The 72,089-nt window shown below is 38.5% G+C and overlaps 1 protein-coding gene across 1 annotated transcript; it reads left to right on the plus strand.

Annotated features, from left to right (window-relative positions):
- The first annotated feature begins 12,581 nt into the window (after nt 1–12,581).
- Nucleotides 12,582–49,992, plus strand: Slc30a8 (solute carrier family 30 member 8). The gene is made up of 8 exons (XM_046464856.1): nt 12,582–12,895; nt 22,452–22,651; nt 31,508–31,654; nt 35,689–35,842; nt 38,332–38,482; nt 40,056–40,161; nt 46,434–46,568; nt 47,912–49,992. Exons 1-8 carry the CDS (start codon nt 12,825–12,827, stop codon nt 48,055–48,057), a joined length of 1,110 nt encoding a protein of 369 aa, XP_046320812.1. The 5' UTR covers nt 12,582–12,824; the 3' UTR covers nt 48,058–49,992.
- Nucleotides 49,993–72,089: the final 22,097 nt, after the last annotated feature.

Below are 72,089 nucleotides of genomic sequence, written 5' to 3' on the forward strand. Positions count from 1 at the left end.
ATGTAACATTAATTAGAAACCTGAACTAATTTCATTATTAGCCATTAATAGCCTTGGAACATGATCACATTTCTTGAAGTACTGAAATGAAAGTTTATTTGGCATCTTTTGTGTGCAGCATAATGTGGCAATTTCATAACATAAAGCAATATTTTATTTTAAAATTTGTACTTTGTTTTAAAAAACATTTCACACTGCCATTTTTATAGCTTTATTCAGGTATAATTTACATACAACAAAAGTTCCCTTGTTTTAAGGGTACAATCCAATGATTTTTAGTAAATTCACAGAATTGTGCAGTATCACCACATTATAATTTTAGAACATAAGGTGTTATTCCTGATGTGATTCACATACAAGGTTCTTACTTACCTTAATTTCTCAATTCATTAATGAGCCACAGAAAGGACCCTGAGATATTAGGTATTACTGATGAGGAAATTGAACAAAGAACTTTCATTTGGTATTGGCTGGTACAACTAGCTGTGAGGAAACCTCCATTCTCACACCTGTTGGGTGCACATCTTCATTATATCCTTGATAAGCAAATGCTTGGTTAATTTCAACTTGATAGAAAATGTTCAAGGTAGAGGAAAAGAAATGGAGGGATAGGGATGGGTGTAAAGACCAACTGGTTCTCATGAGCACATTTCCCCACAATGGAGTCTTTGCAGGCATTGAGACTCACAGAGAACATTGTCAGAGGATAGACCTGATTTGAATACTCACTTCCCTTACAGTAAGGTCTGGTCTAAGAGGGAATTGCAATCTTTGGCCACAAGATGAGCAGAGAAAAGGATTATGCTAATCTTTTACCATAAGAATATTCTATTATTTAGGAGAGGCTAGTTTATGAGGCAAAAAATAAACAAGCCACAGATCTCAGATGCTTACATCAATAAAGATTTGCGCTCTCTCATATTAGGTCAGTGAAGAGATATCATTGATATCATTCAGGTACCCAGGCTGATGCTGGCTCAGTATCTACTTATATCAAGGGGGTCTCAAATTGATATTTAAATACCTCAACCAGAAAGTAATTTATGTGACTTTCATTTCTAAAACCAGTGGGTAGAATTAGCACCATGACTACATCCCATTTCCAATTTCAAGGAGGCAGAAATTTTTTCCTGTGTTCATAAAGAAAAAAAGAGTTGAAAATCAGTAAATAATTGTAAAGATTGCCATATATGTAGCACTATTTAATGAAATGAGGAAAATAATAAATTGGGATACCAACATTCTAATGTCAGAATTGTTTTTAGTGAGAGAACTCTTCATTTGAGAAACTACCTTGATAGACATCTCAATGAGAGTTTTGAGAACTAACACACAGGGCAACAGAATATTATCAAGAAATTATTCCAAGGGTCTAAGTTTAAAATTTTGTTATGGTGTTTAGAGGGAGAAAAGAGAAGAAAATAAAAAGAATAAAGGAGTAGAAGTTGGCAAGATGGCAAGACTGAGATAAGTTGGATGTGAACCTTAAATGTATTTATAAAAATGACTGAAATGCTTTTTCAAAATAGTGATGTCACATGGTTGCAATCTCAGCCCTCATTGGTTTTTACTACCAGCCTTTGGTAAGTCGGCTTCGTTCACCAACACACTGTGTGCATAGACGTCTGTTGTGAAGACATGAAGAAGAGTTTCTTTCCGGTACTTCTGGAACCTCAGACAACGTATGAATTTTAGGAATATTTTTTTCAGTTTAAGGAAAAAAATTTATGAAATGCTTTGAATGGAAGTGTGCATGGGAAATATGCTGTCAGTGGGAGTGGCACTGGGGAGAATAAAGCTCTTTATCAGCAACTGTTCTTGAGGCTTAGAAAATCAATGTGGCCAGGCTGCTGGGAAATGAAAGCCCTCCCACTACAGATTTTGCCAGGTGATTGTGCCCTTTTTACTAATTTCAACTGCAATTATAAGGACGATAAAATGGAAAAATAAATATTTGTGCAATGACTGAGAAAAGACAATTAGTTTTGCACCAGTGAGGAAAACTGAAGAACTTCTCATGTCCTATAATATTGGCTTTCTCCACATGTATCTTAAAATGCATGCTTACTGCACAAATGTACTTAGAAATTAAAGCAGCACAGTGTAAAGTAACAGAAACGAGACCACAAAACATCAGTATTTCAAGAAGAAAAAAAAATTAAATAAGATCTGGTATGTAACAATTTCTCTAGTAAATATCAGAGTTGTTGTTTTTGTTTTTCCAAAATTCATCAGCTTCAACTATCTTCTCTCCTGAGCTGTCTCTTTCCTGCCTCAAGGTGAGCATGAGTTTCGAGTAGGCAGTGCAATTTCAGGCTTAATATTCCTGACACTTCCAAATATTATTACTTTTTCAGAGACATGAAAGTCCTGTCTGGGTAGCTTTTTTCCCATGTTACTGGTCTTGACAACTGGAGCTGAAAGTACCTTTGATGATGATGATGATGATGATGATGATGATGATGATGATGATTACTTTGATATAACAGAGCACTTGATGTATTAATTTTAATGGCTTTTATTTATTGATCAATGACTATGAGTTTTATATGTGATATGTACTTTGTCTAAATCATAGCATTTAATTTTTATAACAGAGAAATTAGGGTCAGAGAAAAATCTACTTATCCCCATTTTGCTGATAAAAAACAGGTTCAGAAAGATGACAATTCAGCTGGTGATGCTAAGTCAACCTGACTTCGAAGTCTTTACTCTCAATCACTATGTAATACATTCTTAGCAGTATATTCCCTCCATCCATCATCAATCCATTCATTGATTATATATCTATATCTATCTATCTATCTATATCTATCTATCTATATATATATATATATATATATATATATATATATATATATACTATTCCCCCACAGTGTGCTAGATACTCTACAGGAACCAAGAACTGGTGATAACAATAGTATGAAAAGAGCCCAAACCCCTGACCATCAAGAGCTTACTTTCATATAGGGTAGATGAGAGACAAGCGAGCAAATAAAACAGAACCAGAGAGGGCCTCAGAAAGAGCAATGAGGGCTCTGAAAAGAAGCAAAGTACAGAATAAGACAGAAACAGGGAAGTGGCCGAGATCACGCTGCCCTTCACAGGGAGATCTGAGACGGGCTCTGTGAGGAAGTGCTGTCTGCCAGGATGAGAAGACACCATCCAACTACACAGAAAGGTAAGTGGTCCAGGCAGAGAAGGCATTCAGGGTCTAATAGGACCATTTACACATAACTGAAGCTCACTCTTTGGAGTGCTAATTTTAAAAACAAGGCAACCAGTGGAAATCATCTACAATTAATGATACATTATATATATATATATCTCCTTTAGAAGCAAGACCACTTGGGTTGAGGCTGTAGCTTGGTGGTAGGGCACTTATCTCGCATGTACAAGGCATTGAACATGGGTCCAATCCCCAGCACCACACACACAAAAAATAATAAAATAAATAAGAAAGAGGCTACCAGACATGTCCTTGGGTCTTCATTAAATACATTGAGGTCACTTTTATATCCACAGGTGCCATTTTCGCTCAGCAACTCTGAAGTCTAATTAACTACGTGCAACACATTTGTTTTTGAAACTTAGGAAAGCAAATCTCATGCAGAAGTTCTTTCTGGGAAAGTGATGGGCAACCCATACTTCTAAGGAGTCTTTTCACATTTTTTAATGTCTTAGTTAAGTTTCTCTTTTGGTAGCCTTCCCATTTCCTCTCATCTGCTGAATAATAAGTTGCTGAGTGTTTGTAAACACCATGCTGAAGAGTAATAACTGAAACTCTGTATGCAAAAGAGATCTGCAATGCAGAGCGACAGGATAATTTTGCCCTTAGGGTGTTGGAAGAGATATTATTTTTGTGTGTGTGTGTGTGCACTGTCATTACTCCCACAATTAAACTAAGCCAGAAAGATTCACCTTCTTGTGACATTTCTCAGCAAGATAGGAAAATATTTGCATGCAAGTGACAAAGTAAATGTTTCATTTAAAACATCTAACTGTTCAGAACAATAAGTTTCACTGTCTGTAATTCGAGGTCTAGAGAATGAGTTTTTATTTTAAGCCACGAGAAACTACAAGATCATATGTGATGTGTAATATTGTTTTTGACTGACAGACTCAGACCTAATAATCCAAGAAGAATCCTTTTCCTAATTTTCAGTGTTGACACTGAGGGTGAGTGGGAGAACAATATTCACTTTTGTTCTTCCTTATTTTTTGTCCAGGCTTTGCTAATAAAAAAGAATTTAAGGATAAACTATTGGCAGTGCTGTGACACATTTGCGGGTTTGTTATTGCTGTGGCCTATCGCCCACTACCAAAAGTATTGGTCTTCAAGGGCAGTTCTTTCTTGCATTATAAATTCTCAGAGAGCAGAAGTTACAGCTGTCTAAATTGCGAAAGCTCAGCATGGACTTGGAGCTTCATCATGAGACATGGGGGTTGGGAGGAAGAGAAGGATGGAGCTGAGGTGGTAGTCATTGGGAGAGCACCGAGCTCAGTTGTCTCCCAAGGCTCCTTGCTCTCGCCCTTCACTTTTGTCCAATGAAAAGCAACTTCTGTGCACTTCAGCCTTTTCCTTTGCTAGTAAACAAGATAGGAGGTGGGAAAAAGTGTTGCCCTTGCTAATTCACGGGGTGTTATGGAATAGCAGCCACAAGCATCAAACCTCCCTGTCCCAGCGGGTAGAGGACAGACCTGGAAGTCTCTCAGAAACAGCCACAGGAAAGAAAATAACTTCATTATTGATGCTACCTCAGCAGTCACAAGATAGTGGCCTTACCAAAACTCTGGCAAATTTGGTTTAAAAACATCTGTGTGTGTGTGTGTGTGTGTGTATGTCCATAAATATTCAAAGAATTTTGTAAAGTTATTCAGAACAGTCTTTAAAAATTGACTTATTCCTGGATCCCAGGAAGAATCTTAAGTAAGAGGAGGATTTAATGTCCCTTGTCTACTTTCTTGAATTTTGAACATACTTTACCAAGCCTGCATTTTACTTGAAAAAATGTTCTTTGGTAATATTTTTTACTGACAGCATATTTTATTTATTTTATCAATAAATGGCTTATCAATCTTTAATGCAATAAAATATGTGGAAAGTGTTTTGCTTAGTCAGAAGGAGAAAGGAGATATTTTCTTGATGAGAGTCTTATTAGGATTTGACTTAGTAGCTAATGACCACGAGGACTAGAGTGGGATGTTCTGAAGCTTTTATTCTGGCCAGTCAGTCATGCAAGGGATGTATTTGGGCAGACAGTGAATCCATTATATCCAAACTTTAGGACTAAACAGCCTACCACTTTAATTAGAGGCCTAGTCTTTATTAAAAAGTTGAGGAAATAATGATTTATTAAAATGTGGATTAAAACAACTGTTCCTCATTTGTTGACAGCCACATCTTTAATAGTAAAGAATCGCTGGGCTTGGTGGTGCATGCCTGTAATCCCAGCGGCTTGGGAGGCTAAGGCAGGAGGATTGCAAGTTCAAAGCCAGCCTCAGAAAAATCAAGGCACTAAGCAACTCAGTGAGACCCTGTCTCTAAATAAAATACAAAATAGGGCTGGGGATATAACTCAGTGGTTGAGTGCTCCTGAGTCCCATCCCCAGTACCTCCCTTTCCCAAAATAGTGAAGATTCTAAGAATTGATGAAATTTTAGTATTCATTGAAACATTACATTAACCATAGAACTGATTTCTATGTATATTTCCTTCAACAGAAAAAGTTCAAGGGATCTCTGATTTTACTACGCGAGCTTTCTTGGGAACTAACCTGTGACAAGGAAAGGCAGGTTATGCCAAATTCCATTCTAACCATTTCTATCATAAACTGCTTATGTTGGCTGTACTAATTTGCATTCCCTCCAACAACAGCAAAACTCACAATAGCCAAGTTATGGAATCCACCTAGGTATCATCAACAGATGGATGGGTAAAGAACACAGTGGAGTTTTATTCAGCCATAAAGATGAGTGAAATTATGTCGTTTGCAGGTAAATGGATAGACCTGGAGAACATCATAACCTAAATAAGTCAGTCTGAGAAAGAGAAGCATCATATGTTTTCTCTCATATGGAGAAACTATAGGAAAAAAGAAAGAAAAAAAGATCTCATTAAAGTGGAAAGACCATTATGGTAGAGAAAAAGGATGGGGGAAGGGAGGAGAGGAGGAAAGGGAGATACTGATGAGTGAAATTGGTCAAACTGAGTTATATGTATATGTGAATGTGCCACAATGAAATTCTTTATTCTGTATAATTAATATGCACCAATAAAAGCTGTTCATATTGTTTATAACATTGACTTCTTTTGCACAAATAACACTTAAAATAGGATAACATTGTCATTGTGTCTTGGATTTTTTTGTGTGGTAGCTTAATGTGAACATTCATAATGATTAAAATGAAACTTTCATTCCTTGAATGATGAAGTATCCCATCTCTGGTGAAGACACAGAATAATATGACTCTAGGTGTTCAAAGAGAATATTATTCTAGGCACACGAAGCTTTTAAGAAATCTACTGCTAAATACAATATTTTCAACGAAGTTTTGTGTTTGCTCATGATTAAATATTTGTTCTCTTTCAGAGTTAACTGACTGCAAAGAAAATGCAAGCCCTGTCATCTGTTGCCTGGCCAACACCTGGGTGATTGGGTGGAGAGCTTAGGTTTGCACTAGGTAATATAATGCCTCACTTGTCTTCGTTGGATGCAAACTCAAAGAATCACGCTTTGCTGGTGGTGGTGATTTACTACAATTGGATTAACAGCATTTTCAAATGTACACTCACTGGAAGCAAATTCACTAATATCAAAAGAAGACATGAATTAGTTGCAATGCCTTATGGTTGTGCTTCCAAGCAGAAAAGACAGCTGCTGTCCCTTGCTGCATTTTGGATTCCATGTGACAAGCAATGGCTCAGTCTTTCAAGGGGAAAACTCTGAGGAGGCTTTTGTCTTGTCTCCGGGACTATCTCCTGAGAGGCAGTCCTGTCAGCCAGGAGTCAAATAAATTCAGGCTTCGAGACTCAGAGGAGGAGATGAGCTGTGCATTTGCTCTCTTGGCATGCATCCTGGGGTCCCTGTGAAGATCCTTCTCCTTAAGACAAATTATGGGCCCCTAAGAACTTTCACTAAAGGAAACATTACTCATGCAAATTAAATAGTGCATTCTAGATGGGGTGAGAGGTCTCTATTACTAGTATTTTGTTTTTTTAATTTAGGAACTTAGGCCTTGAGTTTTCAGTGAAGCTCTGTGCTATTTATAGACCATAGAGCTGGAATATTAGACACTATGCATTTGTCTACCTTTTGCATTCCAATGCTTTGTAATCACGGTTTAGGTCTTTGTAATCCTTGCCTGCTGGTATAAATAAGAGAGACAGACATTGTTATGAGATTGTGAAACAAAAACCCTGTTGCATTAAAGTTTGTAAGACATATTCAACCATGTCTAGCCTGCTGAGTGATTTTTTTTTATTGGTTGTTCAAAACATTACAAAGCTCATGACATATCATCTTTCATACATTTGATTCAAGTGGGTTATGAACTACCATTTTTACCCCAAATACAAGTTGCAGAATCACATCGGTTACACATCCACATTTTTACATAATGCCATATTAGTGACTGTTGTATTCTGCTACCTTTCCTATCCTCTACTATCCCCCTCCCCTTCCCTCCCATCTTCCCTCTCTACCCCATCTGCTGTTATTCAATTCTCTCCCTTGTTTTTTTTTCCCCTTTCCCCTCACAAACTCTTATATGTAATTTTGTGTAACAATGACAAAATCATGGAATTTGCAGGGAAATGGATGGCATTAGAGCAGATTATGCTAAGTGAAGCTAGCCAATCCTTAAAAAACAAATGCCAAATGTCTTCTTTGATATAAATAGAGCAACTAAGAACAGAACAGGGAGGAAGAGCATGAGGAAAAGATTAACATTAAACAGAGACGAGTGCTGAGTGATTTTAAGGGTTAATTAGTTCAAATTTACAGAGTGCTTGGAAAAGAACATGTGGTATACAGAAACTAATTAATAAAATATACACTTCATAAACATGTCAACCATCCCACCCTAATCTTCCCTTCTCCAATATATTGCTAGTTTATTTTTGTATTATGTATTTGCCTTTATGAGACCCAATAAAATATTTCTCTTGTTTTAATATCAATATTTTATCAAGTATTTCTTTTCTCAATAAATACAAATTGCATTTTGTTGGAATATTTCTACAGCTCAATCTCTTTAAAAATAAAAATGGTAAAATAAAAAGTTATATGGTCCTCATTAATCAAGAAGAAAATAAAATCAGATGGCTTTCAGTCCATTTTCCAGTAATGTATGAAATATTGGAAATGGTTGGTGTTTTATATATGTTTACTTTAGATTTAAATGAAATTTTTATAATGCTGTCTAAAATACAACCCAATTAAATTTCCAATGTCTTTGTTTTCATATGTCTGAATAAAACATTTGAAAAACTTATTCTGTAGTAATACAACCACCTTGCTAAGGAAATTCTGCAGGAGTTGGAAATGGTATCTTTTCTGTCTGTGTGGGGGTACATAAGTCTAGACTCTTTAGTAGAGGGTTGTTCTGGTTGAGTTTGGAATTCTTCCCCTGTTCTCCTAATGGCACTCTACAGGTAAGGGGGTGTTATGGACAGGCATAGAGCTATCATTTGAGAAAGTTGAATCCAGAGAATTTGAGAGAGCTACTTAAACCATGCAGCCAATGGCAGGTTAAAGTTCCCAGGACTTCTTTTCTATAACCTCTACTTCATTAATGGATAGCTCCATTCATGGGTAATTATGGGTAATTCTTAGCTTTTTGCCAAGACTGGGGCCAATTTCTCAGGAGCAGCCAAGATAATTTACTTAGACATAACAACACAGCTATGTAAAGCTGACCACAGTAGAGACTAGACTAAGACCAGTTTGTACATATCACCTCCTTTCTCTTCACAGGAGCTCTGGAAGATTCTGTTACAGCTTCCATTTTATAGATGGGAAATTGAATAACTCAGAGGTCACTTCACTTATATCTAGGAAGTTGTCAAACCACAAAAGGGGGAAAGAAGTAAATGGGATGAAAGTCCACATTATTATTTAAAAACAGGCATACTCTGTGTCTTTTTTGATAAGAGTCATAGGCAAACGGTGGCATCAGGAAACATTTTTGAAATGTGGGTTTAAGTTTGGGGAGCATGAATAGTATGAACTTGGCACTCATGTCTAGGGATGATCACAGTCGCTTTGCATAAATACATACATCCTTTCTGCCAGTGAAATATAGAACAATGCTTAAGACACTTGGGCAAATTATTTTCACCCAAGTATCAGCTACTGTTTATAAAATCCTATTAAGACACTGTTGCTGACAAGAGTTAGCACTGGGGAGCCAAACCGGTCCTTCCCTTATGTCAGTGATGTTCTTGTGGCTGACAGAATACTTATTCCTGGAGGTAACTGTTCTGAATTGTGCTTTGCCCCTTTCATTGTTACAAACTTGTGATGGAGAGTGGGTGGGAAGGACAACCTGTAATTCAGGGTGGTTTGGAAGCCAGTTGCCTAGGAAACTGAGATGAGCAGCATAATGCTCACCCAAACCAACTGTCAACAAGAGAGGGGATTTTCTGATTTGATCCAAGCTGCTTTCCAAATATATATACCTTGTGCCTCTAGTGGAGCCTATAGGACCGTTGGCCCTTGGTGAGCATGCGGGAGTGGGCCACAAGTTAGTGGATAGGAAATTTTTCATCAACTGTGCTGACAAAATATTTGGGAGGGGGCATTATGCTGCCCTTAAAATGAGTTTGTAAGAGGATAAGGTGATCAAGTGAAGAAGAATTTACATAGCATAACATACAGGCAGTTGGTGATCATAACTTATGTGCATCCACATTTATAGCAGCAACGCTTACCTTTTTTTTTTTAACATAAAAGTTTCATTTGCTGCAATCCACTGCTCCCTGCTCTTACTCCATGCACACCAGATGCTCTGGTTTATAGTAATTATCTTCAAGAGTAGCACTTAGACATTCATAAATCCTTGATGAAAATGGTATCTAATTTCTCAAAACTTTTAAATGATGCATATTTAATTTTTTATTTGGAACGTTATCATACATGTTCACACATATATTTTGTAAGTCTGTATGTACATATTTTAGTTGAACCATTTTAAATTGCTGATATTAGAGACTGTGACAATAATAGCAATTTTGTATAGTTCAACTCATAAATACATAGAAGAAATTATAGAATAAGATTTTTTTGAATTTTTTTCCCCAATTTTTCATGGATCTCCTACTTCCTCTTTCCCTTCTCTACTTCCTACTTCCCTATATCCTATCCTATCCCACCCTCACTCTCTTTTTGCCCCGCGGGCAATCCACATTATAACCAACTATATAACTTCTACACTCCTTGTTATAATTTGGGTCTGGAATGTTCCCCAAAGGCTAATGTGTTTAAGACTTTGATGCCCAATGCAACATTACTCAGAGATGGGGCTTTGGGGACGTTACTGGGTATGAGAGCTCTGATCCCATCATTGGATTAATCCATTCAAGGATTCGTAACTGAATGGATTATGGGGAGGCAGTGGAACCTACCTGGAGGGAGTAGGTCCTTGAGGGCTTACTCTTGGTGACTATGCTTGTCCCTGGCCCCTTCCTTTCTCTCTGTTTCTCTGCTATATGAAGTGAACAGCCTTCTTCCGCCAGGCCCTTCCACCATGATGTTCTGATTCACTCAGACTCAAAGCAATGAAGTCAGCCAACCATGAACTGAAGCCTCTGAAATTGAGCCAAGTAAGGCTTTCCTTCTTTAAGTTGTTTTGTCAGGTACTTTTCACACTGATGGAAAGCTGATTCACACACTCACAGACTCAGATAAAAGTATGTCTATGTATCCATGTTCATACTAGTGAGAAAAGCTACGATATGGAATCTCTGACTCCAAGATTGATTTGGGGGTTTGTTTGCTTTGCCTGTTATCTATAGCTAGATATTCTTTTTCCTGCCTATGAATATTGCTTCTCTTTTTCCTCCTATCATTAATGGATTTCAGCCTGTTTTTAAATATTCCCCTTATTGTTTTTTAACATTAATTCACTTGAATTCTAATTCTCTTATATGTGCTAGAAACTACTTACAAATGATTCAAGCTGTAAAGCATGGTACCATTTCACAAAAGTGGGTTCATTCTTCTTTTCTGGTTTCCCAATTTTGCCTCCACAGCGTAACCTATTATTTTGCAAAGTTAAGGATAAGCACTTTGAGAAGGAAATACTTTGGTCGGTCTTCTGTAAAAGACCCAAAATTTCATGCCATTTCCCTCAAGGACAGATGACCTCCCCAGAGTTATTTCTCTGGTTCCCCACCATCAACAGAAAGTTAAAAGTCAGTTAGGCAATAGGGCCATATGATTACACCTGGTGATTTATGTCATATGTGATGGTCTTTGAAGTCTTATGATTTGTAAGGGGCAGTTCCACCACAGAAGTGACAGGAGATCTTACATTCTTCCTCTTAGCCAAGGGCAGCTTCTCTTCTCACTGCCAACTTCCATCACGATTGAGCCCCATTCTTCTGATAGGGGATGATATTTATCTTAGTGAGAGAGCTTCACTCAACAAGATGGGAAATTTTCTGTGACACTGGGCCACAGGGTTATTCTGGGACTATACCACTGTTTTCAACAGAGGGAAAACAGAGGGAGAAGGCAAGGAGGGCTCAGGGTCAGGGGCTCACCACTTTTTCCATTCCGCCCTGACTTACCTCTTTATGCATCTGTGCAAGTCTGTGGTCACATACAAATACCTGCTGTTGCCCTATCGCTTGTCAATGGGTTATAGCTCCTTCTCCTGTGTGGAAACGAAGCGTTTCGTAATGAAGTAGAATGTCAATTACCAGGAGCTGTGAATTGAAGGTCTCTGGGGAGCAGCTTAGAAAGCTCCGTTCCTGAGAGCTGTGATTGGTATGCCTGATAGGGTTTCCTGGGTGAGTCATCTATCCTCAGTAGTGTGGACCCTGGCCAGGGAGAACACGATTCACTCCAGTTCTCCTGTGAGTGAGGGATGTTATTTACTTGGAAGCAGAGTCTACCCTTCTTCTGCCTGTCAAAGGGTTTCAAAGCTGCTGTACAAGGAACAGGTTCAGAACACCGACTTCAGTGACTAGTGACCCTTGTCCTCCCCTTCAGCAGAAAAATTCCTAAATAGTCCTAGGGGAAAAGAAGCAAATCCTGACAACTGCTTGCAGATCATCTTAGAACTCAGTCCCAGAAGAAATGTTTTTAGGTAGGAGGAAAGAGTGAGGCAAAATAAATAAATGAATAAAAAAGGAAAATAAAATTAAAAAATCCAAGAGACTGGTGTACAGAAGGGTAGCTATTTGTAGCTCACTCAGGTGTGCTCTGAAGGTCAAATCCCTACATCAGCATTTGGTAGGAAACCCTTAAGCTTCTCTACCTTTTAGAAAGCACAATTTAATCTCTCCCTCCTCTCTCTCTCTCAAACACACACACACACACACACACACACACACACACACACTTCATACTTCATATGATCCCACCTGCAAGTCTCCCAGGGAGGCAGTTTCTATGGCCAGGTGATGTTCCAAGGAGGCTGTAATTTCATAAACCTACCAAGAAGATTGACGTGGGAGGCTCCTTAATTTAAGTCCTGGAAGGCTTTTTCTATTTTCTTTGGGAAGTGTGTGAATAATTGCAGTGCGGCTTTGCGTCCAAAACTGGACAGTGAATCAAACAACAACGTCGACAACAACAGCTCTTATCCGGGCCACCATGGAGTTTCTTGAAAGAACTTCCCTGGTGAATGACAAAGCCCCTAAGATGTACGCCTTCACACTAGACAGGTAACAGACATCTCTGTCTGCTTCTTCACGTTCGATGCCTTAAATATTCAACAAATGCTCGGACGCTGTTGCTTCTGAGTGTTTTGCAACTTGGGGGCATTTGGGAACATTTTAGAAGCAACTGATTGACTCATATAATACATACTCTGAAAAGTGCAACACTCTATATAGTTGATTTGATTCCTTAAATATCTATTAAGTGCATGATGAAAACATTTTTAGTAAAGCATTTTTTCCTCTGGTCTTTTTTATTTTACAGAAAATAGACATATACCATCTAATATATTTGCTTTTCCTTCTCTCAATTACTCTCCAATTCTAGATCATAAAATGTATTAGTTATATTTAGAAACAATTAAGTCTTTACTACAATGGGGGAAATTATGGTTATATTGATCATAAAATTAATTATTTTATATCAATACATATGTTATAGTAAACATTGCAAAATTTAATGTTCTACAGTTTCAATTCCTTTTACTATCTCCCACAGTGCTATATGCAATGTACTTGTTCATTTTTTTCATATTCAACAAATTGATTGGATGTACCTGTGCTAAATTTTGGATGTATGACAAAAAAGAAAATATTCCTGGTCCTAGGTTTCTGTCCTCTTGAAACTTTAGAGTCTATTGTAGAATACACATAAGAAAGGGCAATTAAAAATAGCATGCTGGGGGCATTTGATGAGACTACATCAAGGGAACCTAGGTCTTGGTTGAACTTTGGCTTCAGAGCTTTTTTTCCTCCAGAAGTTAACAGCCTAAGGATTGGAAAATAAAATGGAATTGGAGTAAGTTTGGGGGTCCCTGCATAGAATGTGGGATCAGAGAATGTATATCAGATTGAGACCATGGCACAGTAAAGAGAGAAACGTATAAGAAAGAGATCTTGGCGTGTTTTGGAAGATCAATCAGAACGGGGACTTATGAGAAACACACTCAGTATATACAAATAAATGAATTAACATCTGAAATGAATTCGCCTTGGGAACAGAATTTAAGAGAATACTTACTCATAAATAACCTGTAAATATGTAATGCTTTTGTTTGTTTCCTGGAACCAAATTAATATTATAAAGAATAGCAATATATGTTTGATAGCATCAAATATTTTAGTAACTGCAAAGCAATTTTTTTCTAAAGGATATTTATAAGTTTGCTTTTTAAAAAACTATTTAACAAAGAATCTAGCATCTGTATTATCTCATATTGGAATAGCTATTTCTTAGATGAGATGTAATTTATTTTGGTCATGAACACCAAAAACAAAGCCTTATGTTAAGTCAGGCAGAAATTTTGGGTGACAAATTTTTAACACTAAGGACATTGCTAACAGATCATCTCTATGTCATAGAAACCACAGTATTTCTTTTCTTGTTAAGATAGACTATTAGCACTCTGTGGCCTGTGTGTGCACACACACAAACATACACACACACACACAAAACCATTTATTGTTATAGTTCTCATTCACCTCATCAATGGGCATGGTTTTCAAGACATAGTATTTTTCGAAGTCATCTTTATTTGCTGGTCAAATAAAAAGACTAAATCTGGAGATGATTTACCCTGCTCCTTCTTTTTACTAGGTAGGCAATGAGTACCAGAGATAGCAAATGCTTTGTTTAAGGTCAGATGGCTCAGTACGGCAGAGCTGAGATGCAGACCCAGGCCTTCTGTTTGTCAGCCTAGGACTCCCCTTTCATCTGCACCTGCACGTCCATCACGTGCCCTCTGCATCCTTCACCTAGCTCCTCCTGAGGTCCTGTACACCTCAGTTCTCCCGCTCATTTCCTTTGCATACCTCGTCCATCTCCTTTGTCATGTATTTTCCCCTGTCTCTATTTCATAAATGACTTTGTTCCTTCATATTCCTTCTCTTTTCTCCTTCCTATCTTTTCTTCTACTCATCACTAGATTGCTATTTAAAGTTTTACCTACTGTTAATTAATCTGGAGGAAACTTTACCCTGTAATTCCACAAAGGGAGTGTTTCATGTATCTGTTGTTATCCAACAAACTATCCCCAAATATGGTGGCTTGAGCAACATTTCATTTTACTACTCATGATTCTGTAGTTTGGAATTGGGGTGGACTCCATTTGGAATCTCTTGGCTTTTCCCAGGAGGCTGCATTCTATTGGTGTCTGAGCTGGGCAGCAAGGTCCAAGATGGCTCCACCTGCATGCCTGGGGTCTAGGTGCTGGCCTTTGTCTATGGTCTTGTTCTTCTTCCCATGGCTTCTTTCTCTTTATGGTGGCTCACTTTATCAGGTTAGCCTGGAATTCTTTATATGGCAGTGCAGGGTAGCAAGAAAGCAGCTGTGGATACTGACAGCTCTCAGATAGGCTAGGTCCAACCCTGGCAGAGCATCATTTTTACCACCCTTAATGTATTAAAGCAAGTCTCAAGATTCAGATTCCAGAGGTGGGGCAAAAGATTCCAACTATTGATGGCATGTATAGATAGGATGAAAAGTCATTGGAGTTCATTTTATACACATTTTTACTACAAGAAATCTTAGTAGTGGGCCCTGTAGGTACCATGAACACTATTGTGCACTCTTCACTTTCTTCTCAATTCCTGTTTCAGTAATGGGATTCATGGTAGCAAAATGATATTTGTGTAAAATTGACATACACAATTGATATGTTTTCTTGGCCCTGGGTGGGAGGAATAGGGTTTCTCTTTTTCTTCAAATCATATATTAAAGCAATGCAGGGAAGCTAGGGCAGGGACAGCTGGTAGGGATAAACTGCTGGAGTCTTTTCAACAATGATTTAACTGGTGAAAATTTACATATTCTATCTATCTTATCTATCTATCTTAAGGACATGCAGAAAATTGAATATTACTTATTCAAGAAAACCCACCAAGTCTTAGTGAGAAGTGAGAGTTAGGGGCATTTAAGTCAAGACCTGTCTATTACCTCCTCCCATCCAAAAGTGCAGTGTGATGGTAGCTGTGCTTTGAATAGTTGTAGCCAAAAGACAGAGATACCTCTCCTCCCAGATTCTAATTGAAGGCTATAGTTCATCCTTGTAGGAAAAAGTATTTTGAATCACTTATTGCTCCAGATTTATATTTCAGAACCTCTATGTAACATGTATGTGGCAAAAAAGGAAGATGGTTCCCTTTCTTCACCCAACCCACACTCATAGGGTAAAATGTCTACTCAGTAAGGTTCAGAATACTCCTGTCCCAGCTTGCTCATAAAATAGAAGTTCTGTTTTAGGCAGCACAAGCAAAGAACACCAGGGGTTAACATCTTCATTTAGCACTCTACTTACAGAGTAAGTGTCACTCCAAGAGAACTAGGTCACTCTCCAACCCACCTGCTCTTGGTGAATGGTGCAAAAATAAGGCACAAGAATAAAGAGCCATGTATCTTTCCATTTGATGATTGATGGTACACAAGTTGAAATAATACTGGAACAAAGAATAGGGATTTTCAAGCATAAGAGTGCTGCTATTGAAAACAACAAAGACTTTTCTGGTGAGCAATTATGAATAGGCTGATTGCTCCATTATAGTAACAAGTTAAAGGTAGAAGAGATAGATGTTTAACAGAAGTAGATAAGGTAGGACAAAGGTAATAAGAGCCCTTCTGGACTTGGTGCTAACCTCAAAAGTTAGCCTCAAATACCCCTAAAATAGTCTGTTATTAAATAAATGTTTAAGTTCTCCCTAAATTCATATGTTGAAGCCTGAATGCTCAATGGGGCTAAATTGGAGATGGGGCCCCTAAAGAATGGATTAAGGTTAAATAAGGTTGTAAGAGTGGAGCCTTTATCTGAGTAGATTAGTGTTCTTATAAGAAGAGAAAGCAGAGAGATCATTTTTTTCTCTTTGTGGATGTATGCTGAGGAAAATCTCTTTTGAGAATATAACCAAAAAGCAGATATCTATAAGCTATCAAGAGATACCTTCTCTAGAAACTGAATTTGCTAGTGCCTTGATCATGAGGTTTCAGCATCCAGAACTGTGAGAAAATAAAATTCTGTTGTTTAAGTCACCCGATCTATGGTATTTTATTATAGCAGCTCAGGCTGACTAATGCAGGGCACAAATTTATTGGAACATTTGGTGTCTCAAGGCATTGTTGAAAACTGTGGAGTAGTCATCAAGCAATTAAAGAGGCCAAAATCTGAGTGTAATACCAATATAGGCAGAGTAATCAGAAGCTTAATACTGAAGCCATAAGAAGAAGCAGTCAAAATGAACACAACCAAAATAGTCTCCATTCCCAAGGGATGAAAGAAGGATAAGGATGACTGTGCATGTGGCCAACAATGTATCTAAGAGGCATGACAATAGAGTCCGCACATTGAATAAATCCAGAGAAAATAGATTCCACTATACTAGACAAGCCACTAAACAAATAATAAGTAAACAATAATAAAAAGTCAACAAGGAGGCTGGGGTTGTGGCTCAGTGGTAGAGCACTTCCCTAGCATGTATGAGGCACTGGGTTTGCTTCTCAGCACCACATATAAATAAATAAAATAAAGGTCCATTGACAACTAAATAAAATGTTTTAAAAAAGCCAACAAGGAATCGGTATTCAGAATTACCACAACACACTATATAAAATTTCCAGTTTTCAACAAAATTTCATGAGATGCAAAAAACAGGAAAGAACAACCTATATTTGGTAAAAAGCTAAGCAATAGAAACTGCCTTTAAGGAGGCCCAGATATTAGACTTGGAATTCAATGATTTAAAACAAATATTATAAATACACTAAAACCATTAAAGGAAATAATGTTTATGGAATTAAAGATAGATGTGATCATAATGTTACATCAAATGGAGGATATCAATTAATAGAATATATTAATTTAAAAATGTATATAAAAATGTAAATTCTAGGATTTACATGTATAATAAACGAAATTTTATAAAATTGATGAAGGGGCCTAACAGTAGAACTCTTCTACTGGCAGGATGCAACAGAGAAAAAGAATCAATAATCTTGAAAATAGAGCAATAGATACTATGCAACAAAGAATAAAGACTGCAAAGAAGTTAATATAAACTCAGGGAAATGTGATATGGAATCTAACACATTAACATAAGCATAATAGGAACGCAAGAAGGAAAGTGAGAAAGGAGAAGAAAAATATTCAAAGAAATAATGGCTGAAAGTTTTTTAAATTGGGTTATGTCATAGTTTCTTACTACAAATCCAAACTATAGGTGACAACATAAAATTTATACAAATAGGAAAGCATTGAAATAAAATATTTCATTCTACAAATAATACCATCAAGAAAAATAAACCATGGGTTAGGAGAAAATATTTGTTAATTATCAGATTAAGGCTGTGTATCAGAATAAATAAAAGATTATTATAATTTAATATTTTAAAGATAAATAAATGAACTTAAAAATGTGTGAAGAATTCAGATAGATATTATACATTTATTAAATAAATAAACGTATAATAAGCATGTTAAAACACATTAAATATACTCAACATCATTAATCATCAGGGAAATAATAATCAAAATCACAGTGAGATAACTACTTCATAACCAGTAGGATGTTTACACTAAAGAAAAGATAAAATAAAACAATAACAAGTGTTGGCAAGGATATGGAGAAATAGGAGTTCTTATATGTTGTGTGTGGGAATGTAAAATGGTACAGTGCTTTGAAAGACAGTCTGGTAGTTTCACAAGGTGTTCAACATAGTTATGATATGACACAAGAATTCCATCCCTAGGTATTTATTCAAGAGAAATAAATGACTTGCATAAAATTTTCATAGAAGTATTATTCATAATTATTCCCCTGAACCCCCAAAGGAAACAATTAACAAATATATGAAATAGTATATATCCATTCCAGGGAGTATTACTTGGAAATAAAAATAATGAAATATTGATGTAGTGATATTTGCTATATTATGGATGAACCATGAACACATTATGCTGAATGAAAGAAGCCATTCACTCCATTTATGTAAAATGCAAATGTATAAAGACAGAATGTAATTAGTGGTTGCCTGAAGAGATGGATGTCAGGAGACTAGAAAATTACTGCTAATGGATAAAGCGTTTCTTCTTTTGGGTGCTGACCATCCAACTCTGAATATGCTAAAAACCATTATGTTATATATATTAAATGGGTCGGTCCTTTGCATGGTAGGTGAATTTTATCTTAATAAAGCTGCTAAAAGGTGGATGATTGGTTCATTTCCAGGACAAGAAGTTACATCTAATTATGTGAACATGCCTGTCCCCCTGTTTCCCCTAAACTACTTCTTTCCCCCCTCAAACTGCTTCTTTCACATCACTCATTTATTTCACAAACATTAAGTGAGATAGAATCCCAACACATATGTACTGGACATCTACTATGTTTGAGAAAGGCTTCCATGCTCTGAAAGTGCAGGATTATCTCAGGGCAGACAAGGAGAGTAGGTAAGCAGGGGAAACAGAAGCCAAGATATGCTAAGGAATTACAGAAATGTTCTCTCCCTCTGTGACATTTATTCTTCTTTAGGAACAGAGAGTCCATCTCCAATCTTGTTGTCACTGGAGTTGGCTAGAATAATGGGTGCAGACAAAGGGAAAGCCAAAAAATTTTGTTTTTTGATTATTCAAGGCTGTTTGAGTCAGCTTTTTTGCTTCTGTGACTGAAAGAATTGTAGAGGAGGAAAAGTTTATTTGGAGGCTCACAGTTTCAGAGGTCCCAGTCCATTGACAACCACCTCCATTCCTTGGGGGCTTGAAGTGAGGCAGACAGAACATCACTACAGAAGAGTGTGGTGGAGAGAGAAGCAGCTCATATGATGATCAGAAAGCAGAGAGATTCCACTCTCCAGCTATAAACTATGTACCCCAAAGGCTCATCCGCAATGCTCTACCTCCTCCAGCTGCATACTTCCTGCCTTCAGTTCCCACTCAGTTAATCATATCATGGGATTGATTTGCTGATCAGATTAAGGCTTTCATAACCCAATCACTTTACTTCTAAGTTTTTATGCTTTGTCTCATACATGAGCTTTTTGGGGACACCTCATATCCAAACTGTAATAAAGGCTTAATTATAAAAGTGCTTATTCCAAAAGTCGTTTTCAAACATACTTTATTCTTTTGGAAGAACAATGGCAATAATAAAATGCAGTTCCATTATTTAAGAACAACTTTAAAAAAATGTACACTTATCTTGTTCCAGACACACTTGAAGTATTTCTATGAACTAGCTACATCTCACAGCCACCCTGTGAGAGATATGCTATCATGAGGAAATTAAAGCACAGAGAGGTTAAGTAATTATCCTACAGTCATAAGATTAGTGAATGGTAAGGCTGGGAGTTCATCTTAGGTGGTGGGATGCCAGCACCCACGTCCTCAGTCTCCACACTACTGCCATCTACTTAACCCCATCTCAGGAATCTGTATGCCCATCTTCTTGATGTTCTAAATAGAAACTTATGAGACATCTTTAAGTCCCACCCTTCTCTTGTTCCCTTTAACTGACATTGTATATTAGTAAGCCCTGTTGATTGTATCTCACTTTAGAAAATAAAAACCTACCTAAGATTATACAAATAAAGCTTCATTTTCTAAATCCTATTTAAACAGATTAATTCAGTTCAAGACTACTTGCATAAAATTTCTAATGTTTCTTTTATCTCTGCTCCTCTCTCTACCTTTTCTTCTTGATGCACTTTAGCCTATTATTCCTACTCTTCAAAGTTTTGACCACATTTGAATGCATGAGAGTCTATTGGGATTTATTCGTTAATAGCAAATTCATATTTCATTTTTTGATGCCTCATAGCATTTACTATTTTTATAACCCTTTAAAATAATACTTCTTAGAATTCCCATTGTTTTTCAGATCCAGAGCCTGTTCTGCATCTAGAGACATCTAGATCATGTTGCTTTAATGAAGTGATGAGGAATGTATTTTAACTTTGTTTTTTAACTTCTTGTGGGGTCATGGACCCTTTTGGGAACCACTGAAGACTGTGAGCTAGTGCCTCTCACTGAATACACACACAGACACATATAAATATCATATCCAATGCTAAATCCAACCAGGCTGACTCTGATAGCTGAGAATAGGGTAAATTCTACCCAAACCACATGATTGCAACTCAGTGGATATGAATGACAGGAACACAGCAGGATCCTAACAGAGATGCAGCTTCAGAACCTGATTCCTAGTTCTACATAGTTACAATCTTATCAGTGTTAAATCTTCTATATCATTACTTTTAACTTTATATTTAATATAGATGTGTCTTGTAAACTAAGCTCCTCCTTTCCTTCTCACTCCTACAGTTAGAGACCATGAATTCAAATCTAACCTACTGATATGATTACCAGCAATTTTTCTCTTGGTTTTGTGTTTTTTTGTGAGTCTAGATTTTCTATAATGAATATGTCTGCCTATCTATCTATCTATCTATCGCTTATTCATTCCAAAAATATGATATAATGTTAGAGGCCACATAATAATAATCAGCTAAACTCAAACCATCAGGTTTTTAATGGTAATAAGCCAAATGAAATCACTTCTCAAGCAGAAGCTAATTTATTGCCCTGTTCTCTCTTTTTTCTTTTTCCTTCCTTCCTTCCTTCCTTCCTTCTATGCCCCCCCTTCTTTCTTTCCTTTCAGATCTAGAACTGTGAAGTTCTTAATTCCAAGAATCTCATTAATTATTTTAAATAAGTTTATTTTAAAATTTAAAAATCTTATTAGTTTAAGATCCTTGGACACTGACATCTCCATGAGTAAAAATGGGTTTCAGGCATACTGATATTGGGATAGGGAAGCAGCACGTGGAATGGTAGAAGGACAATGGGTTTGGCCTTTCTGCCCTATCATTTCCTCACCATTGAACCTCCGCCAGTTACTTAACCTCTCTGAACCTTAGTTACTTCAGCTGAGAAATTCTGCAGTTGGATTAAATGCTATCTACGATCTTTCCATTTATGAAATTCTAGGATTCCATGAATGGCTCTAAATCACACTTTATGGCTCTGGCAGAACTGATACTCACGGCCTACTTTGAGAAGGGTGAGCAGGTTTCACTCTAGCATGACGTTGATTGGTAGAGTTTGTCTACCAAGGAGTGGTGGTAAGAAAATTTTTGAAGGTCCGTACGGACTCAGAAGGACAAGTAGTAACCGGGTTGCCATGTGCCTGAACCCTCAGTCAGTCTCACATAAACATATCATGCAATGTCCCCTGGTAGATTTTATTATCGCCCAGTTCCAAGTGAAATAACTGGGGAAGTCTTGCATTAAAGTCGATCTTCCTCTTTTTTCCTGCCCTTTGATGTCTCTTAATCATTGGTTGATATGGATAAGAAAATGTTTTCGCTGAATAAAAGTAAAACTTGCAGTACTTGTGGATACAGAAGGGAATGCCTTGCTTGCTCCAAACACTCGATACTTTCTTGTAGGGGGATCTGTGAACTAAAACTTCCGGGCTGGTTAGCAAACGTCTTAACAGCAGCTCTGAGAACAGCAGGGCTGTCTGCGAGGGGTTTGCAATGATGCTCACTTCTTGCTTCTGTCAAACCCAACCACAGTGCGGAACTCCAACAGAAACCTGTGAATAAAGATCAATGTCCTGGAGAGAAGCCAGAGGCACCTGAGGCAGGAGGCATTTATCACTGCCACAGCAACTCCAAGGCCACGGAGAGCAGGGTGAAGGAGCAAGCGCACGCCAAGTGGAAACTCTGCGCGGCCTCGGCAATATGCTTCATCTTCATGATTGCGGAGTTCGTGGGTGAGTACTGCCCGGGAACACTCCCCCGGCTAACCCAGCAAACAAACGGAATCCTGCATCATTATGGGAGGGTTGCCTAAGTTCTTCCTTAAGCGTAAGGTTTAATATTTTCTATAAGAATAAAGTAACAATATGCTTACCATAGATAAGTTGGAAAATAGAAGAAGGCAAAACAAAATCATTATTTTAACCATTTGAGTGTTAACCTCAATAACATTACCGAATATTTTCTGCAATATATTTTTTTATGCGTGGCTCACAGGTTGTTTCTTTTACATAATGGAGAGCATATTGAACGCCTTTCACTATGCCTTCACATACTGTTCCAAAACATTTTTATGCCTGAACAATATTCTATAATATGCTCACTGTAATTTACATAACCATTTCTCTGTTTTTTCTTCCTTGTGGACAAGACTGCAATGAAAAATCTTGAATAAACTCTGCCTGCCTTTCTGTTAATCCTTTCAAAGCAATTTCTTGAAGTAGAAATTATTTGTTGAAGGCCACTGTTTTAAATCAGCTTTTTCACTGCTGTGGCCAAAAGACCTGACAAGAATAGTGTAGAGGAGGGAAAGTTTATTTGGGGCCCATAGTTTCAGAGGTCTCAGACCACAGATGTTCAATCCATGGTCACTTGGAGCCATCCTTTCTGGGCTTTTCATGAGGCAGAACATCATGGAGGAGAGCACACTGCTTACCTCATGGCAGTCGGGAAGGAGAGAGGAGAGAAAGAGAGAGAATATGAATATGAACAAAATCCACTCTTCAAGCCATCTAGACTCCTCCCCACCAAAATTCTACCACCTCCCAACAGTCCATCAAATTATGAATTATTAATCCACTGATAAGGTTAGAACCCTCATGTTCCAATCACTGCCCAAAGGTACCCCCTCTGAATTTTACTGCATGGGGAATTAAGCCTTCCACACATTAGCTCCTGGAATCAACATGAGATTCCAGATCCAAAGCATAGGTGTCTTTTACCTTTTAATTTTTGCTTTGCCTTCTAAAAGTTTTAAATTTTACATAAGTAGTATATAAAACTTTTCATTCTGATTTATTTTAGTATACTAATGTTTAATAACCCTTCCCCTTTTATTGAGAAGATAAATGACATGTTTAATAGTTGTTCAAATTTTAGCATTTAATTTTTAAATCAATGTGAAAGTAAAATGGATTGAAATTCTTTTTTTTTTTAAATAGCTAACAGTTCTTAGCCTAACTTATGGTAAAATAATTTTCCTCATTAATAATTGATTGTTTATTATCTATCAAACTTTTATAAATAGTAAAGTATATATCTAAGGTCATTCATTGATCTGAGTTCCTATTCTCTCAATAACATAATTGATGTAGAATTTTTATATTATAAAATCTGTTGTATCCTCCTATTCTTAAGAGGAAAAAATAACAGCTATTTATTCCTGTTTGTTATTCTAATTAAACATGCATCATTTCTTTCAGTTCTCCCACAAATCTAATTATGATTTTATTGAATATAAGTTAATTTAAGAATACAAATATTAGTTGAATAATTAAAATTTAACTATAGTTTTCTCTTTGTTGTTCTTTTCCTAAGTTTTTAAATTTTAAAATTATGTGTGCTAAAATGGAAAACAATTCTAATAATTTTCCATCCATAAAGAAACCAAACAACTTATAAAATATTATAGTTATCTCTTTCTTTTTAGATAACACCATATATATATATATATATATATATATATATATATGTATTTCATAACTGTGGACAATTGCTCATGTAAGAGATGACAAAATGTAAACTAAGCTCCTCCTTTCCTTCTCACTCCTACAGTTAGAGACCATGAATTCAAATCTAACCTACCTAGAGTCAGAAGTATGTCAGTAGGGGAATGACACTGGTACTGACAATTATCTGGATTTTGAAGGTATTGATATTAAGCTGATTTTCCTAAAACATTGCTCTTATCATGTTATTACTGTCTTCAAAATTCTCCACGTGGCTTCGCTTCGTCTAGTTCAGTGGTTCAAAGACTTTTCCCTGTTTCGGCAAGCAGAGGGAATTTTGCTGAACACTGGCCTAAACTGATAAGGGTGCTTATAGCTGGAACAGACTGGTTTACAAGCTGCCACTGCGTTAGATCTCACTTGGCATACCCAAGTAAAAAGAAATCAATATATTGGAAAGCTCTGGCATCTATAACAAAATGAAAAATTCTTTCTTTGGTTTCTCAGACATTCTACAATCTTTCTACCAAACTGACTATTAATTCTTACCCCATCCTTACCTGACTACTCAGTTTTAGTCAGGGCACATATTCATTCTCTTCAAAATACCTATAGTACCTTGGAGTCCCAATAGCTTTTGCTTTAGTTGTTGTTGAATGCAAAAATCCTATTCTTATTCTCTACAGTAGTTGAAATCTTGGCCATAATTCAGGACTTCGATCCACAGTTCACCTCCTCTCCAAAGCTGTTCTTGACCCTATTCGAGAAAGTAATTATTACTTTTCAGACCACTTTTGGGAATCCAGGAAGTCTTTCTGCAGGATGTAAGCTTTGAGAAAGCCCTGGGTAGAGACTGAAATGTGGACAAACAGAAGATAAGAAGTGTTTTTCAGATGGAAGGGCCTGAATAAACAGTACCCTATTTACTGCTGTAGTCCAAGAGGTGATAAATATGAGACCTTACCTTGAAAGATTTCTAGTGGATAGGTGGGAAAGAGAACAGGGAATGATGTGTTTAGTAATGTGGGTGCCATTGTTTGAAGTGGCCAGCATTTCCAGTTTATCAAGCCTTCTCATCCCCTTTATTCTGGTTGTAATTCTGATCCTTTTGGCTTGAGTTCTTCTTGCTCACAGGAAGGACTGTGGGATGCCAAACTGGCTTTCAATCAATCTCTGGGTCTTCATAAAGGAAGGCTGAGTAAAAACTCTCGGCCTCTCTTCTACGACCACTAAGTTAAAGATATAGACACCTGGAGCTTCCAGAGACCCACCTTTCCCATGGAAAGGGAGGAAGTCTGTCTATTTTAGCATAGTTAAAGGGTAACAACTGAAGACAGAGCAGAGTCCTGATGACATTTTTTAAATCTAGGAGATGGCTATATCTGATCCAATCCCACACAGATTTTTTTTTCTCATTTAGGTGAGCCAATAATTATGATATCACTGTTGTTTAAGCTTGTTTGGATTAGCATCTATCTAAAGGCAGTGTTAAGTGCAGTAGTTACTGGGGGTATAAACAGAATGGTAGTTGGAGGGTCAAGAAAAATTGAGGCCTAGCTGGGGAATGAAATTTATCCTATAAGCCTCAGGGAGAAATTGACATTTAGAACAAGGAGAAGTAAGTCACTGAGCTGTGTTTAGGGAGATCACTTTCACAGGGTATAAAGCAGAAGGAAGAAAGAACTAAGAAGGGAAGGATTTGAGCATAATATGTCCACTCTTCATGGGCCTTTGAACTTTTTGAGTCAGGGCTGTTTTTGGTTACTTGTAAAATTCCTCACTGCAGAAAAGCCATAAGGAGGAGTTATTATGCTGCAGATGGAAACTCATATCTCTGAAAAGATGAACACCCAGACACTGAGAACTCAGAAAAATAAGCTCAAGTATGTCATTGCTGGAAAAAATGAGGATGGTCAGGGAGAGGCATCAGAAGCAGGCTTATTCAGGGCTGAACAGGGTAGAGAAAACAAGAGATAACATGACAGGAATACAGAGCTGAGAGCATGCTGGGGAAGATGATAAGTATCTGAGAGCAAAAATTTTCTCACTTACTAAGAGAAAGATATAGCTGGGTGGGATGAGAAACGACATGCTTTTGGATAAGGGTACAGCCAGGGTGTCTCAGTGGCTATTTTTCAAGGTTCTTAAAAACTTAAGAAATGTTAAAACATAGCTATAAAATCTGTGGTAGATTTTAAATACTCGTTAAACAATAACTCAATGAGATTTTGATAAAGTATATTATATAGTACAGTATAATACTTCTATCCATAAGATAATTAAAATAGATTTTAAAATGTCAATTAATAGTATGCAATGTAGTGTAGCCCAGTAATGGGACACAAGTTTAATGTTGTCAGATAAACAGTCGCCTTTTACAGTCAGTCCTTTTACAGTTGCCTTTTACAGTCCTCTGTTCTCTGTGGAAAATATTATGGGGATTGTTATGGGTTATATATGAGGTATCCCCAAAAGCTCATGTATGAGACAATGAAGAAAGTTTAAAGGTGACATGATTGGATTATGACAGGCTTGACCTAATCAGTGCATTAATCTGCTGATTTAGGGATTAGCTGGGTGGTAATTGTAGGCAGGAGATGGTCACTGGGGGTGAAACTTGGGGGTTTATATTTTGTCCCTGGTGAGTGAGAGCTCTCTATGATTCCTGGTAGCCATGTCTTGAACTACTTCCCTCCACCACACACTTCTTCTGTGATGTTATTATGCCTCCTTTGGGGCCCAGAGCAATAGAATTGGCCATCAATGGACTGAGACCTCTGAAACCAGGAGCAACAAATAAACTTTTCTTCCTCTAAAATTGTTCGTATTAGGTATTTTGGTCACAGGGGCAAAAAAGTTGACTAAAACAGAAATTGTTCCCAAGAAGTGAGGTTGTTGGTGTGACTAACCTAATCAAATGGTTCAGAAGCCTTTAGAGTTGGTTTGTAGGAGAGGAATTTAAAAAAGTTTAGAGATGCAAGTTGGAAAAGCTTTAGATTGTTGTAAGCAGAGTTTAATGTGTGATTCTGGTGGGAGCTCAGAAGACCAGAATGCTAATAGGTTCTTGGACAGTAAAGACTGAGCTCCAGATGTTTCAGAGGACAAGAAGGATTCTACTGGCAATTAGAATAGAGGACATTCATGTTACATTCTGACTAAGAGATTGTCTATATTTTGCCCATGTACTGAGGCTTTATGTGAGGCTGAACTTAAAAGCAATAAATTTCTCAATTTGGCATAAGAAATTTCTAGGTAGCATAGCATTCAGACAGTGACATGGATATTGTTAGCAGTTTTTAGTGAAGTTTACTGTGCTAATCAGGAGCAGAAAACAGCAGAAAGATTTGGAAAACTTGCAGCTTGACCAGAAAACTGTGAGTACAACTGGCGTTAAGGAAGCTGTGATAGTTAAAAAAAAAAAGAAAAAGAAAAGAATATAGCCACTAAAGGGTTGCTGCTAAGTACTCTACCCAGAAAAAATAGAAAAGATGGCATGAGAGCATCTCAGGAATTGGGAAGACCACACCCATCTCTGGATCAATAGTATAAAAGTAAAAATTCCTTTGAGAAGAGACCAGTGGGACATACTTCTTATACAGGAGGGCCTAGGAAGTTATATCACCATGCTCAGCTATCCAGGCACCCAAAGGCTGCTGCAGAGGCTGCTGTAGCCAGACCGGGGGTTGGCTACTTTTCAAAGTGACAGCAGACCTTGGCATCAACCAGGTGGTAGTGGTTCTTCAGGAATATAGGATGCTGGACTTTGGGGGTCATGGAAATTTCCACCAAGATTTCAAAGGAAGGCTTGGGAGGCCAGGCAAAGTGTAGCAGAGTTGGAGTTCCTGCAGGATGCACCTGAGAGCAATGGGTGAAGTGAGAAGGATGCTGAAGCTACAGTGGATACCGCTGAGATTAGGAGATGCCAGTACCATGGGATGTCTGCTGAGGAAAACTGCAGGAATTGAGCAGAAATAAGCTGGGAAGGATAGCACTGTGGGCCACAGCCAGCAAGACTATAGGGGAGAGCTACTCAAGCTCTGTGAAGAGAACATCATGATGCCACGTGCCCCAGATGCTGGATAAGGAGCTATAGGCTTTTCTTTCCCAGCTAGATTTCAAACTTGTTTTGGTCCCATCTTTTCTTTTGATGCTCCTATTTCTCCCTTTTTGAATAGAAATGTTTATTCTGTGCCTTTATATATTGGATATATGTAACTTGCTCTTAATTTTTACAGGGACTCACACTGTCTCAGTGGAGGTGTTGGACCTGGACTTTGGGGAAATACTGGAAGTGTTAGACTATGAGGGTTTGAAAATGGACTAAGTGTATTTTGCATTGTGAGGTGGGCATGAGATCTCGTGGCCAAAGGCAGAATGTTATGGTTTACATATGAGGTGAGACAAAGCAAGAAAATTCAGAGGTAAAATGCCTCCCTTGCCTTGTTATAAGTGCACTGTTCTGCATGTCTTACTAAGAATTCCATAAATATGACTGCTACAGCCTTAGTTTATGCTTTTATCATATTTTCCTGTGGCTTTTCCTATAGCAGTTTAACCTCTAGCTCATATCTCTGAAAAGTCTCTCCAGTCATGAGAAGTTTAACCTAATCAGTGCATTAATTCATTGATAGGGATTAACTGGGTGATCACTGTAGGTAGGTAGGATATGGCTGGAGGAGGTATGTCATTGCGAGTGTGCCTTTGAGGTTTATATTTTGTCCCTGATGAGTGGGTATTCTCTGTTTCCTGATTGTTATGTCCTGATCTGCTTTCTTCTGTCATGCACTCTGCCTTGATGTTCTGCCTCAGGTTGGGCCCAGAGCAATTGAGTTGACCATCTGTGGACTGAGACCTATGAAATCATGAATGACAAATAAACTTTTTCTCTTCTAAAATTGTTCTTTTCAAGTCTTTGATTCAGGTGGTAAAAACAAACAAACAAACTACAACAACAACAACAAAAACAGACTAAAACATGTCTTGTCAAGAATTCCATAAATATGACTGCTACAGCCTTAGTTCATGCCTTTATGGTATTTTTCTGTGACTATTACTTTAGCATTTTAACCTCTAGCTCCTTATCCCTTGACTGAAGGAATCTTCCATATTCCATATTTCTGGCAAAGATCTCTCCCAAATTGCAAATGCAATCATGTAACAACCTTGGCTCAAAATCTGAAGTAGATCCTCTTATCCCATTGAATAACATTCAACTTCTTTGGCATGACATACCCCACACAAGTATCCCTAACCTGCCTTTCAAGTCCTATTTCTAGTCTTGCCAATACTTCATATCAACTGATTTCCACAATTATGCCACATTCTTTCATCTCTGTATCTGTGTCCCTGTTCTTGTCTCTTCCTGAAAAGTGCTTTTCTTCTTGCTAATGCTTATTTCTCTCTTCTGTCTAAAGTTCCTCAATATTTCGAGTGCTCTCTGGTCTCCTGACTCTTTAGCAGGTCTTCAGTGCACTGAATGTTAGATCACTGAAGAGAGATACTGTGATTTATTTATCTTTGTGTACTCTGTCCCTGGTATCATGCACAGTAAGGCTCAATAAATACGGGCTGGAAGATTGAATTAATTGTCAATAACCTCCCATGCTTTCAGGAGCAAGTGCAAGTGCACTCATAAACTTCGTCTTGCAAACAATTTGCTCTATTGGATTCAGCAGTGGTTGTTCACAGTTTTCTGGATGGTTCTCATAAGCAGCTCTGATTGTTACAAAATGATTCTCATTCCCAGGCTTCCATATTAACATGCTTCTTCCAAAGCAACACTTCTTTCTCATTGTCTCCTGACTCCGCACAGCCTGTTGAAGAATTCATATAGGACCATCTCCTTGACTTAGACTACAATTTCTGTGCAGCACACAGGATCATCATCATTCATTGCTGAGATTGCAGCATGCTGCTTATCTGCATGGAGTCATTCTCCAGGCAAGAAATAATGCATTATTAACACAGCTTTATTATCAGGACCAAGTTTGGCAGATAGAACAACATTAGAGGATAATTGGAAGGACAGCTGATTTGTTAGCAAAATGTTGCCTTTGGGCTAATGAATCATTCCGATTTTTGCACTGACAGCTCAGTAACAAGCTTGAAGACTACTTTGCTTCAGACCATTAAACTTTGACAAACCAGTTATTAAGTACAGCTAGAGCCAACGGTCTGTGGGGATTATTGCAATTATGAGCTATCTCTGTAATTTTTTTTAATCATTAGGCAAGACAAGGTGAGTCTGATGATGGAGGGCCTGATGACTGACAGTCCCTTGCTTTGTAGTACACAAGGCAATAAACAGCTGTAGGAGGACTAATCAGTCAGCAAAAGCTCTTTTCTGGGAAGATGTAGTAAAAGCAATAAAGGTTATTGCTCTCAAATGACAAATCCTGTTCAGGAAGAGAAGGACAAGGCTTTCCTTTAATTTCTAGTTTGGAGGCTGAGGTCTTTTCAAAGGAGAATTAGAGGGATAAAGAGGAAACATCTCAAATGGAGAGAAAAATCAAGGCTGGACTCGTGCTTGGAGTCTTGCTGGGCTCAATTCCTATGCTATTTGGACTGTTGTGGCATTCAACATGCCCATTGGACAGTACCTGCCCTTTTCCCATTCTGCTCCTCCCTATGTGTGAAAGGGATCTTGAACTCAGGTGGATAACAAAAAAACATTTGAACAAAAAGAAGTGGCAAGGACTATGGTAAAACTACAAGTCGATTAATTATACATCTGTGGGCCAGATGGCAGCATCTGGTCTGCAGATAGAGGTCCAGGTCCTCAGGGGGCATTTTGAGACCCTTTGAATCTGCCTATACCCCACAAGCATTACCTTTCTATATTCCCCTTTTTAGAATCTGTATGCTCCAGTCTAACTGGGATGTTTTCCACATGTGCCCTACACTTCCCAATCTCAAATACTTTAATTTTCCCTTGAAATTTATTTTTCTGTAATTTAATCGTATTGACTTTATGGGTCCATTTATTTATCTGTCAAATTATGAAAAAGGAATAAATTAAAACAACTTGAAGATGTCTTTCTCTTCTAAAGTTGGGTGAGTCGGTAACATTTTTTCATCAGCTATGGTTAGAATTGCTGTGATTCTAGCTGCATTCTGGGCCTTATGATATTCTGCATTCCTTAGGTGGGCACATTGCTGGGAGTCTTGCTGTCGTCACGGATGCTGCCCATCTCTTAATTGACCTGACCAGTTTCCTGCTCAGTCTCTTTTCCTTGTGGTTGTCATCAAGGCCCCCCTCTAAGCAGCTGACGTTTGGGTGGCATCGAGCAGGTATAGTTCTTCATTTGAAAAATAATAACCAAGTGGCGCTACAGAGTCAATCTAAGGGTTAAAATGGAAGGTAAAGAGTGAAGCCTTGTTCAAAAGTCTCTTAGGGATACACACCTTTGGGCCCAGGATTAAAATAGATATGGGAATGTATGTTGCTAATATTAATTCAACTAACAACCAGATGAATGGTGCTACCTCTTGTTTTATGGGACAATTGGAACACGTGTGTCATTTTAGGAGCCACCCCAACACTAGGATCTCAGTATATGTTACAATGATAATGCTATTCATTTAACTACTTGTATTCCTGGAAGAGAGGATTAAGCTAAAGTTTCTGCCATATTGCAGAACAAGACTCAGAGAGCCTAAGAGAGTTGCAGAGATTGAAAAATTTCTCCCTAGGAAGTCAGGAACACATCATGGGCCTTCCTGCTCACAGAAAGCATTTAGTCATTGCTATGGTTTGAATGCTGCCTCTAAAATGCATGTTGCAATGTAATTGTCACTGTGACATTGTTAATAGTGGAACCTTAAAGAGACGATTACATCATGAGGATTCTGTTCTTAACTAGTAGATTAATGCCTTAATTGCAGGAGAGGGTTCCTGATGTAAGGATGAGTTTGGCCCAATTATCTCTGTCTTGCACATGCTTTTTTGCCCTTCTATTATCCTGTGATGCAGCATGGAGGCCCTTGCCTGATGCTGACACCTTGCTCTTTGGACTTCCCAGCCTCCAGAACTGTGAGAAATAAATCTCCTCTCATGATAAATCACCCAATCCTTTTTGTTAGCAGAAAAAAAATGCACTAAGAAAGTCATCAGAGAATGTCTGACTATATTGCTCAATCAGTCATCACCAACAACAACAGAAGAAAAAAGAGGAGGAGGAGCAAGAAATGAAATTTCACTTTGGGGAGCTTTTTCTTCCACTGAGTAAGTGCTTCCTTTTATCGAGGAACTGGCCTGGCTCATGGCAAAGGTTTACCTTCTGGGACCTTCTAATTTTGGCTCATTTTTACAAATTCACCTACCATTTCTTTCTCCCCAACAACTGCAATTCTACTTCTCCTCCTCTGTCCTGGGAACCAAAAGTTACAGCTCCATGTTTTTACATTGCTCGAGAAAATCAATATAAAGGAGAAGAGGGCAGAGCAAGGGCATCCATGTTGCTAGCCTTCACTGAAGTGTACTGATGGATGAGGACCACAACTCCTAGACTAACTACAGACTACAGGTTTTCAAGTTTAGAGTGATAGGAAGTTCTAATTTCATATTAAACAATTTACCATTGCAGATATTTTGGGATTGCTTTCCCTTTATCATTCAGAGAGAGATGAGATAACAAAAGCAATAAAGAGTTTGTCACCATATAATTTGAGAATGCTTCCACCAGTCCTGAACAGAGCCACACCTGAAAACCATGAACCCATCATTTGTCTATATAATTTTTTGCATGTATTTCATTCTTACCAATTCCATTAATCATAGCTGTTTTGTAAATGTAGGATAGTTTGTAAAGACAGGATGGACTCAGAATTTAGATCATTAATGCCCTTCGTCAACTTGGTCATGGAAATCCATGAACGTCGATATTCCAGAAGACCAAGGCTGTTCAAAAGAACCCTCTGTTACGAGAGAAAATATTTCATAATTGAGTATAATATGGCTATTGAGAACTTTAAATGTGGTTGGTACAACTAAAGAATAAGAGTGGTTTTTATTTTAAACATTTTCATTTAAGTAGCCACACATGAAGGATGGCTATCATGTTAAGTAGACATATAAATGAGCCCATCCTAGTCCACCCACAAACTGGTCTGGCCAACCTGATGGCCTTACTCATCTCATGGTTTTCTTAGCAACCATAGTACCATTTGTCAGTGGTTCCTGGGGTGCTTTTTAATTTAGTTTTATTTTAACTAGTTCCTTTTGGATTTCTGTCCTGTTGAGACCTGACTCTTGTTTCTTGGTGTTTGGGCTTTACCATCCCAGCTCCTTGTCTCACTGTATCTCTCTGTTCCTGGCTTTAGAGTGAGACATGCTCTATTTCCATATCCTTATTTGGATTCTTACAGATAGGATATTTGGGACTTGATATCTCTGAATCCAATCTCTGTTTCTAGATAACCATAAATTCTTGAGTGTGGTCCTCATTAACTTCTGCAAAGGGAGTTTTAAATAGTCTGAGCAGACTAATAAAAGAATAAATATTTTTTGAGTGTTTGCTATATGTCATATTGGTTTCTCAGAGTTCCCTTATCAAAGTGCTTCAAACTGGATGGCCCAAATAAAAATTTTTCATCTCACAGTTCTGGAAAACAGAAAGCAAGGATCAAGACATCAGCAAGATTGGTTCCTTCAGACTGTGAGTGAAATCTTTCTCTCTGAGCTGCTGGGGTTCCTGGGTTTGTAGATCCCTGCTTTAATCTTTACATGTTATTTGTCCTGTGTGCATGTCTGTGTCCAGATTTCCTCTTAGAATAGGTATAACAGTCATATAGGATTATGGGACTACAATATGGCCTCATCTTAACTAATTATATCTCAAAGACCCTATTTCTAAGTTCACAGTATGAGGTACTAATGGTTAGCACTTCAATGGATGAGTTTTGGGGGGACACAGTTCCACCCATAGCATATATGTTATACATATATGGCATTATTTTTTTAATATTTATTTTTTAGTTTAGGTGGACACAATACCTTTATTTTAATTCTATGTGGTGCTGAGGATCAAACACAGTGCCTCATGCATGCTACCTGAATACTCTACCACTGAGTCACAACCCCAGCCCCATATATGGCATTATTTATAGATAAGGAAACTCAGGCTCAAATATGTCAAGTGACTTGTATAAAGTCACATGGTCAGTCACTGACAGACCATCTGCATCTGATACTTGAACTCATGCCCTAAATACCTGCACCAGCCTTTCCCATAGTATGAGAAATATTCCGTGGATGGATGGATAGCAGATGATTTTAACTGTCATAAGGACAATAATTACACATCCTAATATGCATCAGAAAATAAACTAGCACATCAAATTCATAATTTCATGGATAAATTTGTTTAGGAAGAAGCTGAGGGTGCAAAGTTGAATTTATTTGAAGAAAACATGAAGTGACTAATGAGACAGGTGGCATGTGAATATGGAAAAAGCCGTAAAGGTTGTTTGACAGAGGTCTGAGAAATAATAGCTGCATACTGGGTAGCAGTGCTTTACCTCACCCAGACTACAGGGAACTGACATCTGAGATTAGTTTAAAGCAGGTAAGGATGACAGTATGGAATGTACCTGACCAGTGATTCACAGAATATTTCTAGACCCCAGTAGGTCTTTGGAATCCACTAAAGAGGCTGAGTTAAAGATCAGGGTAGGTGTTAAGCCATGCCTAAGTAAGCAAAGGTACTTTCCTCCATGGGTAGATTGAACACTATCTTACCTTTAATATTAATGTAACTGTCTCCGTTCTGATGCTTCTTTTCCTTGCAGTTGCTCTTAAAAGGCAGTTAGAGTGTTGATAAGGCTCTGAGCTCGCCTTTGTGTTTACAATATGTCGGGTTGGCAAATGAAACTCATTTTCATCAAGTACGATTTTATTTCACTAAAGGTGCCGGTACTGGCAAGTTGTAAATGTTTTATGGTAAAATTAAGAGTTTCTAAACACATTTTACTCCTTGTGTCTCATTATTTCATCCCCTAATAAGTTTCGATCATTTTAGCACCTGTTTAAATTAAAATCCCTGAGGAAAACAGTGAGGGCAGGCAGCAATTAATATGTTCTAAAGATGCTAAAATTGCTTAGAAATGTGGCTCATAATGAACTCAGACACTGGTGTTTTACGAATGCAACATTATAGTGCCTCATGTCAGCTCTAAAATCCACCCACACTTTTGCTTCATGAATCACTGAGTGAACTAGTTTGAAGCTTCTTTCTCTAGGGAGAAAAGCAATCTTTTGACTCGAGTATAAGTAGGTGATGTGTGGGTCATTTGTGAGGAGTGTCCTTGTGTGTTTACATCCCTAGAGATCCTTGGTGCCCTGCTGTCTATCCTTTGCATCTGGGTGGTGACTGGTGTGCTGGTGTACCTAGCCTGTGAGCGCCTGCTGTACACTGACTACCAGATCCAGGCGACCGTGATGATCGTCGTTTCGGGCTGCGCAGTTGTGGCCAATATTATGTAAGTTGCCCCCATGCAAAGAGCCCATATGGTTTAACATCAACCCTGTCTAATTGAGGACTCTTTTGGAAACTCATCTACTTGTGAAGATGATAACAGATTTGACACAGTGTTCCAGTGGCTCCAAAAGTGACATTAAGGCTATAGACTAAAGAGATTTTAAATATTGGCTTCTATGACCTACCCATTTCAGTATCTCAGTTCATGAACTATTGTTCCGTCTCAGAGATAAATGATCAACAGAATAATGTTCAATCTGCCATCACTAGCTAGATCCTCTCTCTTACCAGTTAACCTGAAACTGCATTTCACATTGGCACTGGAAGAAAGAGTGTGGGCAGATCAATGCAAATCTATCATTTTGAGGAGATAAATGCTCTAGAGCACATGTACTGCTGACTGGGGGTCAATAACATCATCTTTGCATAAGGAGAACAATATGTCCTCAAGGCAGCAGGAAGAATGAAAGTATTAATAATTTCCCGAGAGTCATATGTCACATAGGTTGTGTCAATGCTACACAAAGATGAAGGATATCCCTAGCCAACTGCCACATCAATCTGGGACTTTAATGATGGAGTTCGACTTTCAAAATAGATACCATCCAAGTTTTCTTTTTACTGCGACTGCTTTTGAACATTGACCTTAACCTTGCAAGTACTTTTCATTCTTAGAAAGACAAGGGAATTGAAAAGCCCTGCCTTCCTTGTGCAAACAGATAGTTATTTATGGATAAACGTGCTGAGTGACTGTAATGTTTTCTCTAAGAACTGAGATTGCAGGTTGCAAATTCTGCAAGACGTTGTAGTGATTGAATAAGAAGAAATCAGAATTGCAATTTGCAAATAAATTTGGAATAAATCTATTCCTTGGGGACCAAAATCCAGACAGAAAATTCTAGTAGAAGTGGTGAAGGGGTTCTGTGATGAAGGGTGTAGACAGAGCTTTAAGGCTATTGCAGGCTATTTTTTTTCTGCCTAAAATATTCCCTCCTTTCATAACCTTTTAAATTCAGCTCACTTGCTATATCTCTCTAAGTCAGGCTCCTCTGTTGGCATTATCCATAGCAGAAATTCTTAGTAACCATATTATAATTAGAAATTTCCATTTGTGTTAGTTTGTGTGTGCAGGCGCACGTGCGTGCGTGCACACGCACACGTGTGTGTGTGCGTGTGCGTAAAATCTTTGATGTCTCTAACACAGTTAAAGCTGCACTAGGGAGGGAATGCATATATTTTTATTCACTATATAACTGAAGTATTTAATAGCACTTGGTGCACGAGTTCTTAAGAAAGTTTTACCTTTTTAAATAAAACAAGTAAAAGGGTGAATGACACTGTGATGATCATATATGGCAAATCTGTAAGAGTGTCTGTTAACTGCCAGTCACATTGGGCTATCTAACTTTGAATTGTAACTCATAGCTAAGGTGTTTCTATACAAACACAAAAATCTGAAAACTGTGCCTTCTGTAATGATCACATTTTGGCACATAGCAGTCATTCCACCTTGTGGTGATGGCTTAAGACTTAACAAACACTTTTACCTGCAAAAAGACTATATATATATATATATATATATATATATATATATATATATATATGGTGTCCCAAGCAATAAGAGGTCTTTAAAAAGTCTTTATTCCAAAATGTTCAAAAAGGGTATTTGGCAAAACATTCCTTGTTGACCATCAGTGAAACAATTCTCCTTTTATATCTAGTATAAACTTTGTGAATGTTATAGATAAATAGAATCAGTTGCATAATTTTTAGTGACTACTACTTTATCACCTTGACTTGGACAAGAGATGCTACACTTTGCAATACGTTGTATATGTATGTGCGTGTGCACGCGTGATGTACATAAGCAAGTACTTTTACAATATATTAATGTATCTTTGCTTCTAGATAAATAACTATATATACATACACAAAACACTATCACCATATGCCATTAAGAAATTATTCAAATTTTAAATGCTCATAGAAATGAACAAAATTAAGTAAAATAAAAGTTTAAAAAAACATCCCATGATGAGATTCATTCACTATTATTTTGTTTTTTTTCTCTTTCCATTGCTTTTTGCATTTGAAACCAGTATATTAAATCAAGCTCTCCCAAGCTCAGCTTTAAGTATAAAGCAGTGGCTGACATTTAGTAGATGAATGAAATTTTTCCTTTTTATTGTAAAATGTTTGGTTTTTATCAAAGAAATGTTGCTTTCCCATTTTAATGTGAAAGAGAATAACATTATGTGGATGAATGAGAAAACTAAGGTAAATTTTTATAGTTTGTCCTTGTGTGAAAAATTTAAAACTCTGTGATACACCTGTATTCAAACATAACTCCAAAATGATACATTGTAAAGCATACTTTTTTTAAACTACCTGCCATTTTGAATAATGCGTGCTATTGTCAGCTCCTTTGTTCTGCTGCCTAGGTTTGTAAGGGCTAATCTCACATGTGCCAAGAACATTGTTGTCTTTCAGACTAGCTGTGGTTTTGCACCAGAGACACCTTGTCCACAATCACAATGAAGTACAAGCTAATGCCAGTGTCAGAGCAGCTTTTGTGCATGCCCTTGGAGATGTATTTCAGAGCATCAGTGTGTTAATCAGTGCTCTTATTATCTACTTTAAGGTGAGTGCATGTGAATGTACCCATATTGTAGTAATTACATGCATTAGCACAGAGGCTGACCCTCCAATATTGCAAATACCAACAACCTTATCTGAGTTTACCTATACAAACTGCTTTGTGAGATTAAAACAAACACTCAAAGCCTGAAACCTGAGTCTTTCCCAAAGTCCTAAGAACTATGTCTTTAACTATTGGACTGCCAATCTTTCAAAAAAGCAGTTCCTTTCGCCATGCCGTTAAGGTAGACAACAATGAAACTATTAATACCTTAGAGTTCTTAGGTAGTAAGCTACAGAAAAGATCTCTGACTCATTTCAGAAAAAATAAATAAATAAACACGTGTATTGGCTGAAACCTATTGAATGTATTTCAGGACGGAAATCAAGGTAGAAATATGGGCAAGTTTTGGTATCTAAATTTCAGAAATAATAACAACTTCTGTCTCAGGCACCATGCTAAAATAAATGTGACTTGACCAATTTTTTCTTCCTGTTCTTGTCGCTGCTGAGGATTTATATTTCTTGGAAGGGGAGTCCAGTCGACCCTAGTTTGGGTCCTGTGCCTGCCTCCTGGTTGGGGAAGATTAAGCACCTGATGATTCACCTGTCCTACCAATATTGCTCATAGGCAGAAGGGTTTGGTTCCCCCAAAGCAGGATTCTAATTCAAGAACCCTCTCACCCTGAACAAATAAATATGATCTACAGATTGCTATCTGTTAATATCAAGAATGAACAGGGGTGGGTAAAGGCAGGTGGGGAGGGCAAAGAAGGAAGGAAGCTTTTAGGTAAGGGACTCTTTACTGTTTTTCCTAAGATATAAAAATATGAGAAAATTTGAGAAAATGTTCCTTGAAAACTTCAAGACTAAGGCAGAACTATTTTAAACTTGGAAGAATTAGTGGAGTTTGAGAGACCCTTTACAAAGGTTAGGTTGATGCTGGGTTTCTTAGAGAGTGGAGCCTGGACTTGCCTGTGGCATTGAATTTCATCAAGGGAAGAACAGCAGGTGTTTTACCTCAAAGTTATGGGATCCAGTAGAGAGAGAGAGAGAGACACCTGGAGTGACACCTTTGCTTAGACCCTTAGGGCTGTGTCACAGATACCTATCTCAGAGTATGTGTAATAGAGGAGAAGGAAAGAAAGAGACTAACCCCAGTACACCAAGACCAAGGGCTGGTTGCACTTGGGATAAATGCAACCTCTCAGTAAATGATATCCTTTCTTGTCCTCATCATAATTAAGGCTGAACAGTCATTGCACATTGAGGGCATCTTTGTGCTTGTTTTTTACACATATCTGTACTTATATTAAGAGAATTTAAATCAGGCCTCTTAAGAATGTTGTTCACTTTCATTTTTGAATAGTCTCTACTCTTTGGTCACTGGTAATTTAGAGCTGAAAGGACAGACTGAGTCTTCAGGAAGGACATCTTGCCTTTGTGTTGGATGTCAAGTGTCAGGGGGACAGATGTGTGACTAGGAAAGAAGGGAACAGGGAACTGCAGCTATTTTATTAATCAAGCTTTCTCCAAGAGAACTATGAATTCAGTTAACCAAAATTGCTGTTTTTTAGCCAGACTACAAAATAGCTGACCCAATCTGCACATTTATCTTCTCCATTCTGGTGCTGGCCAGCACTGTCATGATCTTAAAGGACTTCTTCATCTTACTTATGGAAGGTAGGAGGGATCTCTTGATTATTCCTAAGATCAATGCTTTTTTCCCCTATGATCACACAAGGGGATGGCTGCAAGGTGTGCTCACTGTTAATTTGTATTATGGGAAAAATTAAAAGCTGATAAGGAATTTTTTTGTGAAAATGAACGTTTGATTTTTATTTATATGGGAGCAGATAAAAAGTGGCTTCTACTTGTATCTCGAGCAACTGTTAAATATCCCACATCATAAATATGGTAAGTGTTTTAATCAGTGTTTTTGCTGCTGTGACTAACAGATCTGACCAGAACAACTTGTAGAGGAGGAAAGTTTATTTGAGGGCTCATGGGTTCAGAGGTCTTAGTCCATAGAAGGCCGGCTCCATTCCTCTGGGCTCTAAGAGAGGCTGAACATCATGGCAGAAAAGTGTGGCAGAGGGAAGCAGCTCACATTGTGATCAGAAAGTAGAGAGACTCCACTTGCCAGATAAAAATATATATACCCCAAAGCCACACCCCAATTCCCACCTCCTCCAGCCACACCCTATCACTTCAGTTACCACTCAGTTAATCCCTACCAAGGGATTAAATCACTGATTGGGTTAAGACTCTTACAACCCAATTATTTCGCCTCTGAACCTTTTTGTACTGTCTCACATGTGAGCTTTTGGGAGACACCTCACATCCAAACCATAACAGTAAGTATAAACATTAACAGTGGGGAAAGATATTGCCAAAATATAATTATATTCCTAATTATACCTGGAGAAGACTTAAGAAAGACAATAAAAATCTACCTCTCAGGCAACATTATATCTGAACATTTATGTCTGATTGTGGCTTGAAGTACAAGAACACCAGGGTGACTTATTTGTCAAGTGCTTACTGAGCTCTGACTGCTGGATCATGTGCTCAAAACTAGAGCTACAGAGATGAGCTGAGACTTGTTTCTGTCTTCAAGAGTGAAACTTTAGTGAGGGGAGAAAGAGATAATTCAAATAATTACTCAGAAATGGAATTGAAGTGCTACTGAGAAATGGTGTGGGAATTTGAACAGCTGGGGAAGAGAGATAGGTGGTCCCCGGGGTGTGCTGAAGAGGTGACGTTTTTTGACTTGCTCTCCCCCTGGTAGGATCTCATGCTAATTAACCTCATTCAACACAGCCAGAGTCTAGTCCTGATGACTCTCCTGGCTGATCTAGCTCCTGGGGTCTTCTAATTAGTCAGGAAGAGATGAAATGCCTTCACTGTCAAGAAATTTTTCATATGACTAAAGCTTACTGGCCACCTCTCCTGACATTATGCATTTTGCTGATTTTCTTTTCCTTTAGCAAAAGTAGTTGAAGAACTGCTAGTTTTTGCCCTTTCCAGGCTACATCTTTACTGGCAGTTAGGTTGGAGAGATATTGTGCAATTGAAAAGATAGAATTTCAGAGACCTCAGTTCAAATCCTAGCCATGAAAGTTTTTAGCACTTTAGACTTAATTCTGAACTTCAGTTTTCTCAATTCAAATCTGGGAATAATACTCACCTTGCAGTGCTGTTGAGAGGATTAGATGGATCTATGGCATCATTTCTGGAACACAGTGGTAACTGGATGTGTACAACTTCTTAGCAAGCTTTTTAATTTGACTAGAATATAGGAACTATAAAGCTAGGTTGTGGAAATGAACCCTATACTGCATATTATTCTCACATCAAGAAAGTCCCAATTCTTGGCCACAAGCTGTAGCCATAGACCTGGTCAGTCATTGATACTAATGACCTCAGAAGAGCTAGATAAGAGAGTCTTGATCAGAATAAATTCATCTTTGTCACTGGAAAAACTATTTGATACTAGGTGAAATGGGAGATCTACTGATTCACAGTGATGTTATCTTAGTGTACAAGTTGAGTAGCCATTATCCAAAATACTTGGGACCAAAGTGTTTCAGGCTTTAGACGTTTTTTTTAACATTTGCATAATGAGATATCTTGGCGATGGAACTCAAGTCTAAATGTAAAATTCACTAATGTTTCACACACACCTGTGCACATAGCCTGAGGTAATCTTATGCAATAGTTTTAGTGCTCCTGCATTTTGACTGAGACCCATTCTTGTGGCCTCATGTTGGTTCTGAAAAAATTTGGGATTTTGGAGGATTTCAGGTTTTGGGTTTTAGATTAGGGAAGTTCAATGTACTAAAGTATATTAGAGGCATAAGGTACTTGATTATATTTGCAAGGTGATTTATCATCATTATATTGACTGTTTGTAATGAACATAGATGATGTCATATTTTCTATTCTACTTATTAGAAAAACAGATATTACAGAGGATTTTGCTTAAAAATATTGATAGACTGAGCCAGCAGTTATCAAACTTTGGAGGTATCAAAATTACTTAGAGGTGTTATTGAAGGGCAGATCACTGGACCCAAACCCACAGCTCTTGGGTCAGTAGGTCTTATGTGTGAGAAGGGGCTGAAAGAGCAAGAATATGAATTTCTGCCAAGATGTTGATGCTGCTGGTCCCAGCACCATACTTTGAGAACCACTGGATGCACCTTATCATATTTTGGGATTCCTCCATGAGGAGAAGGATGATGATAGCTCTGGGACTTATCTGGAAATCTCAATCAGATCTGGAGGTTTGCATCATATCAACTATCCAGATAATTAAAAGTATCCAAACATAGGCTGAACTTTTCTTTTTGTCCAGATCATTTTGAGTCGTGGTAGACCAAGTCCCAGAGTGTAGTCACCTTCAGTAACACTATTAAGCACACATTTAAGGATTCTACTCCTTGTGGGCACCATCATTATTGGCAGATAGTGCTATTACACTGAAATGGATAATGGACATGAACATCCACTACCCATTTTCTAAACTGAGTGACAAGTGAACTTTTTGACTTTGAACTTGGGAATATTTGGTCTATCAAATCACAGGTGCCTCTATTTTCTTTCCTGAGGGCCAAGTACGAAGCTTCAGCAATTGTCACTATTATGGAAATTACTGACTTACAGAAAGATCAGAGAAAAACTGAAGTACAATTTAAGATGATTGTTTTCCACCCCTCCTATCTCAGAAAAACTCTTCCCTGGAAATTATCTCTCTTAAATTTTTAAAGGAACAGTACAGAATCTGGGCTATCTTAGCTAATTAATGAAAATGGCAGGTAACTCTTTACTGGAAGACACCCAATTTTTTAAATTAGTTTAATATAAAATAATTCCATACCTGGTAAAATTTTAAAATAAGACAGAAAAGTATAAAATAATAAATTGTTTCCCCATATTTCCATCTCTAAATTCTCAATCCTGTGCTTCAGGGGTCACTTCTATTAATAAGTAAACATACATTCATACATCTTTCCAAAAACATTCATTCATTTGCTTGCCTTTTTTAAAAATAAAATATGAGATTAAATGATGTTATTTATTTTTTCTCTATCTTGCTATCCTTCACTTGGAGATATTTCATATTACCACATAAACAATACCCCATTTTTTTCATATCTGCAATTACTCCACTGTATGAATGAATGCTTTTCCTTACAGTTGGCATTACAAACAATGTTGTGGTTACCACTACTATATGTGCATGTTTTTAACACTTTGTATCAGTGGAATAATTCACAGAATTAGTATTTTTGTTTCAAAGTTATATGTATTTTAAAATTGGATAAGATTGGCTGCTTTTACCCAAGATACCACATCAATTTCTTTGCTACTAACAGCATGTGCAAACACCTTTTCACATCCTCATCATCATTGAGTATTATCAAACTAGTGATTCTTTTCTCATTAGACAATTGAAGCATTATATATTATTGATTTCGTATGTAATTCTTTAATTATTATGGCATTGAATGTTATTTTCAGTTATTTATTAGCCATGGAAGTTATCTTTTTAACATCTGTTTTGGATGTTTTCCTGGATACATTAATATTTTTTCAGACTTTTCCTCAATAAAAGAAGTTTCTAGGCTGTGCTGGAGCATCTGCATCAGGAGAGACATGCCTCCTGCTTGACAACCTTATAGCTTAGTATAAAATAAGTAATGGTGGCCTTTTGTTCTCCATAAAAGAAAAAAAGTAAATGTCAAATTATAGTGACATCCTGACTTCAACGGTCCTAGATGACAACAGGTCTTCACAGAGTCACCTGAAACTCTCCCAAAAAGATGACACACACTAGTTCTAAGAATGAAATTTTTGATTCCTTTGCCTAAACTCTTACCTTCGCTTGACATGTCAATGCTCAGAGATTCTGAGCTCTCTGTCACTTATCTGTGTGGCCTTAGCAATGTTCTTAAGTTTTCTAATCCCTGTTTTCTCAGTTAAGTGGGAACTACAACATCGATAACTAGCCCATAAATTTCTTAGGACTCTTAAATTAAATAATTGTTATAGATAAAGTGTTTAGCACTAACCTTATACATGATAGGTGCTCAATAAAGACTTTTGTTATTTAGAAAATAACAATTTGCCTTAAGACTTCATGCATACTCTATGATTCATCTGAGGCAAGAATTCCTTTAGTTTCATTCTAGTGCCCTGAGACTTTTGTTGCTCATAGAGTAAAAGGATATGTTGATCAGCTCTTCGTTACTTCCATGGTACAATAAAAATGGGGTTCAATTAAACTCAAGCCCTAGAAAACTTTGAGTTAATCGGGAGAAAATCCCCTATGAGAAGATTCTTAAAGCTCAAAAAAGGTAGGTTAAGATTCCTTATTTGTATAAATAGGTGGGTTTGGCTCTAAATGCTCATTGTAATTATCTGGTAAGTATTTTAAAAGACTTATACCCAGGCTCCAGAGAACTAGATTTAATTGTCTGGGGAGTCTTGATATATTTTTTAGCATACAGCAAGACCGAAAAACATGTGAGGTCCTGCTTCTCAGGGACTCACAAGTATTAGTGTCATGGTTCTTAATCTCACCTGTGTAAAAGACTCACCTGATGAGCACTGAGGTTGGGTCTCCTCCCCAGAGAGCTGATTTCATGGGTCTTGGGAGTAACCTTGTCATCAGGGTTTCTAAACTGTGCCAGCAATTTTGATGTGCACACAAGGTTCAGAACCACCCGAAGATCTGGGGGTTTCAGAACCTCACCCATGGAGCTTTCCATTAGGGGGCCCAGATAGGAGCCAAGTCTTTATTACTTTTAACAAACACCTCAGGTGTTTGCATTGTGCATTATGTAGAGTTGAAATAGAGGCTACAAATGAATCATTCTTAGACATATATTCTACAGATCCTCTTTGGGTCATCTTTAGCTGATAGGGATTTACTTAACATAAGATTTTACCATTGTTGTGCTGGTTGGATTGGTATTTCTCCCAAAAAAATTTTTTTTGGAAAGTTTTTCCAAAAATTTTTTTCCAAAAATAAATTCTTATATCGAGTTGATTTCTATTTTCCTATTCCAACCAACCATCGTTTCTGTTTCTCTCTCTGAAGTTAGCCAGAGAAACTGTCCTTACACATTCATGTTCTGTCACCTTCTATATGACAGGTCTTGCAACATTTGAAAACAGTGATCACACATCTCTTGGCCTTCTCTTCTCCAAATTAGAGACACCCAGTTCCTTTGCCCAAAAGAAGAGCTGGTTGACTGTCAGATTTCCCACCTTCCTGTATTCCCCACGTGGTTTCTTTAGACACAAAGATGACAGTCAAACTATTCCATGTTCTGACCCAGCCACTGAATGCAGACTAATGTACTAAACTAATGGAAAATTTAAAAATCAAATAATAAGATGGTATTACAATGTTAGGATCCTCTATTAGCACAGTCCATTATGTGACCTGGTAGATAACCAACATTTTTATAGCGTTACAATTTACAAAGACCCGATATCTCTTGAAGGGTTCCTCAGAGAACTCTGTGATCTACAAATTGTTCTTATCATCCCTATTTTACTACAAATATGTTGAGGATCAGAGAAGCTTCATAATTGGAGTAAATTCACAATAGTTGTAGGCAGGATGCTAACCCAGGATTCATTGAATATCAAATCCCATGTCGCTTCATTTTGCTTTCCAGAGTGCACGCGGATAATTAGGAAAAGCACAATTAGTTTAATAATAGACTAAGGATGATTACTGTTGTTGATTGTTGCATAGTAAATCCTGCAAGGATTCTGCCTGTGAACTTCTGATTGATGGTAAACCTTTGGAAATAGTCGGATTTGTAAACATTTGAAGTAGGAAGCCAGAAAAGGGGAGGGCAAGTTGGCGAGGGCTTGGCAGTGCAGTTAGCCATCTCCACCAGTTGGGTAACAACGCCTCCTGCTCCTTCCATCAGGTGTACCAAAGGACCTGAATTACAATGTTGTGAAAGAGCTCATCCTGGCAGTCGATGGCGTTGTCTCTGTGCACAGCCTGCACATCTGGTCTCTAACAACGAACCAAGTGATTCTCTCTGTTCATGTTGCCACAGGTCAGTGAGTTTTGTAAACACCCCCAGGCAAGATTCCATCCTTTTCCTTAAAAGTCAGTAATTTCTCTTCTTTTTCGAGGGCTGACCTTAGTATCCATTGCCTGTCAAAACAGCTGTCGAGTGGTTTGTACTTTGAAAACCCACCAGTTTATGGTGGTTGTCACAGCAACCATGATACCAATGACATTCTCCAGGCTGATTGCAGTGCAATACAAAGACCCAAAATGCCTCCCCAACTTCAAGGCCTTGGATTCTGAAAATTCCACTTCACCTGTTTGGCTTGGTGTCTGACCACTAAAAATATAGAAAAGAATTTAGCAGTAAATCTTGATTGAATCTCTGCTGCGTATAAGATGCTCTGCTCAGTGCGGATGTTAGAGGGAGAGACTGAGGCCCCAACCATAAAATTCGAACAAGCTAACAGATGTGCTGGGAGAATTAGGGCAGGTCCTTCCCCGGATGGTTGGAGATTCTGTGACCATGTGAGACGATTCTCAGGACATTATACTAACAGCTACTTTTTTTTTTTTTTAAATAGAAGGTGATTTTGTCTCTGAAATGTCTCGGAGCTGGGAGAAATAGTAAGTGGGAGGTCTTTCACTGCCTCAGGAGAGAGCTTAGGCCAAGGATGATGAGTTAGGCTGCTAAAATATAGTTCAAGAAGTTACTTAGTGGCAGAGGGACGGGGACACCAGTGACCGTCATTTGAGGGCTATACTTCTCAGACATTCTCATCTTCTCTGAGGGGCTCAGATCTGGCTTTGGGGAATTTACAGCATTCTCTACACCAATATTTCACTGCAAATGAAAGAATATAGTAAACAATCAGGTTACTGGGGAAGGGACTTTATAGCCTCCTGATACCATTTGGGACAGGAAAAAAGATGGCCGTGGGGTTAGCTGCTCTAAGAGAGGTCTGTGGGGAGCTCTGAATGCTTCCTGCTTCCTGTCACTTGCCTTGATATAAATTCTAATTAAATCCAAAACTACAACCCAGAGATCCCTGGGGGCTGGTGAGCAGGACTGTGTAAGAAATAACAGTTCTATCTTGGCTCTTTCACGGGTTTGTCTTCCTTCCATACTCAGCTCCTGGGAGTGCCAGACTCCAGAGGTGACTATGGGCAGGAAGAGTTCCCATAGTGACAGGGCACTTTGCTGCACTTGAATGTCCCCTGCCTTGTCTGTGTGAACATAGCAGAGCCAATGTGGCTTCCTCTGAGTGCTCTGCCTATGATGCCCAGCTCCCCACCCCCAGGCCCAAGACAAAGCATTTGAAGCTTAAGTCTTAGCCATGGCTCATGTGTGTAATCAATGCTAATCTCACCCTAGTTCTTTATCAACAGCAGCCAGCCGGGACAGCCAGATTGTCCAGAGAGGAATTGCTAGAGCTCTCAGCAATAGCTTTCCTGTGCATTCACTCACGATTCAGGTGGAGTCTCCAGTCGACCAGGACCCTGCCTGCCTTTTCTGTGAAGACCCTCGGGACTAATTCAGTCACACTGTCAGCTTCCTCTGTTTGATAGACCACAACATGCTGAAACATCAGAAATAAGTAACCAAAGGAAGAATTTTGAGAAAGTCACGATACAGTGTAATGCACGTTTTATTCTGAAGATGCATATAGATCCATCCGTCAATTGGCTTTTATACTCACGAGTAGCAGTGTTCAATTATAGGAAGGGTGTAAAGGTTATTCTTAACTGGCACCAAGATAACAGCTGTTTGTAACCACTGGCAATAAAAGTTTTACCTCCCTCCAATAAAGCATCCTGAAAATGAGTAGGTAAATATGAATTGAAGAAAATCTTATCTCTTCAGTGGAAGAGACAAATAGCCACAAAATTCCCCCCAAACCTCAGGGGTAAAAGGGAATCTAGAGTCATTAGAATTTGATTTGTCCATCATCCTTAGCTAAGATGACCTGGGCAAACATCTTCTGCTCCCATCAACATCACAACTAAATGGGGTAGAAATTCCCTCTGTCTGTTAGTCTTGGATACAAATTATGTTGTTATGTGTCTGAAACTGTTGAATTGTATTTTACTTTTCTGCATAGAAGTCCTGGGCAAAAGAAAAATTGTGAAATTACTGATTTTTGAGTGTTTTCATGTCGTATGACTTAATAATGCAAGAAAATGAGGAGACACAGAGAGGGAGAGTACTTGCCCAGGTCACATGGAAGGTAATTTGGTTAAGAATTAAGATCATAACTTTCAGATTTTGAAAAATATTGATGGACTGCTAACTATTATTCAATTATTATATGAACTATTTAGATATATGTATGTCCATTGTTAATTTTTTCCTAACAATAATTTTGACAAGTTGGAATAAATGCCATTATTGTATTAAAAAGACACAAGACTCAAAAATGTTAAGCAACTTTCTAATGTTATTTATGCATTCATTCAAAAAATAGTTTTTTTATGTTTGCTATGAGCTGAGACATTGGTGAATGTCTGTTTTCTATTGCTATAACTAAATTACACAGACTGGGTAGTTTATAGAGATAAGAGATTTATATGATTCACGGCTCTGAAGACAGGGAAGTTTGAAGTCGGGTGAGTACATATGGTGAGATCCTTCTGCTGGCAGGAGCTCTCTGCAGAGTCCCAAGGCAATAAGGGCATCACAATGGAGAGGTGATGAGCCTCCTAGCTCTGCTCTCTTCTCCTCTTATAAAGTCATAGTCTCATTAGATTAGGGTTCCACATGTCTGGTCTCATTTTAACCTTAATTCTCTCCCAAAAGTTTCACCTCTAAATACCACGGTTGGATTAAGATCTCACAAGAAGGATTCAACTTCAACAAGAGTTTCGGTGGGGGCTGTTCAAACATAGCTGTGACTTTTGCCCTCAAACAATTCTTTTTCTTTTGTGGGGGAGATAGCCATTGCATGGATAAACACACCCAGGAGCATATTACAGGGAGCTGCAATGAAATGAAAGAAGAGAGAATTATGTAGATTGAGGAAAGTCAACAGTTTCTCTGAGGAAATAGCATCTAAATTGAGAGCTGAATAAAAAACATAGGTACTATTAAAGTCAATTATAAGAGGAAACATGTTCTAGAAGAAGAAAGATATGAACAGACCCCCTGAAGAACTTGGTGCATTGTGGACCTGAGAAAGGCCCTTGTAGCCAAAGGGTACACTAGAGAAGGGAGTGAGTTAAAAAAAAAAACATGAAGGACATGAAGCAGGAGAGATAAGTAAGGCCAGGTCAGAAAGTGGCTGGATCTATTTTGTCCTAAAGCCCATCCATACTTTCTTTGAACACTTTTTTTCTGTTTTTGTTTTGTTTTGTTTCCGACCTATAAATCGATGCCAACAATTAGTCATTGCTTCAGAAGTGCGTGAAAAATATGTATGATTGTACATTCTTCAAAAGGATGGGATAAATAAAATGTTAAATGTACAAGCTAAGGGATGACAATGTTTCCTTTATGTGTCCTGTCCATCACTGAATGTGATTCACAGGTAGCACTGGACTTGACCCTGTCTACACAACAAGTCTGTCTAAAGCAAGAGGTAACCTGAAGGAATTGGAAAGGTCATGAACTGACCTTCCAAAAGGCCTTGCTCCCTAGATTTGGGGTTATATCATTAGCATCAGAGCTCTGAAATAGAGGAGATGGAGTGGCATGGGTGGAATCTAAAACTACGGTGGAGGAATAAACTTGACAGAGAATTAGAAAACACAGTTTCCATCCCTTTCTTCTTCCCTCCATGTGTCTACCCTTAAATTGGTTCTCAGTTCTCTCAGATTCTTCATTTGAAAACAGGGATTCCATTTTCACCAGGGGATTTCAATCAGAATTACATGGGATAATAAACACAAAGAACAAGATTCTTTGTGTGGTAAATATTGAGTGCTCAGTAAGTGGTCCCTCCAGTCCAGGGTTTCTCAACCTCAGCACTCCTCCTTTTGGGGTCTGGATCTTTGTTGTGGAGGCTGCACTGAGCATGACAGGAAGCTCAGCAACATCCCTGGGCCCTACCCACCAGCTACCAGTTATGCTCCCACCCCTAGTTGTAACAACCAAACAGATGCACAGACACACAGAGAGACTTCTGGGCTACAGGAAGAATGGGGGGTTGCTTTGATGGTAGAAATTTGGAACTTGAATGACAAGAACCAGAGCACAAGAAGAGGCAACTTTGGACTGATGCATGGTCACTGAGGATCCATGACATTAGGGTGACAGCCATGCTGGAGGCTCTCTAGAGAGACCAAGAACAGAGCATTCCAGACAGAGAAAGGCTGTGCACAAGGCACATGTACATTTATTCTGCTAGTTTTTAATTTGAAAAGTGAAATACAGATGACAAAGGAAACACTCAACCCTGTGACTTTTAAAAATATGTGATTCTTCTTGTGTGTGTGTGTGTGTGTGTGTGTGTGTGTGTGGTGCTGGGGATTGAACCCAAGGCCGTGTGCTTGAGGGGGGCAGGGGGGGGGGGAGCACTCTACCAACTGAGCTATATCCCCAGTCCTAAAAGTATATGATTTTTTGATGTAAAGTTTTTTGAGTTTTTTTTTTTTACCTTGGATATTAATGCTCTGAGAAGCAGGTGGCAAAGATCCTCTCCCATTCTGTAGGTTCTCTCGTCATGCTTTTTTTTTTTCTGTGCAGAAGCTTTTTAATTTGATGCCCCCTCACTTATTGATTTTTGGTTTAATTTCCTGCATTTTAAGAGTCTTGTTAAGTAAATTGGAAAAATAACTAAACAGACACTTCTCAAAAAGAAGAGATAAAAACAGCCAACAAACATGAACAAATGTTCAACGTCTCTAGAAATTAGAGAAATGCAAATCAAAACTACCTTGAGATTTCATCTCACACCAGTCAGAAAGGCAATTATAAAGAATACAAATAACAATAAGCATTGGCAAGGATGTGGGGGAAAGGTACACTCATACATTTTTGGGACTAAAAACTAGTGTGACCACTCTGTAAAGCAGTATGGAGATTCTTCAAACTCTAGGAATGAAACCACCGTATGATCCAGCTACCCATTCCTCAGTATGTATCTTAAAGATCTAAAATCAGTATAGTGTAGAGATATAGCCAATCAATGTTTATAGTAACACAATTCACACTAGCCAAGATGCGGAACCAACCTAGGTACCCTTCAACAGATGAATGAATAAAGAAAATGTGGTGCATACACACAATGGAGTATTACTCATCCATAAAGAAGAACAAACTATGGCATTTGCTGTTAAATGGATGGAACTAGAGACTATCATGCTAAGCAAAATCAGCCCCCAAAAGTCAAATGTTTTCTCTGACATGTGGAAGCTAGTCCAAAATAGGGTGTGGGGAAAAAAAAAAACAGAGAAAGGGAAACAAAAAGTGGTGTGTGTGTGTGAAATTCCATTAAAATATCTGTGGACTAGAAGAAGGGTTTGAGGGGGCAGGAGGAGGGGTGCAGGATAAGGTAAGAACAGTGGAATGATTCTGACCTAATTTTCTTATATACATAGATGAATATACCACAGTGAATCTCACCATCAAGTATATCTGCAAGACATTAACTAACTAAATAACTAACTAAATCAGTAAATAACAGAGAGATCAGTAGAGCGGAGGGAAGGGAAGAGAGAGAGGGAGAAGGGAGGGGAAAGGGGAAGGACTGGGGACTGAATTAGAGCAAATTATTTTCCTTGTTTTTGTAAGTATGTCAAAATGAATCCTAATGTCATGTATAACTAAAAAGAATCAAAAGAAAAGAAAAATGTCTGTGATTTTTGCAACTTTATGATGATTACAATGGTGAGAACAGGAGTCATGTCTTGGATGATTTTTGCACCATCACCAGCCTCTAGCAGGATGCTGGAGACCTAGCAGTCATTAATAATGGTCAAAGCAATGACTCTGAGGCTACCGGTGAGTCGTGTCATTATTTTTCATTTACATTGTGTTTTTCTAAAATTTCGAGGCCAAGAAAACATTGACTTTGACAGAGGAGGTCACATCTGTGCCATTTTGGCAAATCAGTCAGTGATATCAAAAAGGCTACTTAGCATTCTGCTGACAACTCACCCTGCTGGGTGGAGACAAATAGACTGTCCCCCACCTCAATGAGCACGTTTAGACAACCAGGGTTAGAGCTGCCATGTCTGCTCTCTGAATAGTAGGCACAGTTCATGCCAAATCCTTTATTCAGTCTCAAGGGCCAACAAATGTTTCTGAATTTCCACGTTTTGTGCAGGACAGGACCTGAAGGCCAGGTGACCTGGCAACTGCACAAGTTGTAGTGCAATTGTTTGCTTTTGTTTTCTCTTAAAAATCATCCGTTAGATTTGATTTTATGTCAGAAATGCACTGCCAGGTAGTTATAAGGGTGGGGGAGACTGGTGTGTCCACCAAAGGAATTGTCCCACGACTTCTAGCTATTTCTGCTATTTCTCTGAAATTCTACTTCAGTTGGCCTGGGTGAAAAGTCTGGATGGTAAAATGCAACAAGATAATCTTGAATGAGAACTTCAAGAATTTTAAGATGAAAAATCAGATGCCACCAAGAACGTTAAGTACCATCCATCAGTTTTGACTCTCTGCCTCCCTTTTGTTCTTTCCTTGGCAGGATCAGAATTCTAGGTCATAGAAGTTAGTGGAGTAGGGTTATAGAATTCTTTTTCTGTCGTTTGTTTGTTTTAATTTTTTTTAGCTGTTTATGGACCTTTATTTTACTTGTTTATACACAGTGCTAAGAATTGAACCCAGTGCCTCAGACATGCTAGGCAAGTGCTCTACCAATGAGCCCCAGCCTCAGCTCTATTCTAGAATTCTTTACTCTGAGCCACTGTGTTCTCTCAGTTGTCATAAAGACAGGGACCTTTCCTGTCTTTCAAAGGTCTCCTTCGTCTGAGTATCAAAATCAGGTCAATTTCACTGCTCCCCTCTCTCTTTAGTATGCTTCTCCATCATCCAGCACCCAGTTAAGATTTATCCAGAGCTCTCTGGTGATGTTAGGCCCTATAAAAGAAATTTATGTGTTCCATATGTTTGGTTACAGATGGGAAATGGGGATTCTGAAGGACGTGAAGGCGAAAATGTTTACACGTTGAACATTAGTTCTGAAGTTAGATAGCCTGAGTTTGAATCTTAGCTCTTCTCTTTGTTAGCTCTGCGACCTCAAGTTAGTTACTTACACACTCTGGTCTTCTATTTCCGAAGCAACAAAACCTCCCTAGTGAGGCATAAACGTGTGTAATAAATTGGGACACCTAAAAGGGATCGACCTGTGTGTAACCTGTAGTCAGCACCTGGTATGGATCAACCATTATTTACTATCAGATACAAAAGCGAGTCTTATGGGAGCACAGAGTTTTTCCATCATCTCAAATTGTAAGAGCTTTTCGGCCATCCACACAACTCCCACAAGAATGGCAGAATTGTTAGTGAGAACTAAGCAGCGGGTTCTCTAGGATGGAGCAATTGAGACTTACCGGGATAAAAGTGTTGATGGAAAGAGTGAAAGCCTCATGGATTAATTTAAATAGCCCAGCCCTTTCTGACAGTCTCTGGACACTTCTACTTGTATTTTTCAAGTAAAAGCTGAATCAGCCACTCAAAGTACACTTATTATCAAAAGTACAACTGTCCAGTTCAGTGAAGGCAAAGTCATAGATCTCCTGGGTCTTAAGCCATTTCTGTGAAATATCTGTTCCTTAGCTTTTTACTACTTCCTCCTCCTCCTCCTCCTCCTCCTCCTCCTCCTCCTCCTCCTCCTCCTCCTCCTCCTCCTCCTCCTCCTCCTCCTCCTCCTCCTCCTCCATTCTCTCTTTATCTCTCTCATGCAGTCCTAACTCACTCTAACCAGGTGTAGTTAGAGGAAGTGGAAATTTCCAGCACTTAATATCTGTTCAATTTTGTGAGCCAACAAAGACCTTTGGAATTCTGGTGTCAAAAGCAAAGGGATGTGCTCTCAGTCATACTTTTATAAATTCCTGGAGAATGCTGCTTCCCATCTTCATCCCCTTCTAGGGAGATATGATCCAGAGAACCCTGCACAGAGACAAGTCTCATTCTCCACAATTAGCTCTGAAGTACCTTCAGGAAATTATTTTCTCAGCTCATCTCCCTGCATTCCCTGTTTTGGATCACGAGACAATCTGTTTAAATGACTAATTACAGCCATCACTAAATGCTGTCTTTGACTACCCGCCTTCCCAAGTTTTACAGTTCTTGCTAGGCTTGACAGTGATGAAGCCATTTAACAGTCCAGTGCAGGCGGATGTTAAAAAAAAAAAAAAGTTTAAAAAAGTGACCATATGCGGTTCAGTTTCCTAACTTTCAAATTTCACACTTAACGTTTGTCATTCTGCTGGGCACCTGTTTAAATTCTATTTTAAAATGTTAATGTATGTTGTTTAGAATAAAATAAAAAAAGAGAGAGAGAGAGTTCAGGTTAAGTTGACATTTTTAATCCACCAAAATCAAGGCAGAAAATGTTTTCCTTGACACCTGCTGTGAGAATACACTCACCCATTCTGTTATTGGAAGGAAAAAAAAACCATTTGGGGAGCAGATTTTGAAATCATGGGGGAGGGGGATGGTGGTCAGAGGCAGGGGCAGTCCTTGATGGTTATAGAAAGCAATCCTGTGCTTCTTCAACTATAAAGGCCAGGAAGTGATGACAGGTGTCAAGCTGAACTGCATCCCTCCCAGGGGTGTCAGTCAACATATCAATATAACTGCCCCATATTTCCCTCCTCAAAGGGTATCCACTTGCTAAAAATATAATTGTCCTATGTATGGCCATTAAAACCATATGTTTGCTATATGTAGTGCAGTGGTACCATCAAATGCTATTTTTCTAGTTCTATAGCATTTAGGAGTGCTTTGGGGGTACCGCAGAAGAAGAAAGGGGATTGCTGTCTTGAAGCTACTGCAAACCATGTCAATTCACCTGCACAAAACAGTGAGAATCAGATGTAAATTTGGGGCCTCATTTGAAATTAAACTTTACCTTGAAATGGGAGTCAGTAAGGGTCTAATATACCATGCCTGTGCTGTTGTTGTTGTTGTTTTTCCCCATCCCTTACCCAATTTTTTTAGATGAAGAGGGGATTTTATTTGGCATGAGATGGACAAACAAGAATTTAGTACTATTTTTCCACTCTAAAATTGCCTCTGGTAATACAAAAGTCCAGGATCAGAAAACTATGAGCACCCTGAGTTGGCTTTTTTTTTTAAGAAGCATACTTTCTATGAATAATTAACAGCCATGTAGGTTGAAGCCTTTGTTTCTGCTTCGACTTTCTCATGGTTTTCCAAGCCCTATAGCAATCTGGATGGAGAAAGGATAGTTCAGATTTCCCTGGCTCCTTAATTCATCAACAAGAAGCAGATTCCCTTCCATTCACTTTCCAATATTTTGTACACATAAAGTCGCATACAGGATTTTTTTTTTCAGGATTGTAGATTAGATTCTCTTTCATGCTGAATAAAAAGAAAGTTCTGAGGGAAACACTGTGATCAAACACAGCTGACAAGAATATACAAGTTTTATTCTTCCTCTTTCTTATTCAGTGATTTTTAAATGCTATAGGCTTTGCTACTTACGCACAATTATGGAGGTTTTTTTTTTTTTTCCGGAATCAGTGATTGAACCCGGGGAACTTAGACACAGAGCCACTTCCCCAGCCCTTTTTATTATTTTTTTTATTTTGAGGTAGGATCTTGTTAAGTTGTTTTTGGCTTCCCTAAGTTGCTGAGGCTGGCTTTGAACTTGCATTCCCCTGCCTTGACCTCTTGAGCCACTGGGATTATAGGCATGCACCACTATGCCCAGCTAAATATGGAGGTCTTTTTACCTGAGTATAAATATTAGCACAACAGTAGAGTCACTATATATATATATATATATATATATATATATATATATAAAGCTCTCTAATCCTGGACTCTGAGACTTTTCATTTATTCCATTTAGCTATTCGAATTATTACCTAACATTTATTGATCAACTACATGTCAAACACAGTGTCAGAGATTATACTATTACTCTAGATACATTAATTTGGTGCAAAAGACTTGCTGTCAGATCATGACTTTAAAAAATTACTGAATACTAAACCCTAGGGGTCCTGAAAAAGGGGTCCATGTTTATGTGCTGTGCATTAACTATGAGAAGCAAACACACCTGCATTGCTTCTTCCTGGAAGAAGAGATTCCCCCAAGGGATTGCTCAAGTGCCATCAAATCATGAAATTAGTTACATTTTCTGTTTTTTTTTTCCTGTTCACTCACTTTCCTTTTCCAGTTTCTGTGATGTGGATATCTGCATTGTATAATAGCAAATAGTGGGTACTGGAATGAGTGTTGTGTTAGGTTTGCAATGTCAGTGCTAGGATAGATCTCAGAATAGAGATGGGGAAAGTTAGAAAGGAGTATGTTTGTGGGGTAGAGCAAGATTATGAGTTTAGTATAAGGCAAGCTGAGTTATTGAATAAGAAATTAAGATGTTAAAAAGACAATTGTTTATATGAGTCTACATATAGACTCATATAAAGTAGTGAGTCTATATAGGCTGGGATGCAGTTCTAAAAATGGGAGTCTTGTCAGCTCCACAGGGTCACTCTAGCATCCAGGGTGAGAAAGGCTCTGCCCTTTTGCCCTTTTGTCAATCACATCATCAGGTAACAGTGGAAGACAAAAAAAAAAAGGCAGAAAAAAACACTGACTTTTAAGTGCATCTTATGCTTGTAAAATTTAATATCCTTTAAAAATATTTATACATATTTTAGTTGTAGATAGACACAAAATATTTATTTATTTGTTTATTTATTTATATGTGGTGCTGAGGATCGAACCCAGTGCCTCATACATGCAAGGCAAGTGCTCTACCACTGAGCTCCAAATTTACTACCTTTAAAACTGACACTGCTTAGAATCCACTGGCCAAACTAATCACATAGCTTCAACATAACTGAAAGGGAACTGGGAAATCGAGGGAAGTACATGGGTTATTGGTGAGTATTCACTGGCACTGACTCAGAGAGAGAGGAGGGAATGCTGGAGTAGTCCACAAGTAAGTCAGAGGGCAGGAATCTAATGCGCGAGTAGAGGACTTGGCTCTAGAGGGGCCATTTATACACAAAGCAGAGCAAGTACAATAACAGAATCCTGCTGGTAGATGGTGGATGTGGCAGAGGCAATCCCACATCCTCTTCTGATGGCTTCATTTTTCCAAGTCAAGTCGGAAGCAAAGCCACTGACTGAATATGTCAACAAAGGAGCAGGTATTGGGAATTTAACCAAGAGGAGCAAGAGTGAGAGTCATCTAGGAGAGTAGGGGTGAAGAGATGGTGGTAATGGACGTCTGATGGCCTGATTGTGCCCAGGTTTAAGTGTTGTTTTCCATCCCCCAACTCTCTCATTTATACTTGGCTCCATGAAGCTGGGGTGGGGATTGAGCTAACTATGGCTCTGCTCTGCTGGCTACTCCTTGTTAGGAGGCCCTAGTGGGAGATCAGAAGCCTCGATGGGTGAGAAGGGCACTTTGTTCCTTTGCATTCTGCTTGATCCTCTTGCAATCAGTGTCACCCAAAAAAGCTGATTTACCTGGAAGCAGCAGCTCATCCTTGTCCTATGGTCCCATTTTGAGTTTGCAGTTTATTCTGCACTCAGAACCAGGCTCATCACACCTCCTTGGAGCAGAGCAGCAGTTTGCTGTTTTCTGACCTCAAAGGTCCAGATCAGATGGCAGTTTCACATGGCCCTCTCTAGGCCATGACATCAGCATCAATCAAGCAGTGCCCCCTTCTCAAAGGCTGGGCTTCAGCCTCAAGGAGTTCTGTCAACTCCCCCAAACCCACGAGTGGTAAATGTTTTCAGCAATCTTACTTCTACTATTTCAGTGTTCTTTTTTGCATTTGAATTTTTAAATATCTGCTTCAAGTTTTTATATGAAGCATAAAATAGTATTAAAAAATGGGCTGTGCTCTCCTTGGAGCCTGTCTGATACAGTGGCTGTCTGAGTATCAGCAAAGGACAACCTGTGTAAGCCTTTGTTTTATTCTTGGTAAAGGAATTGGGAATACTTTCTTTGGGGTCATTATGAGGATTTAATGAGAAGCTGTAGGTAAATTACTTTTCATAATGTACCACTCCTATGAACTTCTCAATAAATTCTAGTTATCATATTTTCAGTTTGCATAATTTGAAATCTTTCTCTGACATCCTATCCAATGCCCTCACTTCATTCTCAGTGCAAACTTCTCAATCACTTACTTTCTGGTGCTGTTAATTTTGTTGCTTTATGTCTGATACATTTTTATCTCTTTTCCCTCCTGAACTATGAAATTCTATTTATCTTTGAATACCTAGCACAGGGACTTAGCAAAAAGTAGTATTCAATGAATTACTTTACCTAGAGTGACACACTCTTGTTTAGAACACCTTAATAATTATCAAAAAGATACTAAAGAATTTTAATTCTTTCATATGTTTTATTGTAAACACAGACACCTACATTTAGACTGGAGCCTTAGACTCACTCCACCCTGAGCAGCTGTTTCTGATTCAGTACAACTTCTTTTGTGCTGCCTGGTTTGGAAGCAAAGTTCACTTTTTTCACAATTAAATGGGGATAATGAAAGCTATGTCATAAGCTGTTGTAATCATTAGATAACTAATGTGGCCAGCACAGAGAGTGAACTGAGTGCAGGAAAACTTCTTTCTCTATGAAATATATCACTGATCTTAGCCATGAACTCAGGGAGCTCATGCATAGTATCATGGGAGATCTGGGTTTATTACTTAAAAAGAAAGATTGATGGCCTTATTTGGAAAACCAAAAGATCAAAATATGCCATGGAAATTGTTCTGGTTTATATCAAAGGACCCTAAAATTAGATTTATTTTATTGAATGTGGAAGGAATTTTTAGAAATGAGTAGAAGATGGGAAAGATAGGTAGAAAGGAAAAGGAGTTTTTAAAGATGGGCATGGGTATGTGGGGAAGTTATAATTCAAATTTGTAGGGCCTGGCAATATTTGAAGGATGTTTGTAGTAAATTGCATTCAGAGATAATATTTATGAAATGCTTAGTGTAGTGCCTAGAATGCCAGGGAATCATCCCAGATAATAAGCTTAAATTGCTGCCTTGTCACTCAGAGAAAATAGGACAGAGAGGAACAGGGAAGAGAAGGGAGGGAGAAAAGGGTGCAGTGGAGAGAATGGTAAGGGGTTAGAAATAATAAAACCAATTCACAAGTCGTACGTACCCCTCCATGAAGGACCTTGACATAAGGGGATGAAAATGGAATGCCATGTGCATTTCCTTCACACTTGGCAAAGTCAAGTAGAAATCAGAGTCTATGAAATACTGGTGCCAATGTAGAGCAGAAACAAAGTCACTTCAAACTGCCCCTGCTTTTTCATGAACATATTTATTTAATGATTGTCTATTTTGTGCCAGAGCCTGTAGTAAACATGGGAATTCAGGAGTGATAATAACAACAGCTTATGTTCCAGTTAGGGACATGGTCAAAAAACAAATACATATATAAATAAGGCATTTACAGATAATTCTAAGCAGGAAGAAGAAAATGGCACTAGATAACACAGTCACCAATGGGTATGGGATAGGGGGAGGCAAGAATATTTACTGTGGTTAACAGAGTTTCTTTTGAAAAGGTTGAGCTAAATGTTGTAAAGGAGTCAGCTACTAAAAGTGGAGAAGGAAAAGGAAGGACAGCATTGCTGAGCAGCATGGAGTGAGCTGAGTTGGAATGAAGAAAAGCCCTGTAGGTTGCGGTTAAGAGCTACATCCTGGGGATCTAAACCAGCCCTTGCATATACTCGGCAAGAACTGTATTACTGAGCTGCATCCCCAGTCCTTTTTACATTTATTTTGAAACAGAGTCTTACTAAGTTGCTCAGACTGTCCTCAAACTTGCAACCCTCCTGCCTCAGCCTCCAGAGCAGCTGGAACTATAGGCATGTGCCACTGTGCTTTGTAGAAGCTGCAATTTTATTGTAAATGCAAAGCTCTTGACTGCATGGAACCAGCTTGGTTTCCCGAGATTCTCTAAGTTTGTATTGTTCTGGAAAACACATTTTCAAATAAATTCATCAAAGATTTACCAAGCATTAGAAAACTTCTTGTAAAGAAATGCTTCATTTAGTATTTATTACTTATTTAATATTTGTTGTTGAAAATGCACAACAGAAAGCAGAGCACGCTACACAGGGAAATGGCCCACAGCCTGTGTCAGAATCATCAGGCCCCACTGATGTGGGCTGCTGTATGTCACATGCCTCTTTAGGAGGAATTAGCATCTGAGGAGGGCTTGGAGAATGTTGATGTTGAGGTGATTACAAGCCAAACCGTTTGGTGTAGTTGGAGGCCCCGCAGGTTTCCTGGGAGTGCTGATTACACAGGGCCAGATGGTCTTTTTGGATATGTGGTTCTCAGCCACACATCCAGCCAGCTCCAGGTTCCCTGCTCAACTGAGACTGACAGACTGCCCCCATCTCTTTCTGCACACCCACAAGCACTGTAACATCTCAGCACTTGGTGCATATTAAATAACCAAAATGGCAATAATGACTTGAGCTTGGCATATCCCTTCAAAAGTCTTGGGCAAGAGACAGGAGATAACTGAACTGGGCTGCTGAAGGGAAAGAAGTATCCTATCCTGTCCTTGTTATAAATGATAAACACAACAGCAATATTTAAGTGACTTTCACAAAGCTTATAAGTAATAAAAATAAGAATCAAACCTAGATGTGTATCATTCCAAAACAGAGGCTCTAAAACTTTTTTCTCTGCTTCTTTTCTAGCCTGTTCCTCATGGTTGCTACATAAATGTCATGAAAAATAAGTTGGAGGGCATGAGAGAGCCTTCAACTCCCTCATTTGGCACCACAGAAGCAAAGTTCCTCATTAGTAGTAGAAGGTGAGATGAGGAGTTGAAGGCTGCAACGGACAGACTGAAAATAAAGAAGGAAATTTAATGGTACATATTTTGCAAATGTCTCCTAACTCACTACCCCAAGGAATAGCAAATTTTGCCTCATTTGAGAAAGCCAATTATACTAATAATCATGGTGATAATGATGGCCACATAGCTTCAGAGAAATTTCTTCCCAGCTGTTGAATAATACTCAAAATATTATCAAGGTTCATTAGCTAAAAAATGGTAAGGGCAACTCCTACATGCTATATTCTAAGAAATTATTGGTCTTGTGTGTGCCTTGCTTTATTCTACTTAAAAATGGGAAACCAGAATTTTGTGCACCTCATTAGCTGTTGTTGAATTGGAAACTGAAACTACCCTTATTTGAGAATGTCAACATCTTTCACATTCTCTTTTGGATTATCAAGCAAAACAAGTAGAATGGGGAAATTAAAGCCTTCATACTCCATTTTCAGTCTCTGATTAGCACAGAGAGAAACCTGTAGAACACACATCTCACACACAAAAAAACACATCCAAGACTGTCACCAAAATGAAGATCATCTCAATAGACACAGGTATGATATTTGACAAAAATCAAACATCCTTGCATGGTAGAAGGTATTCCATGAACTACAAACAGTGGGTAGACCCCTCAACCTACTAGAGAACATCTATACCTAACATCATAGTTCATGGCGTAAGACCAAAAGTTGTGTATTTTAGCTAGGGCAACTGGAAAGAGAAAGAATTTTAAAGACACTTAGATTAGAAAGGGAGAACTAAAACTATCTGTATTTGTCAATGATATGATCTCATATATAGAAACCCTAGGAAATAAATGAAATAACTACTAGGGATAATAAATGAGTTCAGTAAGTTTATAATATATAAGATCAATACACAATATTCAATAATATTTCTACACAATGAACAATTCAAAAATGAAATTGTTTCTTAATATTTTTAAATAATTTTTATTTAATGAAAATGTTTTTAAATTTATAATAACATGAAAAAGAATAAAATAGAAATAAACAAACAAGGGTTAATAAGACTTGTGCACCCCAAACTGGAAAACACTATGATAGAAATTAAGAAAGGACTCCTGACATTTTTTTTTTTTTGCTTTAGTGAATTATGGAAACTTATATTTACTTGTTTAGGAATTAATATTTGTATGGAACTTCAGTGTACTTTTCATTTTCAGCCTCAAAATCTGTAATAACTTTTTGCTTTTTGAAAGACCACAACATTATCTACACTTAAGGTAATCAATTCTTTTTTCTTCTAACTTAGATATAACTGGTGTCAAAAGAATGGTAGCACCTCACTCACATGCTGATACTCCACACAATGCTCTGTTCCCTAAGATACCATGGAGCACAGTATTAACACCTGTAGGGATGAGAAGGAGGCTTAGAGGTTCATCATGATTTCTCCCTATAGCCCTCTACCCCATGCATATATGTTACATTGTGACACCAGTAACTGAGACATGCAAGAACAGCATTTTCTGGGATTGAAGCTATGCCGCTATAGCTTCACACCAGAGTTGTTTCTCTGGCTCAGGTTAAGGGAATGCCCAAGGGAACTGCACAGAAATATCTGTAAGGGATGCCTAAAGTGAAAGGGATGGAAATTCAAATATCTCATGTGAAACCAATTAGAGAGAGAAGATAATGATTAATGGATATAAGACGCATTGAACTAGCAGCTTGACCTGCTCTCCTCATAAGGACACAAGGCCCACCGACTGAGCAGCCATCCTGCTTTCCTCATAAGGGCAAAAGTGCTATTGAACCGGCAGCACCCCTTCTCTCCTTATAAGGTCACAAGTCCCACTGAACCAGTAGCTCACCCTCCTTTCCTCATAAAGACACCCGTCCACTGAAACAACAGCTTGCCCTACTCCCTTATGACCCCATCTTATGTAATTACATCATCATATTTAGACACTGAATGTTTAGGTACAACACCAAAAATACAAACAACAAAAGAAAAAACATAGACAACTTTTACTTCAACAAACTTAAAACATGTGTTGGTGAAAATGATACCACCAAGAACAAAGGCAAACCTATAGAGCGTGAGAAAAACATTTTCAAATCATCTATCTGTTAAAGGATTTTTAAATCTGGAATTTATAAAGAATTCTTATAACTTTAATAAAAAGACAAATAACCCAATTTTATGTTGGCAAAGGATCTGAATACACATCTCCAAACATTTACAGTTAGTCAATAAGACATGAAAAGATGCTGAGCATCAGTACTCATTAGGGAAATGAAAGTGAAAACCATGAGGAACCACCCAACACATGCTGCTGGCTATAATAAAAAAGATAGACAATAACCTCATACATTGCTTGTGGGAATATAAAATGGTTCAAAAACAATTTGGCAGTTCCCTAAAAGGTTAACCATAGAGTTACCCATAAAAGCCTGCAATTGTACTCCTATGTGTGTACCCAAGAAAAATAAAACCCACTTCCACTCAAATGCTTGAACACAAATGCTGCTTACTCACAGCAGCATTATTTATAGTAGCCAAGAATTAGAAACAACCTGATCCTATTAGCTGGTGAATGTCCATAAAATGTGCTATAGCTATATAATAGAATATTTTCACCAGCAAACAGAATAATGTACATGCAACAACATGGTGAATCTTGAAAACATTACAGTAGGTGAAAGAAGCTAGTCTCCAAAGACCATATAGTCTATGATTCCATTTAAATTAAAGGTCTAGAATAGGAGAATATATAGAAATAGAAAGTATATTAATATTTCTTTGGATGAAGGAAGAAGAGTTTTGGGTAGTGAAATGAGAATTTTACTATTTATAGATATTAAGTTTCTTTGGGGGGAGGGTGATGAAAATATTCAACAATTAGATTTTAGTGATGTTATTCAATTCTGTGAATCTAATAAAAACATTGGATTGGAAATTTGAAATAGTGAATATATGATATGACATATTTCATCAAAGCTATTAAGAAATTAAAAGTTCCTCAATGTTGCTATAGTTTGGCTCTTGACTATCTCCCATAGGACCACGTGTTAAAGGCTTGGTTCCCAGGGTGGCATGATTGGGGAGGTGGCGAAACTTTCAGAAAATGGGGCCTAGTTTATGTAGACTTTTAGGAGAGGCACATGTGCTTGAAAGTCATTGTCACTGCTCCAATGCAAGGAAGGTCTTGGGGGGTTCTGGGGAAGCAGAGCTCAGTCTGTTTCTAGCTTTCATTAAAGGCAGGCTGTGGTCACTGAATGATTCTGATCCACCCAAGGGGCCAAGATCTGGGTTTGACCTTGTGCATCTCATATTAAAATTAAATTATTAGACTGTGATATCAGGAGCAGAGTACAGGTTATCCGGGTAGGTGAGAGGAGAAAACTTTCACAAAGTGAAGATTTTATTAATCGGAGGCTTGCCATATGGAAGGAAGTGTGGTGAGGGCCTATGACAGCTTAATGGAAGTTGCTGAAATATGGACGGCCTCCCACTTGGCAGAGCCTTTTAAGTGCAAAATGTCTAATAGGTGCAGAAAGCATTTCTAGAATGTAGTGATGCTCCCATTTGTCAAAAGGCCTTCGCCAGTTGTATGCACCCAAGCAGAGAGATGCCCTGTGATTTCTTCTTGAACTCAGTTTGCTTTTTGTTCACTGACAGTCAACTGATGAAATATGTGTGGAACACGCTTTCCAATCCACTGTCCTCTGGAACACAAAGGGGCGATGTCCGGTGGAAGTTGAGCTGGGTTCTGGGGCCAGAGTGCCTGGGTGTGGATCCCAGGTCAGCTTTTGGCTGGTTGCCTGAACTTTCCCATTTGTATAATAGGTATGATCAGATTACCCACCTGGTAGTGTTGTACAGTTAACAAGGGTAAAGCGCCCAGAATAATTTCTTGCTTATTATTATTATGTCATTCTCCAGCTTAAAAGGCTTCATGTGATTTCTTGGTGCCCTTGGAACAAAATTTCACCTGCAAAATAGGCTGACCGTGTTTTCCCTCATGATCCAACTCTCTGACCTCCTCATCTCCTCTCTTCCTTCCCTCTATCCTTCCTCTAGCTCCATTCCCCTTCATTCAAGTCCCAACTTTCTCCTTCAGGAACTTGGCATATGTTGTCTTCTTCCTGTAAGAGTCTCACCTTCATCCATGGAGAATAGGGCTAAATTCTCATGTAAGTCCTTATTTAAATGCCACAGAATTAGGCCAGGCTGAGACCTCCTATGTGGCACCCCCACAACATTTTGAACTTCCCTTTGTGGCACTAATCGCATTTCCAATCAAACATTTATTTCTGTATTTTTAAAATCATCTCCCCACTCTGTATACATGGTGAGTGCATGTCCAGGGATGCCATTTAATAGAGATGGAAGAAATATTGGCTAAATGAATGAAAGTCTGCGGAACATGGGACAATACTAGCATGGTTTGTTACACATCCCAGTAGCTGCTTCTGAACTTACCTTCTGACTAGATTCCATTGTCCTCCAAGTCAAAAGCTGATGGTTGAAACATTTGGAATCTGATACAAAGTCTGTAGAAAACATTTAGTTAAAAAAAAAAAAAGAAAATAGGCTATTCTGTGATCTGCACAGCCACCCGGCCTGGTGAACCCCAGAGTCACTAGTGTAAGTATTACACAATACAAATGAACTCACCTGGAGATTGGTGCTTGGGAGGAGCTGTTACTCACAGTTAATCTGAGTGCTGGTAATGCCCAAGGTCATGAGTGCAGCTCCTGACCTGTCTGTGCTACATTTCAGATAAGCCATTCTGCCTGCTACTGCATGTCACCTGTCACTTTGTTTTGCTCCTTTGCACCAGTGCTGTCAAAGTGCTTTCTGATCAGAATTAGCCTATTTCTCGTTACGACATATGTCAGGGTATCTTTCTGCCATGAGAGAATCTCAGCTGCATTATGCAGCTTTAGCCAGGTCTATAGCTCTCCTGTATCAGAGCTCCAGCCTGCCCTGTCCACTGCTGGTTTCTTGGAAGCCATGGCTTGAGCATCGCCACTCATATTCCTGGTCCAGTGGTATTAAAGCCATTCTTACTTGACATGCAAATTACCATGATTTTAGTCTCTCTAGAAATAACACAGAGAAGTAGTTGAGAATGTGATCTTTGGGGTGGAAAGAACCTGAGTTCAATCCTGCTTCTGCTGTGTATTAACTATGTGCTTTTGATAAACTGAGTCAGTTTTTTTTTTTTTTTTTGCGCTTTTAAGAGTAGCTTACAGTTGTCAGGAGAATTTAGTGAAGCAGTATATGATCAACACGGTGACTATTTCTATTACCGCTGTTAGTACTATGACTCCTGCTAATAGTACTATACTTCAACTACTACTATTACGATTATGATGATTATTTCAGGTCACCCCTGAGCTGATTGAATTTCACCAGTCCACACCATCTATTGGTAGATGTCCAGAGACTGTTGTCCTACATTTAAAATTACCTGAAAATGTCCAGGTAGGCATTTCTGTACTTTTTAGGAAGCCTGTAGGCAATTCTTCATAATCTTCAAACTGGTGGAACAGCTGAGATTCAAATAATGTTGAAGGAAAGAAGGGCAGATGAAAAGTGAGGACAGATAAAAGACTTGTAAATTGAAAGGTAGACTTGAGAATCACATGGAAGACCTTGCTATCCATTTTGCAAATTAGTTTGCTTTTTAATTTTCCAAAGAGCTGAGCTTTGATAACTGGAAATTCAGTAGGAAGCAAGTCTTTTGTGAATTTCTCATGCATACTGAATATTTATAATAATGAATTTCATAATATATCCAAAACACAGTGTAATATATCCCTATGTGCAAATAGCTAGGCTCTTTTGACAGGCTTTGATTTTTCAAAATTACTCTGGGTACTAGACGACTCTGCCCCTTGACTATTGGGAATGAGGGAGAACAAAGGCAGAGGCCCGGTGGGCTCTGTGAAGATGGTGCCTATCCCACATTATCTGGCGTCCTCCCCTGGGTGCTGGGTTGTGAACAGGCAGGACTTCAGGCTCAATTGTAGATCCAGATATCAGACCCAGGGCAGAGTCATATATGAAGCTTCCTCATTTCCCTTCTTTGGACTTGGGGCCCACTACCATGATTTTCACTTACAGATAAATTTCATGACAACAGTTTCAGCTTGAAACTTACATTTACCAATATCTACCACTACCTTAAGTAATTTACAGAGATGAGCTTGCCATACTTGTAAATATGGGTGTGCCTGACAATATAGGCACATGCTAGTGTCTATATATCTATACACATGCAAATATAACACACATACATGAAGCATGGATACATGCATGTCTGTGTGTATAGACGTCCAATGTGGATAAATTTATACAGCTTTTGTACACTTTATAAATTTTATAACTTACAATATTTCTCAACCAATTCTGGGAGGAGGGATTCCACAGACAGCCTCCTATGCCACGACAACTAACCATTCAAATTTTATGTATATGACAATTTACATGTCTATGTAAATCATATTTATCACACTGTGATGATAATCTAATGCAAGTGTCAGAGGCCTCCCATCATCACTGAGGAGACTCAGGTGTCCACTTAACCCTGCTTCTCAGGCTTATCCCTTGGGGTTGTCTGTGCTGGGAGCAGAGACGAGACACACGTTTTCCACTCGTAGGGAACGTGGCACCTCTGAGGCTGCAATCTGTTCTCCGTGTACTTCTTTCTCCTGGCTTACTGGCTTTTCCTGGCTATCAGGATTGTTTTCTCAACCCCAGCAGCCTTCTGTGGATTGATGCTTAGAAGCTTCCAGCATGCTGAATGTGAATCTGCTGTCTTTGCTCTTTTGACACCAGGCAAAGTCAACATGTTAGAGACCAGATGGCATCTGTTCAACCCCCGGCACTTAATGTAGCGTGGTATCCCAGTGTTGACCCAATGTAGTTAATGGGTGCTTTCCGAGATTTGTCTTTGGAAAGGAAAATGAAGCATTTGGGGAAAACATATTTGTAGAAGTATGAAAATCTGACCCAAGATTTTTTTTCTAGACTGACATAAAATATATGAATATTGTCATTTGAACAATATTTGTCATTTATTAAAAACATAAAATGTGTCCTAGGGTGTATTTGGTTGTTTTATATGTGCTTGCAATCCTTAAATTACCGACTCTTTGCCAAGTTCTGTATGGTATTGCATTCTGGCTTCTGTTGACCTCTACAAATGTATCAGTTAGAAATTGTGGTTATACACTGAGTAAAAGAAAATACAATGAAACAGGCCAGAAAAGGAAGGGATCAACTTTTCTCACATAACAATTCTATGGAAATCAGAAGTCCAAGCAGTTGATCAAAACAATCATCTGATAATCCAAGTGCCTTCTTTTATCTATGCTGCTTTTACTGTGGAGTTTTTGTCCTCATGACCACAAGATGGCTGCTGCATCTCCAGATACTGAGTCAGTGCTTCAGGCAGGAAGAGGGAAGCAGTATAAAGAGCAAAGGCAAGAGTTCATTGTTTGAGACTTTGATACTGCTTTTAATTTAGGGAAAAAGGCTCTCCACAAGGAACTATGCCTCATCTCATTGACCAGAGCTGTGTCACATGGTCATCCTTATCCAAGCTAATCTGCTCTTGCGCCAAACAGATCCAGGAAATCGTCAGGCAAGGTAGCAAGCTTTTTCCTCCCCAGCACATTTTTGTATCCATTGCGTTTCTGTTTAGAATGTTTCCTCTTGCCCCTTCCTGTACTTGGTGTCTTCGCAGCTAAGCTCACACTGCGTGAAGTGGTAGCCTACCCAATAACCAGTTATCAGTGGGCGCAGCCTCCTGGTCTATCTCTGACTCTGTCCACCTTCCATAGTAGTCATTGAAGTCTCATCCGTAGTTGGATCATTCCAGGGTGTGGAGGTGACTCACGCAGAAAGCCAAGCTCCTTGATTAGTTTGCCACTTCCCCAGCAGCTAAGCTTACTGACATTAGTGCTCCACTAAAGAGCCATTCCTTCAGTTGATCTCCCAGGGAGGCCCAAAGCCAGAGGGTTTGTGGTTCCTCTTGAGTCACTTTATCCTCAGTGAAGGGAAATCAGTTCCATTCTTCTGACCAGTAAGTGGGAAACCCAGTCCTTAGAATATATATTAACAAAGCTTTTTTGCTCAGAAATAAAGACGTTTTTCTGCTCAGTGAGAGCACCCCCTCTGGATTCAGTTAGTCATTTCCAGGCATAATTTCTAAATTGCAGTCAAATCTGCTTGTATATTAATCTTGTTTAATGAGACTTTTATGGAACTATTGACCCAAGGCATTGGTACTCAAACATGACTCAGACATCAGCTGTGTCTCAAATCTGAAAGTTCTAATGTAAAGCATAGCGACTGCAATTAGGAATGCTGTGTCATATACTTGAAATTTGCAAGAAAGCTGAATTTAAGTGTCCTTAGCCCCTCCCCCACACAACAATCCCTGGCTACGTGAGGTGATGGATATGCTAATTATCTTGAGTGTGGTAATAATCACTTCACAATGTCTAGTCTGTGCACATCAAAACATCTCATCCTCCCAGCTAAATATATACAGTTTTTTTTTTAAACTTGTCAAGTAAACCTCAGTAAAGCTGAAGAAAAAAAAAATCAAAACATGGATCAGATCTCATTAGTTGTCTGTTTCATCCCCCTCAGCAATTCAAAATTTCTCCCTCCTGCATACTTGGTAGTTTTTTCAATCTCATTTTGAGAGCTCTGAATGTCTTTCCACTCCAGCTCTGGAAATTTCCCTGCACCCCAGTTAGAAATGGTTTGTTTTTCTTGTTATTGTTGTTACTCTTTGCTTCTAAGTCTGCCAGCCACATTCCTCTCTCCATTTCCAGCTGAATCTTTACCGTAATATATGTATTTTTTGAAGCACTCAATTTTTTAAGAACTTCAGATTTTTGTGTTTATTTTAGAATAAGAAGATCATGCTTCATTTAAAAAATTTGTTCCTCAACAACTTAGTGAATCATATATATTTTCCCATTGACTTGAAATGACACATGGATCACATTTTGTGTTTGGTGAAGGGAGATATCAGGGATTAAACCCAGGGTCACTTTACCACTGAGCTACATTGCCAGCCCTTTTTATTTTTTATTTTGAGATAGGGCCTCACTAAGTTGCTTAGGGCCTCATTAAGTTGCTGAAGTTGGCTTTGAACTTTCAATCCTCCTGCCTCATCCTCCTGACCTGTTGGGATTACACTGCACCTGGTTACATAATCACCTATTCAATTTCTATCTCATTTGATTCTATTTCTACACCCTCTTCAGTTCCATCAGAATTAATATTCTTGTGCAGTACAAGTACCATAGATTTGTAATCCATTTTATTACGAGGAATAGCTAATTTTCCTCCTACTGTCCTGAGCCATCCATGGGCTGTGTGTGTGAGCTATATGCATTTGAGCATCTGAGGGGAGTGGCCTGGTGTGTGCTGATTGGGCTGTGCGAAAGAATGCGTTTCCTCTCACTCTGAGATTCCCACATAGCACCTGAGATGGGTGTGACTTGTCAAGATGTCAATCAATCTGCTGACCACAAGACATCACCAAGCAAGACTCCACCCTTAGAAATCTTACCCCTTGCCTTATTGGGTGGAATATTCTATTGACTGCCTTGTCCCCAATAAATAGGGTATGCTTGCTCTCTTGCTCTTTCCAGTACTGCCCAGTGTGGTGCCGATCCTTGGGGTCACTGAGCAGTCCCACTCTTGACCTTAGAAATTCATTTCGTATGATGCATGGTTTCTTTGCCATTTTCTTAGTCATTGCTGCATCCAGCTCCTTTGAACCCAGCACCTCTGCCAGCCCGGCCAGCTGGCGACATCCTACTTTTACAGAATTTTCCCACATGGTCTGCATTCATCCAACGACTATTTATTATTTATCACGTGCCTCGCACACATCATTCTAGTCCCTGGAAATGCCATCATGAGCAAAAAGAAGAAATTATAAATACGGCAATACATGAGAAAGAAATTAAGACTTAGAGAAAACCAGAAAAAGGAAGGGGAGTGGGGCCTGAGGTCCGGGGAGGGTGAGTTTCAGGTGTGACATCACTCAAGTGGCATTTGAGTGGAGACTTCCAGGAGGTGAGGGGTGAGGGTTCAGGATAATGAACGTTCTATGTTGAACAAACAGGAAGTGCAAAGTCCTTGTGGGGGTGGGTATGCAGCTTGTTTCCCAGAAATATGAGTCCAGGGAGACTAGAGAGAGGGCAGAGTATTGGGAGATAGTTCAACAGGCATAAGGCCCATGGTGCTGGATGTTGACGGTCATGATAATGATGGCGTCTCTTGCCCTGCATGCAGTGGGAAGCTAGGAGAAGGTTTGGAGCAACAGTTATAGTGACATGCTCTAACTTAGGGGTTTTTTTTTGGGGGGGGGGGGTTGGGGGAGCTGTACGGGAGATTGAACTCAGCTCAGGGGCACTAAACCACTAAACCACATCCCCAGCCCTATTTTGTTTAGAGACAGGGTCTCAGTGAGTTGCTTAGCACCTGGCTTTTGAGGATTTTGCGGATGCTGGTTGAACTCACATTCCTCCTGTCTTAGCCTCCACAGCCACTATGGTCGCAGGCATGCGCCACT

Source organism: Marmota monax, unplaced genomic scaffold, assembly GCF_021218885.2.
Source record: "Marmota monax isolate L192 unplaced genomic scaffold, Marmota_monax_Labrador192_F-V1.1 WCK01_AAM20220418_F8-fsc00003, whole genome shotgun sequence".
Lineage (NCBI taxonomy): Eukaryota > Metazoa > Chordata > Mammalia > Rodentia > Sciuridae > Marmota > Marmota monax.

Excerpts from the sequence above, each read along its gene's own strand:
- Slc30a8 (XM_046464856.1), top strand. The coding sequence starts at position 12,825 with ATGGAGTTTCTTGAAAGAACTTCCCTGGTGAATGACAAAGCCCCTAAG. Across the intron at positions 12,896-22,451 it reads TACGCCTTCACACTAGACAG|TGCGGAACTCCAACAGAAAC; the intron begins GTAACAGACATC and ends ACCCAACCACAG. Across the intron at positions 40,162-46,433 it reads CTTCATCTTACTTATGGAAG|GTGTACCAAAGGACCTGAAT; the intron begins GTAGGAGGGATC and ends TCCTTCCATCAG.